This window comes from Thamnophis sirtalis, unplaced genomic scaffold (genome assembly GCF_051295495.1).
Source record: "Thamnophis sirtalis isolate CommonGarterSnake01/CBP01778 unplaced genomic scaffold, rThaSir2_p1.2 scaffold_4, whole genome shotgun sequence".
Lineage (NCBI taxonomy): Eukaryota > Metazoa > Chordata > Lepidosauria > Squamata > Natricidae > Thamnophis > Thamnophis sirtalis.
In genome coordinates this window covers 105,176,654-105,247,155 of record NW_028261384.1, presented here as the reverse complement: position 1 = coordinate 105,247,155, position 70,502 = coordinate 105,176,654, and the positions used below count along the sequence as shown (strand labels likewise).

The 70,502-nt window shown below is 41.7% G+C and overlaps 2 protein-coding genes across 3 annotated transcripts; both read left to right on the top strand.

Annotated features, from left to right (window-relative positions):
• Window positions 1-47,570: 47,570 nt before the first annotated feature.
• NTF4 (neurotrophin 4) lies at window positions 47,571-58,382 on the top strand. Its single transcript, XM_014065203.2, has 3 exons — window positions 47,571-47,870; window positions 54,236-54,465; window positions 55,500-58,382. The coding sequence occupies exon 3, from the start codon at window positions 55,519-55,521 to the stop codon at window positions 56,131-56,133; it is 615 nt and encodes a 204-aa protein (XP_013920678.1). The 5' UTR covers window positions 47,571-47,870; window positions 54,236-54,465; window positions 55,500-55,518; the 3' UTR covers window positions 56,134-58,382.
• Window positions 58,383-62,952: 4,570 nt separating this feature from the next.
• On the top strand, window positions 62,953-68,247 carry SAXO3 (stabilizer of axonemal microtubules 3). 2 transcript variants are annotated; one of them, XM_014065215.2, is made up of 5 exons: window positions 62,953-63,141; window positions 63,361-63,549; window positions 65,188-65,349; window positions 65,889-66,016; window positions 67,828-68,247. In XM_014065215.2, the coding sequence occupies exons 1-5, from the start codon at window positions 62,986-62,988 to the stop codon at window positions 68,168-68,170; spliced, it is 978 nt and encodes a 325-aa protein (XP_013920690.1). In that variant the 5' UTR covers window positions 62,953-62,985; the 3' UTR covers window positions 68,171-68,247. The 2 variants fall into 2 exon arrangements, with proteins under 2 accessions (XP_013920690.1, XP_013920699.1); XM_014065224.2 differs by lacking the exon at window positions 65,188-65,349.
• Window positions 68,248-70,502: the final 2,255 nt, after the last annotated feature.

Genomic DNA, 70,502 nt, shown 5'->3' with positions numbered 1-70,502 from the left:
ATTTCAGCAACATTTACAATATGTTGGTAAGTTTGGATTATTGAAGTTAAGGTAAAGGAGAGTTGCTGGTTGTTATGCTGTGTTTTCATGTAATTTAGCTACATATTTAAAATATTTACACTTTATTTGCATTTTCTATCTTTTAAAACTATCTACTGACCAGAAAAATGAGACATGTCCATAAATAAATAAATAAATAAATTCTATCTCCTTCCCTCATTGCCCCTTTAATTTTTCTGTTCTTTTAAGAGTAAGAAATTCAACAGATGAAGTTACTTCATTATCACCTAATTTTAGCCAGGAGTCACGTTATACAGAAAGAAAACAGGTGGGGACTGATGCTATTTCCACCTCTTAGTGTTCATCCTAGATCAGTCTTCTAAGATGAACGTGCTTTATTGCAGAATATCTCCTATTTTGGTCTTTCAAAGAATCTTGATGTAGCTTTGTGGAATTCATGCCCAGCTTTCAATTCTTCCATTTGAGTGCTTTGCGGAACTAGTTTGTCTCACCCCGTCCCACCCCCTTACTCTGCCTTCAACATGCACACTTGTTATTACACATGGTTCTATTAATTCTTTTCTCCTGGACATATTCATGATGGAATAGAAAATTTGCCAACTTTGCAAATCCCCTTGGGGCCCAGCAGGGGAGAGGATGAGGCCAACTGCAAGATCTTATCACTGCTTCTATTGTGTGGTTAATCCTGGCATTGTCAGTCAACCTCAGATGCACCCCTGCCAGGTGGAAGAGGGAAAGTGTATGTTGATATAGGGATTCTGCCATTATTATCCTCCCAGGTTGTTATTTCCATGCTTGTAGGAGTGAATGCTTGTCCCTCTGAAAGTTACAAAGAAGGGAAAGCTTCTGCCAGGTGTAGCTTCTCATGTTTTCATCAGTTTGTTGGAGAAAAGGCAACTAAGAGAGCATAAAGGAACACACACTTTTATGGTTCACTAAGACTCTTTAATAAAGGACTCATTGGAAAAGACCCTGATGTTGGGAAAGACTGAAGTCATCACTGAAGAGTGGGCATGAGTTTGGGCAGGCTCTAGGAGACACTGGATGACAGTAGTGCCTGGAGTGCTGTGGTCCATTGAGTTGGGGGTGGGGGGTGGACACAATTTTGCAACTGAACAACAAGAAGATTATTTAGTAGACTGGATAAAATATTCTGCCAGGTTTGAAAGTTATTTTCTTCTTTGTAATTCTTAAACCAGTCTTAATAAATACAATGCCTATTGTCACATTTTATTTTACACTTCTGAAGGTCTAATATTAGAACAAGCAATATCTATGGAATGGATTGATAACAGCATTTGTTGCATGTTTGCATGGATTACACACCTTACCTTGTTTCCTTTTCTTCTTTTATGGTTACTTTTAGACTTTGAATTATCAAAAATAGGGATCTGTTGTCTTGAAATATGTAAGCATGAAGCACACTCATGAGGGGAGGGGGCTATTCATGATTAAAGATAAGGAAAAGCAACATTCTCTACTACTACAGTATTAGGCCAGGGACATTTCCAGTGCACTTTCAGATTCCTTATTAAGGATCTTGATGGACTGGAGAGATCCAAGAAATTTTCTATGCAATCAACACAATTCTATATATTTTATTCAAAAGTTGCATCGATTATAATGTCATAATGGAAATAGTGGGTATATAATTGCACCTTAAACTGCTGATTTTGCCATATTAATTTGCTACACATGACAAAGAAACCTGTGATACCCTACATTTTCCTTCATCCTGGGAACAATAGGCAGCAATTTGATCTCACTGCCAAATTGCATGGGAAGGTATGTGTTGGTTTTGGTAGGATGGAGTAGGAAGAGGTGTGTAACACTCTTGTTTTTACTCTCATCATCAGGTACTAGTAGCAACAAGCAGCACTGAGAGAAGATGGAACAAGGCAGAAGGAAACTTCTAGGATAAGAGGGAACCAGGAGCATACCCTCTATCATAGGGTAGGATAGACTCCAGCCTCATGTTTCATTTAACACTGAATTTTACAACAACACACACCTTGGCAGCAACATCAGAGGGAGATTTGGGAGTAGGGAGCAAAAATGATAGAAAGGAAGCCCTGGGTTGTTATCCACCTTTGCCTAAAGATTAAATCCTTTATTGGCTGGATTCACATATTTCACAGAAAGACCACTTAATGGTCTGAAGATAATTTCTTATGGCTCAACATGCTAAAAACTGCCATTTACTTGTCATGAAACATAGTCTTATTATCATGGGACAAAGTAAACAAGTGTAAATACAGCCTCGTTGACAGGTACCTGAAGTGAGGTCGTAGGGAGTGACTGTCATAACTTTGAATCTGGGGTCATAAGTACTATCCAGGTAGATCTGTTAGACATTTGAATGGTCGCTAAGCAACATCCAGGCAGACAGGTAGATTATACTACGTGATCTGAACTCTGTCTATATAAGAGGGATCTTTTTCATTGATCTTGCACTATATTTTTGTTAGCAGCCCACCTTAGTTTTACAATACGAGGCTTACAGTAAGGGAAATATCTGTTTGCTGAAATGTTGGTGAACATTGACTTCAGCCATATTAACTGTAAACATGTTCTATTTCTTCTTTCTATATTTTGGAAATCTAGATTTCACTGCCCATGTCCCCCCCTCCCCAATCCTATCCTTTCAACAACTGCTTCAAACTCTTCTAGTTGGGGGAATGATTTTAACTGTGACATTAAAAGAGACCCTGTAAATAACTTAAAATGGGGGGAGGGGTGTTCTTTCTTGCCTGAAGGTAACTCTGCAGGATGGGAAAATTATGAAAGATCCTCAACTCAGGAAATTTCCCCACTGGTGGCATTAGAGCCCTCTAATGGCATTCATACAAAATATCTTCATTATTGTTTTATTGGCATCACAATAAAAGATGTTATTAGAAGATATTATTAATCAAAAGTTCTAGTGGAGAACTGAGAACCCTGCCTCTGGTTCAGTGGTGGGTTATGACTGGTATGCCCCGGAACAGGCATACCAGTGCCTACCGGGAGCACTAGGTACCGTGGGAGGGCCCACCTGCTCACCCGCGCTCCTTACCTGTATTTGAGCTGTTTGGGGCTTCCGCTCACGTGTATGGAGTGTACGGTGCCTGCACCATGCTCCGCCGAGCAGCTGGAGTGTCACAGGTGGTAAGTACCCGTGCTGTGTGCTACGTGCATTCATGTCGTGGACGCCCATCCCCATTGCACCGTACCGGTTGCAACGGGATCCTTAACCCACCACTGCTCTGGTTCCTAGGAAGAAACAAGGAGATCTGTACCCATTTGCTTACTGGAGACATTTAGCATTTTCTGGCCCTGTGAGATGCCTTGAATTACTTATCAAAATAATAAAGGTGCTAAATAAACAAACAAACCAAAAAAAATATATGGATGGATGGATGGATGGATGGATGGGGAGAGAAAGAGAGAGAGAGAAAGAGAGAGAGAGAGAGACTACCACAGCCTTTGAACAATGTGCATCATGAGTAGTATGCCCATACGGTATACCCATATTGGCAACTCTCCTTAGTAGCATGGTCGGGATGTGTTAGATTACAATTCCCACTATAGCATAGCTATCAGATCTATAGATTATGATCCAACAAAACTGGAAGCAATGATTTGCAAAGAAAAGCCAAGATTATCATATGAGGCAAACTTCTGATATAGCAGTAATAAGGGACGCTATAAGTCTAAACAAGTCATTCTTTGGCAGTGCAAAGTAGCTGTGTTAACCATTAACCATGGTTTACATAATTACTTTAATTTTGTAATTCACACAATACACTGGTCTCAACATATTGGATGAATTAGTAGTACATTCTAGTTTAGTATTTTTTGCTAGCTCAGTCATATTCCAGGATTCCTGTTTCTTTGTTATTAGGGACCTTCAACACATTTAGTTTTGCCTTTAAAATATGTTGCATACTCTCCGCATTAGATGCAGGAAGTAGGCAATGAAACAGTTAAAGAAATTAATATTCAGCGTCTCATATTGTATTTTGTAAAATACCCTGAACCATAAGCCAGACAATCACTTTCTTAATAAGTTGTGCAAACCAAGCTCATGTGGTACGTTTATCATCAGATGAACCCAGAAAATTGGAATGAGAAAACCACAGTTAAATTAACCGTGGATAAGCATGTAATGTAAACAACAATGACAACAATGACAACATAGTTCACTCAAGCATGTATGCACCAGATGCTTCAAAGAAACTTGAGATGCTTTATTTTTCTAAAGAAATCAATTTCCAAAACTAAACCAACATGGCATTAAAATAATAAAAAACAATATTTTTTAAATTGAAATCACTGTCATTTTTAATATATGGAACAAAGAATTGGAATAACCAGTAATCAAACATTAGTGATTGCAAATTCTACAAAATATTAAATTGGTTTAATTAACATAAGACTGAAATGGATTCATCAAAATATTCTATTTTGACTTTATTGGATACCCCACAGAATATACTTGAAAGGAAGGACATCAGATTTTCTCTGCAGAAATATAAACACAAACGCACAGACACAGACACACACAGACACACACCACTGTTTTCCAGAAAATAAGTCCTCTCTGGATAAGCCCAATCGGGGTTTTGAGTGTATGCGGTAAAATAAGTCCTTCCCCTAAAATAAACCCTCCCCGAAAATACTGCAATACAGCAGCAGCCATGAGGTGACCACGCTCGCTACTTCCTGCACCTCAAAAATAATAAGACTTCCCCGAAAATAATGTGCTATGTGCTTATTTGGGGGGGTCAAAAGAAAATAAGATCCTGTCTTATTTTTGATGAAACACACACACAGACACACAGACACAAACACAAACACATATTGGAACATATTGTGTGTGTTGGTGGGATTCAAATTTTTTTACTACTGGTTGTGTGGGCATGGCATGCATGGCTTAGTGGGTGTGGCAGAGGAAGGATACTGTAAAATCTCCATTCCATCCCCTCTCCAGTGAAAGGTTATTGCAAAATCCCCATTCCCTCTCGATCATCTGGGAGTTGGGAGGCAGAGAATAGATGGGGGTGGGGCCAATCAGAGGTGATATTTACTGGTTCTCCAAACTATTCAAAATTCTGGTCAGAACCTGCTGAATACCATCTCGTGTGTGTGTGTGTGGCGTGTATGTGTGCATATATGTCTTTGTATGCATACAATATATACACAAATATGTGCACACACGCATACACACACATATGTATATATAAAAAGTGATTCGGTGGCTCAGTGGCTAAGACGCTGAGCTTGTCGATCAGAAAGGTCAGCAGTTCGGGGTTCAAATCCCTAGTGCTGTGTAACGGAGTGAGGTCCCGTTACTTGTGATAACCTAGCAGTTCAAAAGCATGTAAAAATGCAAGTAGAAAAATGGGGACCATCTTTGGTGGGAAGGTAACAGCGTCCCGTGCACCTTTGGCGTTTAGTCCTGCCGGCCACATGACCACAGAGACATCTTCGGACAGTGCTGGCTCTTCGGCATTTAAACAGAGAGGAGCACTGCCCCCTAAAGTCAGGATCGATTAGCACACATGTGCAAAGGGAACCTTTACCTTTATGTATGTATGTACGTATGTACATACATACATACATTATATATGTATACATACAATATATATACATATATATATATATATACACACATATGTATGCATGCATACATGTATATGTACACACACAAACGCACTACGCGCACAATTATCTATCAAAAATATAGAAATTTGAAAATTTTGGTTATATTATGTAGGAAAAATAGCTAAGAGAATTATTCCGAGAAATTGGAAAAGTTCTATTATTTCAGATAGTAGAGACTGGATTCAAGATATGTGAATGTATATATTTTTTAAAATGTAATTTATCCATTTAAAACTTTTAAAAACTTATACTCATATTTTGCCTTTGCATTTTTGTAGTTTGTTGGAATTTCTTTTATATATTTGCAGATTTTTTAAAAAAACTTAAAAAACAAAAAAGTAATGACAACATGACCTTGATATGTTGGGTGATTAACAAACCTACTCTTTCATCTTCTATTAATTCTGTTTAGCCTTCCAGAGAGTAGTGGCAATAATGGTAGTCCCCGCAAAAAACAATAAGAGGTTCTGCCATTTATAGTTCCCATAGCATCCTGCAATGATGCTGCATTTGCCATTATGGAAAATTTTAATGGAATCAATTCCAGGATTATTTAAATTTTAATTCCAATTCTATAACCACAAGAGTAGGGTAAGGCCAGTAACTTAGTGTGTTAGATCAAGACAGAAATAATCATATTGCAGGTGGATAATTACTTTTAATTATCACTTCCATTACTACATTCTAAGCTAAGCCACAATAAGTCATTTGTTTGTGACATTAATCTTTCCAGTGATGTTTCCTAAATCATGATTCTGGCACAAATATATGAATTTTTTTTTTGTATTTTTGTTTTTGGAATAAAAAAAGAGCTTTGCTCCAAGAATTAATGGCTGGAACCACTAATTTTAAATTTAATTTCATTTTATATACATATATATTCAATTAAACTTAAACTTAATATAATTACTAACCAGTCATGTATTTAATTATTTTCTCCATATGAAAAGTTTCTCATATTAAAAAGTTAATTATTAACAATTTCTGATGGACTTTGGGGAGACTTCCCTGGGTTTTTAGTGTATTCAAGTGTCCTGGGGTCTTAAGCTATTTATTTATTTAATTTACAGTATATTCAGCCTTTATTACTGTATTTTTACTAATAATTTGAGGTAGCAAACATCCAACACACCTGCTTCCTCCATCCTGTGAGGTGGTTGGGGCTGGGGGAGTGAGTGAGTGGCCCCAAACCACCCAGCTGTCTTTTCATGTCTAAGGCAGAACTAGAACTCATGGTGTCCTGCTTTCTAGCATGGTGTCTAGCAACTAGAGCAAACTGGTTTATGATTTCATATACTGCATGAGCCCAATATGTGAAATATTCACAATATGTGAAACTATAAACCATGGACATTCCATGACTTTGCGCATGACATGAACACAGCTATGAGCTACTGCCTTGTCTGTACTTTTCAAGAATAGAAACCAGTTGCAGCCACTATACCTTCCATTCCATACCTCTGCTGGTTGTCACAAGGTAATACTCAAAGCAGTAAAAGACTAAACTACTTATTCATGTATATACCATATCTGCATAGCTCTTTCATTCATGACTCACAAGTAATTAAGCAATTAAAACAAGAACATCAATGAAAAGAACAATTAATTTAAAACTTCAACCAGTAATTACAAGGATATGGAAAAACAGATTAAGGCAAATTCCATTGCGTTGAAAAGGCATTGAAAAAATAAAGTAGGAAAAGCTGAGCAAAATAAATACTTCTGCCTGCATGATCACAAGAACAAAGAAAAACTCCCTGTAAGGAGCCACCTTTGAAAACTGCCTGGAGTTCCTGGATGAACTGTGAACATGGAGCAAGGACAGCTGAATAGAACTTGATGTCTAGAAAGAGCTCAGGATTTATGCTAATATAAACTTTAAAATTAATCTCAGCAACTTTAAAATGGGTGAACTCCAACTCTTGGCTGGGGAATTCTGGGAGTTAAAATCTACACCAGTGGTGGGTTTCAAAAATTGTTCAAACCTACTCTGTGGGTGTGGCCTCCTTTGTGGGAGTGGCTTGCCCCCCATGTGACTGGATGGGAGTGGCTTGCCGCCCATGTGACCAGATATGAAGATGCCGACGACACTTGTCAGAACCACCTTAAATTACCTCACACACAGCACTGGCATGCATAAGAATATGATGTAAACTTGTTTTTTAAAAGGCATCTTTGGTTTGCGTTAAAACAACTTCAACACACGCAATGTTCTGATTGCACCACAAATGCAGTAGTCATCCTTACCTTTCACAGAGGCACTGAGTTTTACAAATATGGGCATGATAGTGTAGAATAATCATATCCAAGGACCAGTGGTGGGTTTCAAAAAATTTGGAACTTCTCCTGTAGGTATGGCCTGCTTTCCGGGTCCACTGGTGGAACCTCTTCTAACTGGTTCGGTAGATTTGACGAATCAGTTCTACTGAATAGGTGCGAACTGGTAGGAACCCACCTCTGATCTACACATGTTAAAGTTTGTTTAAAGTTCTTGAGATTGAGAAATAGGAAAGGGGAGAAATATGTGGAAGAAGGAATATATGGTCATAATCTCATTTTACTGGAAGTCTCAAGAGATATCTTCAATTACAGAGCTGCAACCTAGTTGTCTTGGCCCCAGGAATCTGCAGGTCACAGAACTAGAGACAGAAGTGTTCAGAAATGAGCCATGAAGGGCCATATCAAGAAGCACATATCTAATTCTACTAGAGAAGGGCATGGTAATCGTACTTGCATGAGTGATTTGTTCTACCTCATGGCTTTCTTCAAGGGCCATGCATAATTTCCTCCAACTGTTTCCATTTAAGATCTGAAAACTGAGATGATCCACAGTCAGAATCCAAAATGCCCCTTATTATATGAGACTAAGACAAAAGAGACTAAGAGCTTTTGAATTCCACAGGAGACTTTTTCATGTTGGTAGCAAGACACTTCTGCACAGTTCAAAAGCTTGCAGGCATTATCTATTTAACTCAACTGTTTCAGCATAAAGAATTATCTGACTTTCTAGTATACTATTTCTTACTAAAACAATACACCTGGGATATATTTAATCTTCATATGCCACAAATTTGCAAGCCCCAGGCAAAGAAGCAACAGTAGAAACAGAAGCATGCTGAGGGTTAGAAGTAGTCCTCAAACATAGTATTTTAATTTTCTCTGACAAAAAAAAAGACTATGCTCCAAAACCTATAGCCATTGACCCCAAGCACTTGAATCCAAGCTTTCTGATCTGTTGTAATCAGGAAAATTGCAATGAAATATGCAATGAAATGGGATGGCCACCCCCCTCCCCCAAAGGACCATCTGCCCATCATCTGGGGAAAATAAAGAAGGTTGACTTGAACTATAATGCAGGACACATCTGGCCAAGATAGTTGGAGGGAGGGGGATTCTTCCCTTGAGTAGCAAGATTATTGTTCACTCATAATGGGTATCCACAGAGTGGGTGTCTTTATTATAGACTTTCTCAGTATGGTGCCATCCTGAGGAAATAATTCTAATGGCTTCTCCCAACAACAACACCCACACATACTTGTTTCCCATTCTCTCTTCTGTCCCACACACCTAATCTCCATATTTCATTTATTTTTAATATGTCTGAGTTAAATTGGTTGCCATATATTCTTAAATGCATTCTTCCATCATATAAAAGAATGATTGATAATTACTAGGATCATGCTTCCATTATGGGTTATGGCATACTGAAGACACCACACCAAGTGAGTAGAAATGATGACTGCTGTGAAGAACAAAAGACCAGAGACCAGACTGGGTAGGAGGCGAGATGGGGAGATTGTCCAAAGTACTCTGAATGGCAGCTCTTGTGAGGATACCATAAGATAATAGTCTCCCACAGGTTGAGCACACACGAGCCAAGGGATATACGGTATTCTTTAAGCTCAGCAGCAGCAGTGTTTCATAAGACAGTAAGCCAAATTCACTTTCTAATCGCATTCAGAAATTGTCAGTTTGACTACTTTATGGATATTAGACACCTTCAAAATGGCAAGCTTAATTTGATGCATATGATGAATATTACTTTCCTTAGATTTAAGAAATTTTAAACAAGTTTATTTTTTTAAATAATGTACAATTGACGAAAAACCCAAAAAAGGGTTTTGATGTAAGAAAGTTTTAAACAAATTGGAAGTTCAGAAAGATTTAGAATATTTTTTGTATTTGCTGTAAGATTTGAAATATAAATTATAATTAAGTAAAAAACGTGGGATTGTATGACTGAAATGAAACTAAAACAGTATTAGGAATTGAAGCTTGATGAAAATTGGAAATGGACACTAGGGGGAACTAAAGGCCAGGCAGTAAAGAGTTAAAGTGGCTAAATCAACTATCACTTTTTCTTATCTTAGATTTTGAAATATGGTCTGAAATATTAACATCTCAGATGTCTTAGAAAAAAATGCAGTGGATAAATTTTTGAAAGATGATGTGCAAAACTATAGGTTGACATAGACATTGTAGAGCTTAAAGGCATGGAAGAGAATAAAATTGAGATTATCAAAATGGGGACACAAAAGACAAATAAAAAAAAAGAATCGGGACATCCAACAGAAGCAACAAGAAATTCTGGATGATACCTCTTTACAAAATAGGCTGGTGAAAGCTTTGAAGATCTGTCCTAAATGCAAAGAATGATGAATGGGATGCCATGAAAATTTTTTAAAGGTCAAGATTGGGCAGAACAAAGAGAAGGAATATAAAGTGGGAGTATTTGTTTGATACCTCTTGAAAGTCCTCAGAGACTTTTTGATGAACTAAGTTTGAAAAGATAATTTCTGGATTGCATATAGATAGAAAAGGCTATGAAGATAATGTTTTATTTGTAACTTTAAAAAGAAGTGAAAAATGATGATATGTTTGGTGTAATGAAATTGGAAGCCAATTCACTATTGTCTTTGTTGCACTTTTCTTTTCTCTTCAACTTTTTTCTTTTCTTTTTTTCTGTACATTCAGAACTTTTCCTTTTCTTCCACTTTAACTTGTGTAAGTTTTACTGTTTATTAATCAAAAATAAATAAATACTAGTAACAAAGTAAAAATGAAGAGTAATGGAAATTATACCCTAATACCCCTAAAGAGTTAGTTTGATGCCATGCAGTGTTTCTCCACTTTGGTAGTTTTAAGATGTATGGACTTCAATTTCCAGAAGTAAGGGGGGAAAAGTGCAAAGCTCAAATTAACATTAAGACCACTCAGTATCTTAGAAAGGTATTGCAGTTAATCAGGATTTCTGTCCTGATTTGTTTATTCTTGCAGTCAATGCAAGAATAATCCTTGGGTATCCCAGAGAGTGCTATATAAGTGCTATTACAATTACTATCTTTCTCTCCACCAAATATCAGCTAGTTTCTAGACTTTTCACTTCCCCACTTTGCTTCTATCATATGATAGGTATTAAATAATTTGGCAGTAAGAGGTAAAGTCAAGTCAACCTGAAATCCATACCTGCTGCAGAGCAGACAACTTGAAATCAGAGATGCTTCTTCCATTCCCTTCTATCAAAACATCAACAAACAAATAGGATGAAGGTATCAATAAGCCACAGAGCTAGCCAAGCGAAGTATCGAGAAAACAGAATTGGAGTCTATGTAGTGTAATATATTTTGTGCAAAGCGGTAAATCATTCAACCTTACTTCTCCCTAATTTTTTCAAAGGCAGTCTTTTAATTTTTCTGCCAACATTGTTTATCTTGAGTATCAAAAATACAATATACAGAATAATAGAGCCAGATTTTCATGATACTCAGGCTACAGAAAGCTCAAGATATAGGATAAAAAATCTATCCATAGGGTAAGCATTGTATAGAACTGTGATGGCGAACTTATGGCACGCAGAGTTATGTCGCCTGGCACACCTCTGTTCCTCTTCTGGGTTTTTGGCGCTCATGAGTGCGCGACCATCAGCTGGCCTCCCTGCTTATGGCAATGCCGGAAACTGGAAGAGCTGGTCATTTTCCACTGTCAGCATTGGCGCTGGTCAGCTGATCATCACCGGTACATGCGCAACAGTTACCAGAAGACTAGCTGACTGGCGCAAAACCAAAAGTTCATTTTTGGTCCACTCATGTCCCCTGGGCTGCTCCTTTTCTGGGTTGGGGGGTCAGACGAGGCGGTGCCAAAAAGGTTCGCCATCACTGGTACAGAACCTGTGGTCCAACTTAGATGGAAAAACAAGAACTATTTGTACTACAATAAACATGTAATACTAAAAATAAATTCTCCCTCAAGTTGACCTAGACTGTTGATAATTATGAAGACACACCCTTGTTTTGGGGGCAAGGGTGCATTATTATACATTATTTTCTTCTTTGATCTTTTGTACTTCTTATTCTTGTTGACAGCCTTAGACCTATCTAGGGGCAGCTCAGCATTTCTTGGTTTCCACAATGTTTTAATCTTTACCTAACTCTGCAAGTTAATAAGCAGGCTTATTAATATTACACAACTCAACTGATTAAGTACTGAATTAAGTCTCACTTTCAGTGGGCTTTTTTTCAAATGTGATTGTGGATTCAACTTGTTTCCAACTAAAGCAATCAATTCCCACACCTAAACTATCTAGCCACTGAAGCCATAAAATGTATTAGAATAGTATAGAATCTTTATGGCCAAGTGTGATTGGACACACAAGGAATTTGTCTTTAGTGCATATGCTCTCAGTTCATTACATGTGTGTTTGTACTATATTGAATGTGGGTTTAGGGGATCGCCCACAGTCAGGATCCAGCAATTCTGGGATTGCTTCCTACTCCATCCTGCCATTCTCACTTCCTATCCTTTAGCCAACCACACCATACTTCTGGGTTTGGAAAAAGATGGTTTGCATTATTTAGTAAGAGTTGCCATTATCCCCTTATTTCACTAGGCAACCTTCTATAGTAACCTTAAAGAACAGAGGCCCTCACAAATCATTTAGCTTCCTACCTCAAGCCCCATAAGGCAGGGGCCTTGCTCTTTCACCTTTCCTTTAGGGCATCTGCCGACTAGGAACAAAAGAAAATACTGTTAAATCAGAACTGGTGTTATGATCAATTGCCCTGTAGAAACAAGGTGGATAAATTGTGAATTGCTAGTCTTTATTCAGATGAATAAATGTAAAGGAGTCTCTCTAGGCAAAGGTCACTCTGTAATAAACACAGCATATCCTATTTCCAAGCTCTTTGTATGCTTTTCATATTACTACTTTGTCCCCACAAGGATAATTTTTGTTTGGTGAAACAATGTAAGGATATCCTAAAATAAATACTGCCTGTTCTTGAACAGTAGAACTGTATGTGCCTCTTGAACATAGTTAAAATTATTTGCCCCCAAAATAAATCCAATTCTTTATAGTCTTTCTTAATTTCACACCCTAATTTAGGAAAAAAACTTTTTCTCTACTATTGCCAATAAACAATTGAGAATCAGGAATTTTGGCAATCTATTGTTTTTTATGCTGTTGAGATATTTGCTTTTTATATCATGCCTTTCTTCCAAAACACTTCCTAACAATTCCTTATTCAATTCCCCCCCCCCCCCAATAACCACCCTACTACCACCACTGTACTCATGTTGGGAGCACCAAAGTGCTTCCAGGTGAAAAATGATGGCATCTCTGTTGCCCAGGGGAGTCCAGTTGAAGGCTCCTTTCATGTTTTAAGTTGCCCACCAAAGTGGTACCCATTTATTTATTCATGGTTGCCCATTTTCAAACTGCTGGATTAGTAGGAGTTGGATCATATTGACGGAATTTCACCCTATCCTACAGCAGGAAGCGGGTCTCAAATGCAAACCTGCCAATTGTTAGCCCAGTATCTTAACTTTGTGAACCACTGTGCTTTGTACTATGCTAGTTTTAGGATTAGACAAGATGTCAATGTCCCTGGTTCTCTTTATTTTTAGTCTCAAAATTGCTAAAATTGCATTATTAAAATTAAGTAATATTCAGAGGAGAAATTTCTGAGTTTTAAAAAACAAATATCATGTAAAATATCTGCTATTTATCTCTCTTCCAATCTGATGTGTGGTTTACAATTCTCCAAATAAATAGTTGGCCTCAAAACTTCAGCCCTGCTTTCCCATCCAATGATAGCTCTGTGTAACAGCCATACAGAATGGGCCACTTGCTGGTCCATGGTTTCTGGATTTAGTAAGGTAGCCCTTGAGTTATGACCATTGATTCAATGATCTTTTGAAGTTATGATGGCACTGAACAAAGAGACTTATGACAAGTCCCCAATGTTCCAGTCGTACGTCAGATATCCCAAAGTTGAATGAACGATTGACAACTAGCTACTCTAACACTTAAGGTTGCAACAATGCAGTCATGTGATTGCTGTTGCTGACTCCCAAGCAACATCAATGTAGAAGCTGGGAGGAAAGGTCACAAGTCAATATTTTGCTCATTCCGCCTTTCTTTATTCATATATACTATACACACATGCATCATACCCTCTTTTCTTGGGCCTCCCTACACTCGCACACACACATGCATATACAGTGGGACCTCGGGTGCCGACCGTAATTGTTCCATGACTTTAGTCGGCACTTGATTTGGTCGTGACCAGAAGAAAAACTGACTATGCATGCACGTGCACAAAAAAAAATGGTGTGGAAGGGGAAATTGCCACGGCAGGGAAAATCGCTGTGGCTGTTTATTCTGCATCCGATGATGTGTTTGTGACATGAGTGAAACATTTCACGGATTTTTCGGTCAGCACCCAAATTGTTCGTGGTCTAACCATTCAGGATGTGAGGTTTCACTATATTAGCATCCTCTTTTCCTAGTCTCCCTGTGCATGTATGTCCCCGTCTTCTTTCTCTGGCCTCCCTGAGGTCACAACATACTGCAGCAGCACCCCCAACTTGTGTGTAGCCTGAGTTGGGCTTCCCAGGGCATCTCCCTGCCCTTTGCAGTACTCCTCAGCAGGGACTCCTTTTGCTTCCAACCTAATAACCTATACGTCTTCCAGTTATGACAACAACTAGAACTGCCTTGGCTAAGCAATGTAGTGAAATGTATTGCTAAGTGATGCAATGGGCTTTGTGACCAGATCACATAGCAGCAGCAATCCTGCTCCCAATTCCCAACTCAAAGACTAGATGTATATATGATCACTTTTGAATTGCTAAAATAGTCCAAATATTACACAATAAAAGATAAAAGTGAGTGCTGTTTTAAGGATTTATTTTAAATCCCTGCACTGTGACTGCCTTGAAATCCATCAAGGGGGTAATCTTGGAAATAATTATCCCACTCAACAAGAAAAGTTGCTCACACTGAATATGGCAGCCTGCTTGCTTATTTATACTGTATGTTTCATCCCTCTTCTCCCAGAGGTATTTATAGATGAGATTTTTATTGTGCAATAACTCTGCCTCACTTTCTACAAAGACCTTATTGCACAATAAATTTTACATGGAATCTAGGCATCATTGCTTCCCATTTGTAAAGATTTCTTGCTTTCTTACTTCTGTTTTCTTTTCAAGTATATGAAAAAAAATTGAGAAGAACAATCCAGAATAGCTTCAGTCTTTTTCTCTAAAAACATTCCAATAAATACAATTATAACATTCTCATAATCTTGCCCAATTATTTGATTTCATCCCAAGAACTTAGGCATAGAAGAAATAAGTGCCAAATGGATTTAATACTAATTTATTTCAGGTTGTTTAGGTACATGCTCATTTCATGCTTGTGATAGTAAAATAAAATAAAAACCAATGAATTATATTGTGGAATGTATTGTTCATTCAGTTTTTCATAAAACATTAGAACAATTAAGTATCCAAATAAACATTGAAATGCACTAAAAGTAAGATGGTTGATTATTTGCAACAGAGATGAAGGCCTGAAGGCTTTATCTGCCTGGCCCCATTAATTTTTCAGTTACTAGGGAATTTTCAACTTTAATAAAAGTCCAAATCATTATTTCCTGTTATATTGTGGCTGATTATATACTGATATAGCATAAATCATAAAACAGGCAGTCTCTTTGAAGTCAAGCTTACTGCCTTGTGATTTCATGGACATGTTTATATTCTTCAATAGGAAAGTGATTTACTTCTATCCTTGGATGAATCCATGGAAAGAGAGCTCTCTAGCCAGCATTAAACTTAGTGGGTGAAAGAGTTAATTGTTTAGAATGTGGCTAAATGGCAGAGGGAGTGCACTTAACAAAGAAGAGAGAGAGTAGAATATATTGTGCAGCACCAGAGGATTTTCATGAAGATGGGAGCTTCTCAGGCCAAATATGCAGTGAAGACTTTGCATTAGTTCCAATGCCTCAAATATTTGTTAGGATTTTATAGATTGGTCACATTAAGTGTACATGACCCAAACTCATGTTTATTGCCTATTTACTTACTATCACTTATTTCTAATTTACTTAATCCCTATATTTCTTTCCTTCTTTCCTTCCTTCCTTCTCCTTCTCCTTCTATCCTTTTAAAAGAGCAGAAAGAAACTTCAAAGTACTCAAAAACATATCCTTCAAGCACACCCATTCCCTGCAACAATTTTATTAATTTGGAAAATGCTTTTTAAAAGAGTAAAAATGAACAATAAAAGAAAAGTTCATATGGCCGTGCATTGGTGGATTAGGGCACTAATATTTACCAAATGTGGGCAACTACCCCCCCTCCATTTCCTATCCCTCCCACTTCTGCAATGCTCTTGATTGGCTCATTCATCTCCCTCCTGCCCCATCCTTCAAATGAGTCCTTTAAAAGCTTATAATTAGACACATTATTACACACTCGTTAACCAAATGATGTCTTTCTGTTTGTTCTTAGAACAAAGAAGGGGAAATCCAGCTCGATAGTGGAATTCTTAGTTATTTAGATTAATGACCAAGGATAGATTCAAAAATATCAAACACAGAACTGGACTTTCTAGGTGAGAATACAGGTCAATGGGGAAGGTATGTTTCTATGAGTGCATTCATTAATCCTTGCAGTTGCTTTACAGCAGAAGCAGTAAGACACTCGTATATGGAATAGGGGAGGCAAGAATGGATGTTTTAACCAAGTGTTGGAAAACTGGCAGCCTCCTTGGTGTTGCTGAACTACAAAGTCCCAGCAACCCTAGCCAGCATATCAAATGATGAGGAATGCTTGCGGTTGTATTTAAACATCATTGAAAATGTCAGTTTCCCCACGTATGTTAGAACAACTTGAAATTCTTTTGTTAATGCTTTTATCACTATTCCAAAAGTCGTGCAGGAGATACTACTATAAAAAATAAGTTCTCACTTAGCTGATATCAAGAAATCCTATTAAAATTGTGATTGATTACGTGGCATCAACCATACAGATAGATTTTCTCTATGACAATTTATCCCTAATCTATTCTTTCAAGTCTGCCAATAGTGCCTCATTAATACTGCAAATGAGTCCAACCACCTTGCCAAGTCATCATAATCTTCTCTTTTTCTCCACCTTTCTTAGAATTGTAGCCTTTTAAAGAGACTGGGTCTTTGCATAATGTTTCTGAAGGATGATAATTTGACCCTGGTTGCTTTTGCCTCAAATAAGAATGGCTATCTACAGTGGTCTCAGAAGACTACTTCAACACCAAAGTTACACTTTTTACACCTAGGCAGGAAAAACCAAAGATACAAGTACAGATTAGATGAAACCTGTAAATTTGAGAGGGATCTGGGAGTCCTAGTGGACAATCAGTTAAACATGAGACAGCACTGTGCAGCAGCAGGCAAAAAAACTAATGCAATCCTTGGTTGAATAAACAAAGACACAGATTCAAAATCATGTAAAATATTAGTACCAATTTATATTAGTAAGACCACACCTGAATGCTGCATCCAGTTTTGGTCACCACAATACAAAAAAGATGTTGAGATTTTGGGAAAAAGTGCAAAGAAGAGCAACTAAGTTGATTAAAGGCCTGGAGACAAAAACATGAAAAACAGTTGCAGGAATTGGGTATGACCAATCTAGAAAAACGAAGGATTAGGGATGACATGATAGCAGTATTCCAGTATTTGAGAGATTGCCACAAGGAGGAGGGGGATCAACTTGTTTTCCAAAGCACCAGAAGGCCAGATAAGAAACAATGGATGGAAGCTAATCAAGGAGGGAAGCCATATGGAATTAAGGAGAAACTTTCTATCAGTGAGGACAATTAACTGGTGGAATAGTTTGCCTTCAGAAGTTGTGTGTGCTTCATCAGTGGAAGTTTTTAAGAAAAGACTGGACAGCCACCTAACTGAAATGGTATGGGGTCTCCTGCCTGCACAGAGGGTTGGACTAGAAGACCTCCACGGTCCTTTCCAGCTGACTGATTGATTGAAATTCAAAGGCATCAATACTCTTCCTATCCTGCTTCCTTAAAGTCCAACTTTCTTTTCCATAGAGTATCACAGGAAATCCCTGGCTTGTACAATGCTGATCTTTGCAGGTATAGACACATCATGGTATTTGAATCTCTTTTCCAATGTTTTCCTAACTGCTCTACTGACTGAAAGACTGTGATTATTTCTTGAATTGTAGAACTTTGAGGTCCCTTCATCTTTACTAGATTCCTTCTTCTCACTATTATAAATTCAGTTTTCTGACCTTATCCTGTTATTAATCAATATCACCTCCACCATTGATTTCTCAGACAGCTAAAATTAGAAGGAATAGAAGTAAAAGGGTTTTTTAGTGGTCACCAACTGGCATTGGGTTTGAGGATAGACATTGGCTGGAATTCACTGTGCCAAATTTCCTGACATTGAAGGCCTTAATAGAAATCCAACTTCCAACAAAGTTAAATCTAAAGATCTAGGACAGACCTGTGTAAAATATAGCAATATTTTGTTTTAATAACTAAGCTGTCATCGAACAATCTATTGTTGGTTTTTCATATTAGTTTAGTAGCCATTGTCAGCTCTGTCCAGCCCAGAGGCCTGGAGCTGCCATTCAGGGGAGAAAACCGGGCCACCTGCCAAGACTCACCAGGCTTCACTCCTCCACAAGCAGCTGAGTAATCTACAAATCTATTGATAACTGATTTACAACAATCCATGATTAATTGCCAGGTGGTTTTCATTCTGGGTTATAAGGGGATGGGTGTGCGCATGCGCGGGGTGCAGGTTATCTTAATTACTAAGTAACTATAAAAGGTGGTGGGGAGCACCGGGTGGCAGCTCTGACAATTTATTCATTGCCTTAGTGCTTTGTTGGTCAGTTTGTGTCAGAGGAAGAATATAAACTGCATTTACAAACCGTTTCTGTGTTTGGCTGTTTTCATTAACCCTTCGGAACTTGACAGTTTGTCAGAGCTCACACCAGAGTTGAAGCTACAATGCTCGAGTTGGAGGCGGTGGGTTTGGTGGAGTCTGCTGTGGCAACTGATACAATTGTGTTAGAGGCTGTGTCAGAGCCAGCAGGAGAGGCACCATTGGCTGTAAGGTCTAAGGACCACTTGGTGGCATGGAAGCCTACAGCAGAACCTATGGAGGCTGATATGGGCCAAGCCCATGCAGGGGATTGGTGTCTGGGCTTGCCAGCAGCTCAGGACTACAGATGCTTACTACCCCATGCTCCCCAGCTCGCCTCTTTTGGAACCCATTTTGCCCAATGGCATGAAAGGTGCAGCTCAGATGGCGATTGGAGTTACACCACTGTGGTAGACAGCCCAACTCTACAGATGCTGCAGAAAAGGTTTGGGGCAGTGGGCTTCCGAGATAATGGACGTGGCAGTGGTTGGAGAGGGTCCCTGGAACAAGGATCCCAACAGGCAGGGGGAGTCGTTGGACAATCCAGCATAACCAATCCAGAATGGTATGATGCCCAAGGGGTTGCAAGAGTAGGAGATCAGCAGCCTGGGCGGAGTAATGGGATGCTGGGACCCACCGGCAATACAGACTACGGTTGACGGTAGCCCAGGACGAGGGGCCCTCTTCTTAGGCCAGGTATTAAATCACATGGATCGTTACAGCCATATGTATACATCGGAGTGGGACATGGTGATGGCAGGGATGGACGGAGAGGCTGCTGACTGGGTGCCTGATCTGTATTGGGATCATGCTGAGGAACTCACGGACATTGGTCTGCTCCTGATTGCACTGCGGGAGAGGTTTGAAGATACCAGCAGGATCCAGCAGGCGGGATATAAAAAGGGCATTGGTTCTTACCTGATACCCGATTCTCATAGTGAGGGATGAGTATCCAGACTGGGTTGACTTCATCCACTCAATGATTGGACTGAGCCTAATGAGACCTTTAAACCATGCCGCTATTGCCAGGCAGACTCCCAGCTTCGACGAAGGATTCTATCAGACTTGATGTGTCATTTTCTTCAGATGATTGTTGCGGTGAAATACCTTCTTTTATTACACACAAAAAACCTACAAATAGTAATATCAATAAGGCATTCAAGGAACCATGATAATTCCAGGGTGAGGCTGGATATTCCTTCCCCACTATGAGAATAGGTGTATCAGGTAAGAAACAATGCCCTTTCTCCCTAGTGGGGAGAGGAGTATCCAGACTGGGACGTACCAAAGCCATTTTGTCCCTTGGAAGGGTTTATACAGAATCTATATACATGTATGCAAAAATTATACACAGATTGTAACACCCTGCATCCAAAGGCTGCTTCTGATGAAGCAAAAGAGTCTAATTTATAGTTCTTTATGAACGGTGAAGGAGAAGCCCACGTAGCAGCCCTACAAATCTCAGTCAAAAAAGCTTGTGTAGCCCAGGACGCTGACGTAGTTGCACTTCTCGTGGAATGTGCTGTGATAGATCCCGGTACCTGAACCCCTGTGCTTGGTAGGCAGTAGCAATACGGGTACTTAACCATCTGCCTATGGTAGTAGATGTCACTTTATTCCCCAGGGATCCTGGCTGGAAAGAAACAAACAATGCTTCTGTCTTTCTGGTCGACAATGTTCTCTTGAGATAAACCCTCAGAGCCCTCCTCACATCCAATATGTGCCATTTTCTCTCTAAAGTATGAGAAGGATCTGGACAGAAATTGGGCAAGATCAATTCCTGAGATCAATGAAAGCAAGAGCACACCTTGGGTATGAAGGAGGGGTCCAGACTTAAAACCACTCTATCCTGGTGGAATACACATAAATCAGCCCTGGTAGACAATGCCTGTAGCCTTGGCGGGAAACCTCCTCCGCATGCGCAGTAAGACAGGCAGCAGAAACTCCAGAATCTTCCTCCAGCACAATTAGTAGTCCCCTCGCAAATACCATGCCCCCCCTCCCTGTTTCAATGGCAGCTGAAGCAGCAGCAAAGCAGAGGCTGACAGGTGGAGGCGGCGGCAGGGGCAACTCGGATCCCAGCTGAGGTGCTCTGAGTGGAGGGGGAGGCACCGCCGCCACTGCCACGGGCGAGGGTGCCAGCGGGAGCTTTGGCGGCTTTACTTCAGCTGCAGCGCCAGGCAGCAAATGTGGTGGTGCTGTTGGAGGAGGAGGCGGCAGCAGATATTCTGGTGGCAGCGGGGGCTTTGGGGGTTTACTTCAGCCGCAGCACCGGGCATAAGCGGCTAGGATTGGCCGCCCACAAAGGACCTCCCCGGGCTTGCTTTGCTGAACACGGGGTGACTGATGCTAGTTTGAGCGGCCACAGCCGGCACAAACTACTGTCAGTCGCTCCGTGCTCATCAAAACAAATCTGGGGAGGTCCTTTGTGGGCAGCCAGTTCTAGCCTCCTGCAAAGGACTTCCCCGTGTTTGCTTTGCTGAACACAGAGTGACTGACGATAATGAGTGGCGCAGCCGGTGCCTAGGAGGTCCTAGGAGACCGGCTGTGCCATGTAAGCTCCTGCTGCCATCCCCGCGCCCGTGCTGACCCTAGATTTTTTGAGGCCCCTCAGCTTCCAGAGCCTGTGACAGAAATCACTGCGCGGCAGTTAGAAACAGCTGCGCGGTGTTTTCTTGCCACGTGCGCGGCCGCGCACCTTAGAGGGAACAGTGGTCCCAGCTCTTAGTGTCGCACCATGTGCAGAAGGAGCACAATGTAGCACTATAGATGTGCTCCGTGAAAGGCCTGCAGGCAGCCTGAATAGTCCCTGGAGTAATATTTGTCCTCCCTCAGAATGCTCCACTCAAGCACCAGATGGTCAACTGGAGCCACTGAGGGTCCGGATGTTCCACGACCCCTCGCTGAGGGAAATCATCTCCTGAGGGATCCTTCTTGGTCTGTTCACCGAGAGTGATCGGAGGTCGGCGAACCATGGCCGCTGAGGCCAATGTGAGGCAATCATCACCACTTCCGCCTCCTCCTGCAAGAACTTTTGTATGACCCTGGGAATCAAAGGCAAAGGCGGGAAGGCATAAAGGAGTCCCTGGGGCCATGCACAGTGGAGAGCATCCACCCCCTCCGTGTTCTGCGATGGGAACCGGGAGTAAAACCTTGGAAGTTGAGCATTGAGAGAGGTGGCAAATAAGTTGACTTTCAGGCAGCCGAAAAGGTCCACAATTGCCTGGAAAATTGCTGGTTGCAGCTGCCACTCCAAATTATACACTTAGGTCCGGCTGAGCCCGTTGGCCCTGACATTGTCCACCCCCACTATAAGCTCTGCCATTATTGAAAGTAGGTTCTTCTCAATCCAAAGCCCCAGTCTCTTGGCCTCTAGCATGAGATACTTTGATCTGGTTCCTCCCTGCCTGTTTATATGAGCGTTGGTGGCTATGTTGTCCGTGAGGACCAGAATATGTTTGCCACTGACAGAATGGTGAAATTGTTTGAGAGCCTGGCGGACCTCCCTGAGTTCCAACCAGTTTATGTTGTGAGCCTGGTTCAATTGTCCCTGCGCCATCTGTGCCTGTAGATGGGCTCCCCATCCAAACAGACTGGCATTAATTGTGACTGTCACTCAGTCTGGAATCCTGAAATATTCCCCCTTGGTGATAGCAGGGGACCTCCACCATACCAGGGATTGGAATACTTCTGCCGGTAGAAGGACCTTGATCTGGTAGCAGCTCATGAGCCTTCGCTGAAATGTTAAAAGAAACCATTGAAGGTCTCTAGTATGAAGGCGCGCCCAGGAGACAATACCAACGGCAGACACCATGGTGCCTAACAGCCTGGACAATGTGGCTAGGGACACCCTACTCTTCCTGATGACCTGGAAGGCTAACTCCATGAGATTTTTCTGCCTCTCCGGCAACAGACTGTGCCTGACACAGTGTCTATCAAAGCCCCTAAATAAATCAGTTTTGTGGTGGGTGTAGATAACTTTTGGCCAAATTAACGGAGAATCCATGATATCCCAAGTTTGACATAGTAATGTCTAAGTCTTTTAGGGCACTCTTAACCGAAGATGATTGTAATAAGAGGTCATCCAAATAACATTGGAGCCTTACAGGTACTTGCCTCAGGTAGGCTGCTAATGCCGCCATCACTTTTGTGAAAACTCAAGGCGCAGATGACAAACCAAAGAGTAAGGCTGAAAATGGTGCCCTAAGTAACAGAACCTGAGATACTGCCTGTGTTCAGGGCCTATGGGTATAGGCAGGTAGGCCTCTGTAAGGTCTATGGAAGTGAGGATATCCCCCTGATTAATACCCTCTCAATTAGAATGCAGTGAGTGAATCTTAAATCGCCGATAGCACACAAAGCAGTTTAACCACTTCAGATCAAGAATAGCTCTCCAGTCGCCCAATGACTTCAGGATCACAAAAAGAATGGAATAAAACCCCTGACCCTGTTGGTCTGGAGGCACCAGTTAGATAGCCCTTATGTCCAATAGGTATTGAATGGCTTCCTTTATAAGCTGCCTCTGGGTTGGGCTATTGGAAACCGGACAGATTCGAAAGGAGCTTGGGGGGCTGGAAAGAAATTCAATGGAGAGACCTGATCTAATGATTGACTGAACCCACGCATTGGAGAAAGATGAATCTCAATGGTTGGCGAAATACGCCAAGCGTCCCCCCCGAAGGGGGAGAGCTGGGCCTAGAATTAGTTCTTGCAGAAGGAGCGCCCCCGGTCGTCCCCACTGCCCCCTCGAAAGGGACGCTTCTGCTGCCTACCCTTTTGTTGTCAATCTGGCTGGAACTTTTGCCCAGGGACCTAGTTCCCCTGATACTGCCTAAAGCTAGAATACCCAAAATCAGACACACCCCCCTAAAGTACAAGCCATAGTCCTGACCCTGAAATGATCACCCATAATCTTGACCATGGAAAGTAGAGCACCGGGATTAATGCACCACCCGGAAGCTACCCTTCCTTGGAGCGGTGGGAAGCACCTTCCGCTTGTCCTTGCCCTCCACTAGGAAGGGGTCAAGAGCAGTACCAAATAAAGACACACCCCCCAGAGAAGGGCACCAAGGCTGAATACCATTTGTGGCGTACGTACGCCTGCCACTGATGTAGCCAAAGTAATCTACAGGATGCCACAGATGAAACTATAGAACTGGAGGCAAAGTTGGCTGCTGACAAGGTGGCATCCGATGAGAACTGTATGGCAGCTACCAGTTTGTTAATGTCCTGGTGGACCCTGACATCAGCAATAGGCACTCTCTGCTGCAAGTCCTGTAACCAAAGCAGACAAGAGCGATTAAAAAAGAAGGCGGCCGTGGCCGCCCTCACTGCCCAGGCCGCCACCTGATGACCCCTTTGCAGTGTGAGGTCCGTCTTCCTTTGGTTTCAGAGCATTTTCAGGAGCTCCTGGCATGATAGCAGATGTATGCAAGGCTGACACTGGGGCATCAATGGAAGGAAGTGTGCCATTTCCTTATCTACATTGAAAAAAATCTTATCTGTAGAAGTTGGCATGGGCCCAGAAGTGGGTGTTGTCCACTGCCTTTTTACAAGGTCGAGAAATTTTTTTGGCGTGGGCACTGTCTCTGCCTCAACAGCCTGCTCAGCAAAGATAGTTTCTGCTGACATCCCTTGAGGTTGAGCAGACTCGTCTGGATTTTTGTCTCCAAACTTGGCTGAAGCTTTAACCTTAAATAGGATTGATTTGAATAGAGTAGGTTGAAAGAGACCGGAGAACTTAGGTTTGGAAGACATGCCTTCGTTGTCAGAGGTTTTCTTCTCTAATCTCCCCTTCCTCAGAATCCGAATTCAGGTCTTCCTCAGACTGGGCAGGTGAGTCAGGAGGCTCCTGTGCTTGAGCCTCAACCATAACTGAAGTTGCTGGAGGAACCGCCATAAGAGGCTGATTCCCAGTTGCTGAAAAGCAGCAGCGAGGCATGGCTGAAAGGCTCTAGTCATTATCTCTTGAAAATTTGGGATACCCATAGGAAATATTTGCACAGGTGGCACCCCTGCAGAGGTAGATGGAATATACTGTGCTAATTCCCTGACAGGTTGAGATGTGACAGGCAGATGCGGGAGGGAGACTCCCCCATCGGGTGGACTCCAGATCCCTGAAGAGTCAAATGGTATTCTTAGGTTAAGAGATGGATCTGTCTATGTTAGTCTCTCAGAGAGGACCCCTTTGCAGCAGCCGGGCAGAAGGACTTTTCCTGCTGCTGGCTTTTTTATATATGCGCTCGAGAGCCTTATGCTTTCTCTTTTCGAACTTTGAACTGGGCTTAGAGGCTTTTGTGCCCTCAGGTGAATTTGACAGGTGTTTGATCTTTTTGGTGACTTTGCGCCCCTCTGCCCTTGATGGCCCTTGGGTGGGAGTACTCAATGAGGACATTTGTTCTTTCTCACCTCCCTCAGAGCCATTGGTCGCATCTGTGAGGACCTGGCCCCTTGCAGCATCCGCGCTGTCAATAGGACCCTCCATTTTAGATCGCAGCTGCTGTCACTTTTAAATTGGCGTTTCGTGCCAAAAATCAACTGTCAACTGTCAATTAAGCTGCTTGAACCATTAATAGCTGCCACACAACTCTTTCTTGTTGAAAATAGAGCATCTTTGCGGCTTGAGCCTCCCGGAGCTGCCGCACTCCTCCTCTTGCCTCTGACAATCCAAATCACACTCTGCTCCTTTAAAGCACCTCCGTGGCTTGTGCCACTAAGTGGCTGCCACATACTTCCTTTTCTTATTTAAATTGTTAATTTGAGGTCCGGGTGCAGCGCTTCAAACAGCTGCAGTCTCCACTCGACCTTGAAAGGACTTTCTCCTGCGCTTCTTAGAAGTATCTCTTCCCTCCAATACACAATTAGGCTGGAAGTCAGTCTTTAGCTGGAAGCAACAAGAGCTGTTTTCAATAGCCAGAGAAGAAAATCTCAGAATACCATGTTGAGGCTGATAGCCCTCCAACGGCTTCCTATGCCACTCCCCCAAGGGGATAAAGGCAGGCAGACAGCACCCCAATGGGGAAAGGAAGAGATACTCACAACTAATCATATCAGAATTCACAATTAAATTACCAATAATTCAATACTAATGAAATTTCCTCTGGAGAAACTAGATGACCAACCATCCAGATTGATGGACTGAGTTGAAGCTGGGGGTCTACCTGACAATAGGGGCATGGTTTAAAGGTCTCATCAGTCTCAGTCCAATTATTGAGTGGATGAAGTCAACCCAATCTGGATACTTCTCCCCCCCACCACTATGGAGAACAACAAAGGAATCCAGTAGCTGAATACATCAGAGTTCTGGCATCTGGCCAGCAAAGTGAGGATGTGGCCAGAGAGAGGTGGTGGTGCATTACTTTAAGGCCGGTCTTGACTGAACACTAAGCCAGGCCTGCATCTACAGAGGGTTGCCACCTAGACTGACTGCATAGTTCCAGGCCGCCATGGAATTAGCTTTAGAGTTCCATGAGGATAAGCCAAGAAGGGAGAGGGATAGCCAATGACAAAGACCACAACAGATGCATTGTATTAGAGGAAACTCTACCCTGAAAACTCTGCAACCCACACCAGTGTGCCATGAGACCGGTCCTCCATTGTCCATATGCACATCGAGGGGAAAAAAGGAACGGCCAGGAAGAGCATGAGGGGTGGCCAGGAGAAGTCAAACAGGGCGAGCCAATCAGTTCCTATACCAGTTGACTCCAGCCCATCAGGTGATATGCTCAATACTGGTGGCAGCGACTGGGCGGAGGGTTTCGACCCGATGATAACTAAGCCTATCAAACCATTTGTGATACAGGTAGTGGTGGAAGCAGCCAGGTAACAACAATGTATAGCCCTGATCGATTCAGGGTGCACTCGTTGCTTAATGAATGCCACAGTTGCTGATAGTCTGGGGGTGGGCCCCAGGAAGTTGGCTAGGCCGATCCGTTTTAAACAGATGGGTCGTTATTGGGAGGCCAACCAACCACATATGTAACAGGTGGTGTTGCAGAAAGGACCCCATCGGGAGTTCTTGCATTTTGTAGTGGTTCCACACATTACAGAAGAGATTGTACTAGGTCTGTTGTGATTGAATAAATGAGGACCCACAATATGGTGGGGTGGTGGTAGTAGGCATCTCAGAATAGGCCTTGGTCCTGACCCCGCCCTCCTCATGAGGCACAAACCATGGCGCAGTGTCCGGTGGGATTCCGAGCTACAGTACCATTGGTACATACAGCTGAGGAGGAGCAATTCCCTCAGGTATAGGCAGATTTAAAAGATGTATGCAGCTAAAGGGAATGTGATACTTTGCCCCCTCACAAACTCCACTGCAGTGGAACTATTCCCTGGGGCTAAACTTCCAAAGCCCCGAATGCATTCTATGACTCCACAAGAGCTAGCAGAAATGAGGCCATACATAGAAAAGAATTTAAAAAGGGGCTTTATTCAGCCAGCTAGATCAAGGGTGCCGCCCCCACCATTCTTTTCCAGGAGAAAAATGATGGTGGCTTACACCTGTGTTGACTTTCGGGGCCTTAATGCCATCTGTGTCAAATATCTGTACCCTCTCCCTTTAATGAAGGACATGCTGGCTAGCTTAGCAAAGGGATGCATATTTGCAAAATTAAATCTCAGGGAGGCATACTATAGGGTATGCATTCGGGCTGGTGAAGAATGGAAGTCAGCCTTTAATTGTCCTCTAGGCAGTTACCAGTTCTGGGTTATGCCCTTTGGACTGCAAGGAGCTCCAGCGGTGTTCATGCAGCTAATTAACAAAGTGCTGTATGAGCATATGTATCAAGGGGTACTCGTCTATTTAGACGATATTCTTATATATACCAAAACCATGGAGGAACATGTAATTATTTTACGTCAAGTGCTCAAAAAGCTGCTGGACGCACATTTATACATCAAATTGTCTAAATGTGAATTCCACAGGATGCATCTGGATTGCCTTGGGTTCCTCAAGACTCTGCATTTAGTAAATTGCCAGTTCTGATGGCCCCACGTGAAGAGGGACATAGAGGAACATGTAAGGAATTGTATTGTTTGCACTACCATGAAGGTCTGGCCTGGCTGGCCTCCTGGACTTTTACAGCAGGTGGCAGATCCAATTTGGCCATGGTAACAGGTAGCCTGGACTTCATCATGGATTTACCGGACAGCCATGGGAACAAGGTCATTTAGATGATAATAGACCTGTTATTCAAGCAGGCTCATTTTGTAGTATGTACCAGCCTTCCATCTGATAGGAATCTGGCCGAACTGTTTATTACCCATGTCTATAGATTCCATGGCATCCCCAAAAGAATAATTTCAGACGGGAGTGCAATTCACTGCAGGTTCTGGTGCAGATTCGTAGCAATGGTGGGGTCTTCACAGGGATTTAGTACAGCCTTCCACCCCGTGATCAAGGCAAACGCGATGGTGGAACGCTACTTAAGATGTTATGTCCAGTACCAACAGACTGATTGGGCTGAACTCTTTCCCTTTGCAGAGGTTGCATATAACAATGCAGTGCACAAAAGTACGGGGTTTACCCCATTTCATATGGCTACAGGGCAACAGTTCGTCCCAATTCCGGAGTGTCCTCAGGTGCACCCAGATGACGCAAACTCACAGGAGTGGATAGCCCAGATGCAAAATGTTTGGAAAGTAGCATTGGCTTACTTGAACGGTCTTCTCTGTGCGCTGTGGGAGAGTCCAAGCATGGGTTAATACTGTCTTACTGCCCTGGACTGAATTGAAACATCTTTAGCCATGTCTTGGGTGCTGACCCTCAGATTTTTTTGATGAAGACGTGGACCTGTAGTTTGTTCAATAATGGTTCCTGTAAGTCTGTCACAAGTTTAAGTCAAGAGTAAGTCACAGAAGTCATAAATCTACATCAGAAGACATAAACTTTGGTCAGCTGAGAGCACATAAGACCAAGTTAGAAAGAAGCAACGTCAATGAAAATTATCACTGTGAGAGACCCTAGGGCGGGGTTGGACTCTGCCACAGCGCACAGAGAAGACTGTTCAGGTAAGCAAATGCTACTTCTACTGTGTGCTGCTTGGAGAGTCCAAGCATGGGACATACCCAAGCTAAATGTCACTAGGGCCAGGAGAACTCGAGTTAATTGTCTCTCCAGCCAAATGAATGCCCTGAAGAACTCGTTTCCCAAAAGCTGCGTCTGCTGCCACGAACTAATTTGTAGTTCTGAACAAATTGAGACGGAGATGCCCACGTTGCCGCCCTGGAGATTTCTTCTATGGGCGATTGAGTCACCCAGCTGCTGTGGACGCGGCGCTCCTTATAGAGTGGACCGTGATGTGGTGTGGCACATGCTTAGACTGGAGCTGGTAGCCAAGGGTGATACAGGCACGCAACCATCAGCCGATAGTAGCAGAAGTGACTTTGTGCCCCATAGTGGCAGGCTGAAACAATATGAAGACGGATTCAGACTGCCTGAATGACGATGTGCACTTGATGTACTTGCAGATCGCCCTGTGCACATCTAGCTTGTGCCACCTGCCCTCCCTAGGGTGCCTTGGATGGGGCCAAAAGTCTGCCAGAATGACTTCCTGGCTCTGGTGCAACCAGGTGTTGACTTTAGGGTTGAACAAAGGATCCAGGCGGAGAACGGCCCTGTCGGAATGTATGAGGCAAAGGTCCCCCCTGACAGACAGGGCCACCAGCTCCGAGATTCTTCATGCAGAAGTAATAATGGTCAAAAAGACCATTTTGAAAGTCAGATGTTTCAAGTTACAGGATCAAAAGGGCTTGAACGGGGGTCTGATCAGTGCCCTCAAGACAATTTTCAATGATGGATGACTGGGGGTCATAGGTTGGTGGCCCCCTTTAGGAAGCTGCGGACCCTAGGATGACAAGCAAGGGAAAAGTGGTTGCTGGAGGCCAGTGCTGCAACCTGTCACTGGAGCATGTTCGCCGCTAACCCTTGGTCCAATCCCTCCTGCAAAGAGTCCAATATTTGTGGAATGGTGGCAGAAGTGGGATTGATCGATTTTTGTTTGCACCACCTAGCGAACGCAGACGAGGTGGCATCATAAATTCTGGTAGTCAATGGACGCTGAGAAGCCTGAATGGTTTGGATGACCTTGGTGGAGAGTCTCTCGCTCTCTCAAGAGCCAGACAGCTGATTGCAGCCACTGGGGCTCTGGATGTGATAGGGCCCCCTGGCTGAGAGAGACCTCCTCTGGAGGGATTCTCCACGGTTTGGTGATGGAGAGACTCACCAGGTCAATGAACCATGATCGTCTGGGCCAGAATGGTGCCACGAGGATCACTTTTGCTTGTTCCACTAGGATCTTGCGTATCACACTGGGAAGGAGAGGTAGTGGTGGAAAAGCGTAGAGAAGTCTGGGTGGCCAGTGGCAAAGTAGAGTGTTGACTCCTTCTGCTCTTGGGGACTGGAAACTGGAGAAGCAAAGGAGATGGGTGTTCTCCGGGATGGCGAATAGGTTGACTAATGGGCGGCCAAACCTCTGCGTGATCTTGAGGAAGAGGTCTGGGTGCAGGCACCACTCTGAGTGATCAATCGTGGCCCTGCTCAGCCAATCCGCCTGGACATTGCTCACCCCGGAGATGTGCTCCACTCGAATGGACAACAGGTGTTTCTCCACCCACTTCCTCAGACGTTCCACCTCTGCCATCAACGACTTGGAGTGGGTGCCCCCCAGGTGGCTGACATATGGCTTTGTAGCCACATTGTCGATGAGTAACATTACATGGTGACCTTTGATGGTCGTCTGAAAATGTAGAAGAGCTAGTCTCACCGCTTTTAGCTCCAACCAGTTTATGCTGTGCTTGAGATCGTTGGCAAACCACGTGCCCTGTGCAACTTGTTTGTCGAGATGGGCTCCCCACCCAAAGAGGCTGGGCTCCGTCATGATGATGAGTCGATCTTGTTCGCGGAAGAGACTGCCCTTGGTCAATGCAGGAGAAAGCCACCACTGCAGGGACTGTTGGACATTGAGTGGAACTGGAATCGGAGTGGAAGAATTGCTGTTTTTGGCCCTTTGGTGGGGCAGAAGGCACCATTATAACTGTCTCGAGTGCAACCTTGCCCACGGCACTATTGACAGACAAGAGATAATTTTGCCAAGGAGCTTCGATAATTGAACAATGGGCGCTGACTGCAAGGTCTGCACCTGGTGCACCAGCTCCTTGATGCTGGAGATCCGCTCCTGGGACAGTGAGACTTGGCAGCTGACAGTGTCTCTTATGGCACCGAGGTGCAGCAACCTGGTGGTGGGAGTGAGGTGGCTCTTTTCCAGATTGACGGAGAAGCCGTGGTCTTGAAGAGCCCTCATTGTCAACTGGAGGTCACTGACTGCTTGTTGACAGGACGACAACTGAATGAGAATATCGTCTAGGTACGCTTGAAGTCGAATTGGGTGTGACCTCAGGGACACAACCACCGCTACCAGAACCTTCGTAAATGTCCTGGGGGCTGATGACAGACCAAACAGCAGAGCCCTGTACTGATAGTGCCTGCCTGCATAATGAACCTCAGGAATCTGCTATGGGCTTTGCGGACTGGGATGTGGAGGTACGCTTCTCAGAGGTCTATTGATGCTAGCAGATCTCCTGGCCTGATGCAACCCAGAATTCACTGGAGGGACTGCATCTTGAAGCGTTTTATGCTAGATGGTAATTTAGCCTTTTTAGATCTAATATCCCCCTCCACTCTCCTGAGTTCTTTGGGACCAGGAACAAAATGGAGTAGAAACCTGACCCTTCATGTCCCGCTGGCACTAGTTCTATGGTCCTTATCTCCCGAAGGTTCTCCTGCTCCATCAGGTACCTTTTGGTTGGGGAGGAGGGAGTGGGACAATGGACGAAATAGTGGGGGGGAGGGGAGATGAATTCCAGGCCAGACCCAGTCGGATGGTGTGGAGCACCCACTGGTCTGACATGGTCTGCTCCCATCTCGCCTGGAAAAACTGCAAGCGGCCTCTGATGGGAGCCATCCTGTGGGCGTCACTGATAGTGACGGAACAGCCAAGAGCCAGAACTTCCCTGATATGGATGCTTCAAGAAGGACTGGTTGCGGCCCCTGAAATGGCTGATGGTCCTGGAACTTAGAACCCTGCACATATGGCCAGTGGAATTGACCTGAAGTGGTGGAAACTTCGGTGGCACAAAAGGACTGTTTGTGGAAGTATCCGGAACCTTTGTGCTCTGCCATTTTGGAAACAGAAGGCATGACTTTCTTTTTATCTTTGTTCTCAACAAGAACTGGGTCAAAGGCTTCACCGAAGCACTCCCTTGAAGGGAGCCGAGGCCAATTTCCACTTGGACCGCATATCGGCGTTCCAGTGGCACAGCCATAAGAGCCAATGTGTGGTGACATTGGAGGCCAACGCTCTCATTGCAAATTTTGCAGAGTTAAGGGAGGCATCAGCCATGTATTCTGCTGCTGCCATAATCTTGTTCAATTCCTGCCTCAACTTGGTGTTACCTGCAGGGAGTTTAGCAGCTAATTGTTGGAGCCAGAGGAGGGACGCCCTAGACATAAAAGAAGCAGAAGTAGCCATCTTTATGGCCCAAGCAGGGTCTTATGACAAGCTTTTTCTGAACTCTTGTCCTCTGCCTTCAGACCCTCTAGAAGGTCTGGGGCAAGACTGAGGAGGAGATGAGAGCCTGCAACAGCAGATCCACCTGAGGTAGCTTTAATAATTTCTCCAAGGTAGTATCCACCGTGTAAAGTTTCTTGTCAGTATTTCTAAGCGTGGCGAGAGTGCCAGGTTGGGCCCATTGGCACTGTACAACATTTAGAAATAACTTGGGCACTGCCACTATCTCCTGAGCACCTACGGGCTCATCAAAAAGCCCTTCACTGTGCTCAACTGTTTCAGAAGTGGGCTGCTCAGGTGCAGAAGTCCCTAAACGGGTGGCTGTTTTGGCCTTCTTAAGGATAGTCTTGAAGGAAGTGTGATTAAATAAACCAGTAAAGGCTGGTTTATCTGGGATGGCTCCCTCGTCCCCAGAAAATTCCTGCTCAGGTAAGACATCCTCGTCTACCACAGAATCTTCGCCGTCCAGTGAAGAATGCGGAGAGGATGACCTGTGGGTCGTATCTCGGGATGGAGCCCCAACAATGCTGGACTTACGGGCACAATTGGCTTTTTGCTTGAGCCCCTCTGCAATGCCCTGGGAGATGGTCCTAGTAATCACCTATTACATTTCTGCAGATAAGGTTGGACTTTGATCCTCTACCAGGTGGGCCCTTTTAGTGGCCTGGGACAGTGGGTGCTGAGGAGCCAGGGGCCTGACAGGAGGAAGATCCTCTTCCGCCTCAAGTGAACATTGGAAAAGTTCAGCATTGTCAGCCATCGAGGGCCCTGGGGATCCTGCAGATGCTATGGAACCATCAGAGGAAAACTGTTGGCCCTCATCCTCACTGTCTACTACAGACTGGTCAATGACAACAGGGGTGGCTCCTGAGGGGATTCTTGCATAGGATCTCAGCAGCTGGTGCTGATTTTCGTTGAGCTTTTTCAAACTTTTTTCTAGCACCTTCTGTCGCCTGAGCGCCATCCTCTCCTGAGAACTGGCCTGTCTCTTTCCCCCAGTTTGATGGGACCTGCTGCGGGCCTCAGAGGCCGCCGTACTGGCCTGCCTAGCGACCCCACTACTAGTTGAGGGAACTTGGTTGTCAGCCTCATTGGGGGGGGGGTTCTCTCTGCCATGGTAGGAGATATTGTGTGTTCTTGTCCAGGAAGATGCGCCTCACTCACCACCTTAAAGATCGAAGAGTTGGATGGAGGCCCTGTGGAAGATCAATGAAGATGGCAACGATGGCAGGCCAAGTCCACGAGGTGCGAGCAAAGGCTGCTCCCAGTGCCGCACAGGTGGCAAGCAGAAGTATGGCCGGGGGTGGTCAAAACTGCTGCTGATCTGCTGAGGTCCAAGCCAGAGAAGGAAACCCGCCGGATTGCTGGACGGAGAGACTCCCGCTGTTCTGCTGCTGAATGCAGAGTCGGTCAGGTGGCAACAATCAGGAGAAGTGCAAATTTGATCCGACTATGCCTGACATGAGGCAGAGAAAGGCAATTAAAATCCCCATCACGTCAAAAGGGCGGGAAATTGGCAACTTAAAATGGCCACCATCTGTAATTCGCCAAGGAAATGGTCACCGTGCTGAGAAAGACCGGCCGGAAGGCTTCCTAAGCGCTTTAGTGAAGCGAGGGACAAGAACACAAGCGACCGGGTCCTTACACCATTGTTGCGGTGCCCACACTACAACAGATTGCGGGCGTGTCGGAACTCCGACCTGCCCACATCGCCCTCAGCTGCATGCGCCTGAGCAAAGCCCAGGACATGTCAGCTTGAATCTCGGTGACAGAGAAAAAAAAGAAAAAAAAGTTTAAAATGCTCACCGACCTGCTGGTTGCAAAAAAAACTGATGAAAATCCATAGAAGGCTGGTTTGGAGAGCCCAAGAAAGGTTATTAAGAGGAACCACATTGGAACATGTCCATTGGGCTTAGACTGAATTGAAAAAATCTGAGGGTCAGCACCAGAGCCGTGGCTAAAGATCTTTCAATTCAGTCCAGGGCAGTCAGACAGAATTAACCCATGCTTCGACTCTCCAAGCAGCGCACAGGAGAAGTGGGGAGGGATGTGCTATGTCACTCTTTTGCAACATATAAAAAGAGTGCCAAAAAAAGGCAGAGGGCACAAGGACCTTTCCACATAGGCCAAAGGGTATACCTCTCCACTAAATATCTCAGGCTGCCATTGCCATGTAAGAAACTCGGGCCCAAATTCATTGGGCCTTTCCCAATCATGTGACTTATTAATCCAGTCACAGTGCAGCTAAGACTCCCCCCTCTACTGGGGAAAACGCATCCAGTTTTCCACTGCAGCCTGCTCCAATCAATTCAGGCATCTGATATCAGAGGAGACCTGCTACAGCCGCCAGCCCCGGTTACTGTAGATGGGGAAGAGCACTATGTAGTGCAAGATATACTAGATACCAGATGGCACAGGGGATGGTTACAATATCTTGTTTTATGAAAAGCCTATTCCCTGTCGGCATCATGGGTTCATAGCAAGGACTGTGGCTTGCCCCACCTGATAGCGAGATTCCACCGCAGACATCCCCCAAACCGGGGAAAGGGGTACTTCGACTCCTGACTGTAATTTTTAGCTCCACAAATGCTGTCTCCGTGGTAGGGAGCCGCATGTCAGCTCTGTCCAGCCCAGAGGCCTGGAGCTGCCATTCAGGGGAGAAAACCGGGCCACCTGCCAAGACTCACCAGGCTTCACTCCTCCACAAGCAGCTGAGTAATCTACAAAGCTATTGATAACTGATTGACAACACTCCATGATTAATTGCCAGGTGGTTTTCGTTCTGGGTTATAAGGGGATGGGTGTGCGCACGCGCGGGGTGCAGGTTATCTTAATTACTAAATAACTATAAAAGGTGGTGGGGAGCACCGGGTGGCAGCTCTGACAATTTATTCATTGCGTTAGTGCTTTGTTGGTCAGTTCGTGCCGGAGGAAGAATACAAACTGCATTTACAAACCGTTTCTGTGTTTGGCTGTTTTCATTAACCCTTCGGAACCTAATAGCCATTGGAAGCATTTTGGTTTGCTTGTGTTTCCATTGGCAAAAAAAAAAAAAAAAAAAGAGCTAGAAAATCTATCACAGGTTTTCTTCTACATGCTTGATTTATTTTGGCATTAGAATGTTTTGTCAAACTCTGCATTCAAACTTAATCTTGTGGCGCAGGCCTTATCTTAATCCATTTTAAATGTGCCAATCTTTTGAATAGCTTAGAGCAACCATTTTTTCCTAACTTAAACTGCCAGAATATCATGTGTAAATTTTATTGCTATTTGATATGTACAGGTAGTCCTTGACTTAATGACTGGTCATTTCACAATCAAAGTTACAATGGACCTCCACAGAACTACTTATGTCCCAGTTTCAAAGTTCTGACAGCCGCCCTCTTGCAATCACGATAGGTGACAAGTGCTTGGCAAATAGACTGTATTTATGACTATCTGCAGAATCCCATGATGATTTACAATTTTGTTTTGCCAGAAACCAGCATTTATTTCCAATTTCCAGCAAAAAGATACCCATTGGGTTCAAAGGGTTTGCTTAATGACCTTATCATTCACTTAATGATCTCCACAAAATAAATTGTAAAAATTGGGCATGATCATATTGTGACGTACTTAACGACAGCCAATGCCAGGCTCAATTCCGCAACTTGGGAGTCCTCCTGGACCCACAGCTGACTTTTGAACACCATTTGTGAGCTGTGACAAGGGGGGCATTTGCCCAGGTTCGCCTGGTGCACCAGTTGTGGCCCTACCTGAACCGGGAGGCTCTCACAACAGTCACTCGTGCCCTTGTGACCTCCAGGCTGGATTACTGCAACGTGCTCTACATGGGGCAGCCCTTGAAGAGTATTCGGCGACTTCAGCTTGTCCAGAATGCGGCCGCGCGAGCGATCGTGGGTGCGCCTCGGTTCACCCACATAACACCTATCCTCCGCGAGCTGCACTGGCTGCCTGTTGATCTCCGGGTACGCTTCAAGGTGCTAGTTGTCACCTACAAAGCCCTTCATGGTATTGGACCTGGGTACTTGAGAGACCGCCTACTGCCAATTACCTCCACTAGACCAATTAGATCCCACAGACTAGGCCTCCTCCGAATTCCATCAGCCGGCCAGTGTCGACTGGAGACTACCCGGAGGAGAGCCTTCTCTGTGGCTGCTCCGACCCTCTGGAACGAACTCCCCGTGGAGATTCGTACCCTCACCACCCTCCAGGTCTTCCGCATAGCCCTCAAAACCTGGCTGTTCCGACAGGCCTGGGGCTAAAGACTCGCTGCCCCACTTCGAATGGTATGATTGTTGTGCTTTTAACTATGTATGGTTTCTATGTTTTGTAACTCTGTTTGTACTTCCCCTCCCTTTTGAGTTGTGAGCCGCCCTGAGTCCCTTCAGGGAAAAGGGCGGCATACAAATAAATTAAACCAAAACCAAACCTAACCAATTATAGATGTAAATCAAGGAATACCTAAAAAATTAGAAATACTTCTATTAGATATGCTAAAAACTAGACAGAAGCTTTAACTCTTTATTGCTCCAGGGAGCCTCTGGATCTTTTACAAGTTAGATCAGGTAAATGTAATGTATGGAAGCAGTCAATTATGGCAGTTCTCTAAGGGGAGATGTCTATATCGTAGGAGGGAGTAGGGGTGTTTTTCATCAGCATTCTCAAAATATTCTTCCTTGCCTTTCTTTCAATAATAAGGACAATAAATTTAGTCAGCCACATCATCATAATGGCATAATACATATAGCAAAAGTGAGTTATGCTTATAATCCTTAATGAGGAAGAACTCCAAGATCTTCCCACCCATAGAATCCAGTCACTGATACTTAGTGTATCTGATCCTAACAAGCTACTTAATGTTAGATCAGGTGAAATCAGATAAAGCATTCCATTTTACCTTTCTAATGTACAGAAAGTTTATATACTGAAGTATATTTCAGGACTATCGATGATATTTAATTTAAAGAGGGCAAACCTTTTTTTCCAAACACAGACCATATCCCAAGACATAGAACAATGTACAGTATTTTTAACTTGTAGTTTTCAAGCATGTCCATTTCAGTGATTGAGATAAGCATGTTTGTCCAACTTTACCTAATCATAGCTTAAGTAGGTCAATTTAATATGCCTAACTGAAAATCAGACCCTAGTTGTAAAATATGCTAGGACAGAAATTTTCACTTTTTAAAATAGAAATCTAGAATTCTTGATCAAGAGACAAAGCTCTAATGATAGCATTAACTGTTTCAAATGAATTTTTAGTTTTGCCCTTAATTTCACAGAATTCCATCAAGATCTTATAGAAACCTAAACTCCCACAAGAAAAACTGTGCACTGCAACATACAAAACTTTTAAATTTTGTCATCTGTAGTATTGGGCATTAGATGAATGCCATCTGTTGAAAATAGTATTCAAACATGTGGTATCTAAGTGCAAAAAGCTGTACCTCCTAAGAGAATGCAATATACTTTTAAAATATATATATTAGAGAGTTAGCAGCTGATGAATCCCCAGGAAATGGCTAGCTAAAAATGATGCCTTCTGGCTTCATCTTCATTATCAAAGGTATTTTCTTTGATACACTGTATTCTTTTTTGTGTCAGAGAGTTTACACAAGACATCTAAAATGCTACCAGCTGCAGCCTGTTTGTATCATCCCATAAAGACATCATCTTTTGTTTCAGACTTAAGGAAACTCTCTTTAAGATCTAATCTTACTTTAAGGAAGGATTCCTTCTTGATGACCTATTTCCAACAGTTTTTTTTATCATGATTATTCTGCCAAAAAGGAATTGGGGTGCCTCATAAGTCCAAAATAGATTGTGTTTTCTAAGAGCAGATTCTGCTACGTTCCATCAGTGCTCAAATTGGATGGGGGTTTATGCAATTTTGATATTGTTGGTTTTTAATATTGTATCCCATCCAGAGTCATTGTGTGTGAGCTGGGTAGCCATATAAATCTATTAACTGAAAAATAAATAAATGATATGACCATGATCATTAGGATATTAGGAGGAAATTTAATGGGGCACCTACCTGAAAAAAACTGATTTCCTTTCACCAATGTTTATTGTTACTACCTCATTATTTAGTAAAATGATGGAGAACCGAATCAATTGGACTAATTATTTCAGTTGACATTGGACACTTAATTACTCAAAGTTAAATTCTTTTTCCAAGAATGTGTTTTTAATAAAATTGTTTGATTTGTAAGACTGGTGCTTTGATTTCATCCCTTCAAAAAGAGTTGTGGTTCCTTGTCTCCATGGTTTAGAGCTATTATGTCAGAGCACGACACTACAAGAGTTATAATTATACTAAAAAACCTTTGACTCACTGGGCCATGGTTTTGGAAACATTTCCTTGCCTAAATAGATAAACAGATGGGCAAAATAGCCAAAGGAATGAGAGTGACTTCTGACTTCCTGCTTCCCCAATGACTATCTTTTTAGAAGAGGGCAGTAAGCGTTGGAAATCATCATCACAGGATTGTGATTGATCCTGGCAGTGTAGCAGCATTGAAGTGGCTGCAATAATCCCCATTGGATTATTGAGTCCTGGATTTTTAAACACATTTTAAAGATAGCCAATTTGAGGTAAATTGGTTCAAAATTACCACCATATGATGCACCATTTTGCCCAATTGAAGATTGCAAGCAGACAAACAGGACAGTTTTAATAGCAAATAGATCATAATTTCCAGTTTACTGTGTTCAAGCTATGAGAATCCCATCTGCCTTACCAGCTACAGTTAAAGAAGAGGATGCCTGCTCTTCTAGAAAAGGGGAGTAGCAATGGGAAGAACAGCATAACCCATAGTTGTGATGCCAAGGCAGGAAGATGAAGCAAGGGAAGTCATGATGAGGAGATCTGAGACTCCACTAACACAGCCCATCTCTAATTATAACACGTGGGCTAGATAATCAGTAAAATGCTTTTCAACACCATAATTCAATGAATATTTATCTGTGTGTCTGTGTGTCTGTCTGCCTGCCTACCTACCTATCTATCATCTATGTATCTATCTTAATTTTATCTCAGTCTTATTCTGCCATAATCTAACAAACTCTTGGTGGAATACTGATATTTTAAAACAATAAAATTGTAATATAGCAATACAAAGACTATATATAGTCTTATAGACAACTATAAAATGTACAATTTTAGAAAAATGTCATTATCCAAACATCGTCTGGAAGATCTTTGACTTCAATATCTTCTGAAAAGTAGCCAAAGAAGAGGCAGATGTAACCTCAAATGAGAAGTCATGGCAAAGGATCAGCCTCTTCTCGAGTGAAAAACAACATTTCCTGGGTTCAACTCCTAGGAAACTTCTTGAAAGTTGGGAACAAACTTCTCTTGGCCATAATTGTAATGTTTGAATTAACTTTTTAGGGTTAGGACCAGATTACTTAAAGTTCCATCTCTTCCTAATTTTTTCTACCCATCATACCCGATCAGAAATGGCATGATCCAGCTACCATTAGCTAAAGAGTCTCAGTTGACAGAGCCCAGGAGACGCTTTTCTGCCATGGCATCCACCCTTGGAGCATCATGAGATTAGATTGACCTCATCCCTGTTGTCCTTTTGTAAGACCTTGAAAACTTGGCTTTGTGCCTGAACCTGGGACCCTAGGTATGGGATAGACCTATCTAATGGCTCTATGGATGGTTGGTAAGATAATGCCCAGTGGTACTGTAGTGCCAATCATAAAATGCTTTATAGGCTAACAATAGCAGTTTGATCTTCACCTGGAAGCTAGTAGGAACCAATGTATGGCTGGTAATACAGATGTCTTATATGGTGACAACTCATGAGTATCCAGGTCACTGAATCTTATATCAATTGAAATTTCCTGAAAGCTTTTAAAGGAAGTCCTTTATATAATCACATTACAAAAAAAGGGTGGTTTTAGATCTGAAATTTTAGTTTTCAAGTTTTAATTTTAAAAAAGCCAACTAAGGTTATGCATCTCTCATCTCTATTTTTAAGGAATTAACAATATCTAAACTGTTAAATACTGTAATTGTTAATTGGTATTTTAATATATTTAAAGTGCAATTAGAAAATATTAATATCAAATTAATTTAATTTTAATTAATTTTAAAATTGATTAAATATAAAGTCAGTGTCTTCTTTTTCTTCCTAGCATTATTCCTGCGCTCTGGCAAGGTTCACTTGTCAGCATATCTGTCTCCATTTGACTCACTTCAGGGCATTTTCAGTAATGATGCCCACTCATTTCATCTTATCCTTGATGCAATCCATCCACCGTTTCTTGGGTCATCTGTGGGGCCACCAACCATCAGGGTCCAGATGAATAGCTGTCCTCGCCACCGAATCCTCTTTATCACATACGTGTCCATATAATCTAAATTTTCCTTCCCACAGTTTTTCTATGATTGTCGTGACTCCCATTTGACATCAGATGTCGTTGTTCATAGCATGGTCAAATGCGTTAATCCAAGGCACCATCAGAACATACGCATTTCCATCATGTGTACAGCCTGCTGATGCTTTGCTGTTGCTGGCCAGAATTCTGATCCGTAAAGGGCAACTGGCCACACTACCGTTCTATAAATCTTTGATTTGAAGCATAAGTGAGTCTGACGATCATACAGACTCCAATCACCTGGTACTCCTTCATCCAGGTGGTGTTAACACAGGTATAGGTATCCAGAGCGCTATTGCCATCGCTGAATATAAGGGAGCCAAGGTACTTGAATTGTTCTACTTTCTTCAGGTCTTCTCCTCCAATGCTGATTGTTCCATCAGTTTGGGGACTGCATTCCATAAAGCAAATAGCAAAAAACTGTCAAACATTTACCAAAAATATATCCTTTTGGAAAAAGAAATGAGTTGCCTTAAGAATGATCCATTTCTGCAAAAGCTGTTCTGTTGTTCCTTTTTAAAAGTAATTTTTAATGCTGTAAGGAAAAAAAATGAAAAAAAAGTGGCAAAATAGAAGAGAACAAGTATTTAATGGTCACCGTGTCGATTTTCAGGCAAATGGGGTTAAAAAAGCAATGCAATTCTACATTAAAATATTTGGAATAGAAGAATCCAAAGGCCTTCTACTTCTATTCTGCACCTGTTAGGGTTTATGTGTTCAAGGCAGTTCCATGGAAAAATGCTTTATGGTAGACCACAACCCACATCATCTTCATTAACACTAAAGAGCATCTTTGGTGCTAAGAGTTTGTGATAAGCTGTTGTCTGAATTATGTATGTTGAAGTGAAATGAAGAAACTGGTCAATAGATTCTCTCTGCTTTTAGTTGAAGGTTGGATGTGATGGATTCCAATTCTTCTTTGTCTCTATGAATCCATCTCATTATAATGAGAAGAAAAACTATGAAAAGCAATCTCTGTTTTGCTTTTGGTTGTTAGACTGTTCCTTTCTCACAAAATGCTTTGTGTCTTGTCTAGGGTTTTTTGTTCATGCATTGCTGCTTCAAAAGAAAGCATCAGGTATGTTCTCTCCAAAGACTTTTAACCCCCCTTTAATCAGCTTTTGTTTCCATCTGGAATTAAACCACTTCTTCTGAAAAATGAAGGGGAAACAAGGAATATGTCTCCCTTAGTATTTTCCTGGGTAACTAGAGACAGTCATTTTTGTTAATTGCTGTTGTCTCTGTCCCTCTTTGAGGCAGACAAGACTGTCTATTCATGGTAACAAAAGCCAGGGAGGGACAGGTCTCTGATCTGTATTGCACGGCCCACTGTTTGATGTGAGGTGCTGAAAAGAGGCAGCTGGTTTTGTTGTCATAAAAAAGGGGAGGGGAGAGACTAGTGCCACCAGTACTCAGACAGAGCTCAGAAAAAGAATTCTGAGAAAAATTTGCTTCCCCCAAAGTGAGAATAGATAGGACTGAAGTGTCTCATGGAGGTAGAATCGAAACTAAATCCAAATCCAGCCATTTCTAAAAATCTCCAATACAGAAATGTTTAGGGAAGTCATAACACTTGTTCTGAGACAGTCATTACACTGTACACAAGAAAATGTTGGTTATTAAAGAAAAATGCAAATAAAACTTATACCAAAGAAAAAAGAAAAAAAATGTTCTGAGACAGGAGAGAGAGCTCTATGTCCTTTGTGAAAAAAGGAAATAAATTATAAAGAGATGGACAGATACCCAATTTCTTGATTTATTTATATGTATAATGCATATTTACAAATAATTAAGGGAAAGTCTCCCTCAAGCCAGGTACAGCTTTTGCTGAGTACGTAGACATAGCCAGCTTGTTTTCTTGGCAACAATATGGAAGTGATATTTGTTATGATTGAAGTAGATATACAAGACATCACACCATAGACTGAAAAGCTGGGTTCATGTCTGACTTGTCCAGTTTGCTACTCAGATACTATTCTCCTGATGGGTTCTTAAAGAACCTTACTCTCCTGTCTTAGACTTTGTTATGTTTAAACTGAATTTAGGTAAAACAGCCTTCCAGAAGATGAAGAATGGATTGTCTCCTGAAAGCTGTTCAGGCCTACTTGTGTCTCTAAGTATCATTTATTATTCAATATTCTAGAGATTTGTTTCTTCATCATATTTTACTGCTGGCATTTAGAAATAAAAAGTAAAAATAAAGTCTCTTCCGAGTCAGGCTGAATCTCTATGCTATGTTCATGCTTTGTTCATGCAATTTTCTATGCAAAATATAGAAGGAATTTGTGAGGTCCTTGGTATTCTGAGCTTGGTTGTTTTCCTGCAGATATTTCATCACCAAACTAGAGAACATCATCAGTGCTAGGAAAATTGTTATTGCCTTAACCATTTGGGATGTTGTCTCAGAGATGCTTTTCTAAAAGGCAATTGGACTTTCTTAATTTTTTTCTTTAAAAATGTTTCACTTCTCATCTAAGAAGTTTTTTTTTTAGTTTAGTTAATTTGGGATGGTTTTTCAACTTCTTGGTCTAGTTGTGAGCCTTGATCCAAATATTAAACAAATTCAACAAAATACTGCTACCAACTGGCAGTCAGGAGAGCTCAATTTCAACTGCATTACTACTCTTAGAATCTTAGGAAGAACATAGCTAGATAGCCAACATCCTGATAACCATTAGATGTCAGCAAAGGGCTATTACTTCTGTTTGCTTGTTTGGTGCTGACTTTTTATATATCTTTTTAAATAGTTGTCTATTTTGCAGTCCATATATGGTAGCTTTAATCAATCTGTATCTCTTCTAATTATGTAGAATAATGAGCAGTAATGAAATTATGGAACTTCTCAGCAATGAATTAATATGCTTGGCTACCTGCAACGCCAAGAAAAACAATGTTTTCTTGCCAAATGCGAAGAATAAAGTTTCTTTTTCCTATTCCATCCAGATAAAATCTATACACACGCACACACACCACACACACATATACACATACATACATACATACATATATACACACACACACACACACAGAGTCAGTTATCTGGAAGTTTTAATTAATTTTAATTTTAATTAATAATTGTTATCTAATAAATTCAAACAGGTTGTTAGTTTTGAAAGCAGCCAAAACATGAAACCTTGGCATGAAATTGTAGCCTAGCTTGCTCTAAATATGGCAACTAGACAAAGTCAAGCAACTTTATCCTCTGAAATTAATTAAACACACTCGCTTGTTCTGAAACCAGTTTAAACAATTTTAAACAACTTATGAGAAAGAACAAAAGGGATAACTTATTTAAATTTATTAAGGCAGATGAAACTTGCACATTTGTGTGTTACTGGAAATTAAAATTAACTTAAAATTAATCAGTAAAATTCAATTTATATAGGTATATGTGTACTTCTAGACTATTACTTAAGTAATCACAAAAAACTGAATATAGTCAGTTCAGTTTTTCTCAAAAGCTACAAGTAACATCCGAAAGCTGAAAAACATATGATTTAAACATATGATATCATTTAAAAAGTACCTTTGCTAGGGCCACTAAATGTGTTGGTAAATGCATATAAATCAGTAGCTGGTTACTTGAAATCTTGTGCAATTTGGCAGTCTCATGATTGGGACATTTTATTAACTTTTATTCAATCTGGGGATCCTGAAAGTATATGAAATTATATGATATCTGCTGCTATTATATCTGCTGGTTACTGGTCTCTTAATTTTATGACAGTACTCAAAACTTTTCAAAAACTATAGTAGTCAAGTCAATATTGTGCTTGATGGGAGTTGTAGTCCAAAGATAACTGGGAAGTACCAGTACAGGAAAGGTTTGTTGAAGTTCCAGGATCGAACATAACTAAGATTTTGTTGCCTGTGAAAAAACACATCCCAAACCTTGCTCAGTTAGAATAATTTACATGCCTATCCATCTTTCTGAATTATATATATTCATGTATATTTTAAATGAATTGGTTTGTCACCCGATTAAGATAGACCAAACTCTACTTTTAATCGGTTTGTCACCCGATTAAGATTGACCAAACTCTCCTACTCTAAAGGTAGGAGAAACAACTATAAAGAGAGACTTTAATATCAGAATGTGATGTGATATAGTTTGATACTGTTGAAATAAGCTGGATTTTAGTGCCCTAAGTCTCCTATGCAGCATTAGAGGAGTTAAAAGTCTAACACTTCTGAAGAGCACCAGATGGATGAATATTACATCAGAACATCAGAGATGAACTAAGATATGAAGGTGAGCTTTCTCAGTCATCATTGCTATGATTACAAAATGGGAGCAGCTATAAAAATTTTGGAGGAAGATGAAGTATAAATAAATAAATAAATAAGTCAAAAATAATTTGGTGAGAGGTTGCAAACTAAAATTATTAACACAATAAATCTGTGTTCTAATTTATTCCATCTGGTTAGAATAAAGGTACAGTTCTATTTGAAGATGCCCCATTGCAGGTGGTTTCACATTGGGAATCATCCATAAATCATTATGTGACAAGGGCAGAATGCCACATAGGTTAGAATGAGGGCAAGCTGTGATGAGGAAGTTTAAAAGTGTGACATATTTTATAGATGGTTTGCAAGCCACTTGAAAAATCATTTTTCTGTCACCACTTCAGGCTGATTTCCATTACTTTGGTAAAGAAGCTTTTGTTCAGAATAGTAAAAGCACCCTGATTTTTTTTTTTTTTTTTTTTTTTTTGGCTGGAAGCAAAATTGCAGCAAGCACTCAAATGAAATGCACATGGTAGCAAATACCAGCTTTATTTTGTATTACAGAAGCTAAGAGGTATCAAATTCCGGGGTGGGAGTGGGTGGGATGGGACAGGCAGACAGGTAGTAAAGTTAGTCGGCTAGTACAAACTCATTTAGGCAGATTGCACTGGCTGTATTCACACAATATGCTGAACCATAAATTAATCCCAGAAATTGGGTACATATTATAAACTGGTTGAATCATCTATGATATATATCAAGCAATCACTTTCTGGCACTTAATGTCCAGATGAAGTAGTACTTAATACCTGAGTACTGAAGACAAATGAGTCAATGAATTGGGTAGAACAAACTTTGGAATAAACATGATTAAAATCATGAGAATTTGGTGTGTTTGCTTAAAACTGAGACATTCAGTGACCATTAATTACTGATAAAAGGAATTAGGATTGAGAGCCAAGTATATAAGTATTAAAAAGGCAGGCTCCAAATGCTCTTGCTAGGGCAGAAACCTCAGAGCACCTCTTCTTGAGGGGAAAATGCAATCCTCATAAATTAAAAAAAATGAGGGTTTTTTTTTTTTTGCACTATCATGAAAATCAAAAGCAGAAGCTTGGAGCCTCCTCTTAGCCAAAGAGAGGGCTAGCACTTAAAATGAAGGAGATAGAAAAGGTTATCAATGAGGTCAATGGCATGTCTCTGACAGTTCAGGGCAAGTCTAAATGTATACAACAATCTTCCTGAAGAGGTCTATTGGTTTTGTTTGCATTAATCCTATGGACTGCATTTCAGGGTGAAGGGTCCCAGTTCTATATCATGTAAGAGCAATAATCTTTAAACATTAGAGGAGAATTGTCATTTATTCTATTTATTACATTTCTTGTCCATTTGACCCCTGTGTTTATATTCCCTGAGTGCCACACAGAGATAACATTTCCTGTATATTCTGAAGTCAGAGGGCTACAAGAAAAGTTTGCGTCAGAATAAATTTCATTAGTTTTTCATTTAGATTCCAATGAATGAGATTTGGTGCATGTTTATTTTCAAACTAGAGGTTTCAGAAGGTTTATTTTCCATACCATTTGGCATTTACAACCCACTAGTGTCAGGACCACTCAATGCCTAGGAACAGGCAGAAGAGGCATCTCACTTGGACCTCAAAGTATTTTTAAAAAGTTAAATATAGACCCTTTTTAAATAAATGCTCCAAGTATTCTCATTCTGGATGTGCCTTATTTTGTTTTAATGCATCCTCCTCTTCCTTTTGATGTTGGTGGTGAAGAACAAAGAGGAGGGGGAGATGGCTAGGGCCTCTTTGGATTTCTATAGCAAAGATTGTTCCCTACGATTTTCCCGCCCTGAGTGCTACCTCTGCGTAGGGAAAAGAAGGGGGGGAGCCCCGGGGCATGGACTACAGAGGGACGAGCTTGAACCTGATCGCCTCGGGTCTCTTCTCGGAAACCCCCGTCTGAAGGGGGGAGTTCCGGGTTTAGGGCTGGAAACGGGCCTGATGAACTGCTTGCCCAAGGAGGAAGCCGGTCTCCATTGCAGAAGGCAGGGGACTAGTCCTCATCAATCCCTACCGCTCTCGGCTCTCTTCTCTTCCCCCCTCCACGCCCCGCTATTGAAGTGGGTCGAGCAACGACCCCAAACCTTGAAGACGCCGGTGGGGCGTGTGTCAGGTATGGGCTTCGGCGAAGGAAGGGGGGCGACGGCGGAGAAGCCTTTTCAGAGAGTGACAGCGGCAAGACAAACCCCGGGCCAGGAGGCGGTAAAGACTCAGCCAGGTAAGGAAGAAGCGGGCAGGCTAGGCAGAGGCTAGGAAGGAAGAAGAGAAAGTGGGGCTTTCTCGCCGTCCACCTCCACGCCCGCCTGTCCGTCGCTCTCTCGTCGTTTTCTGCACGTTTGCTCTCTCCACCTCAGCGCCATCAGCCAACCTTCCGCCCGCCCCCTTCGGCGTTTCTTCTCTATTCGATGCCTCCCGCTCGATCCTTCCTTCCCCATCTCCGGCACCTCCAAACCAGTTCCGCCGGTCCTTCTCCATCGGGGTCTTTCCCATTCCCCCACGCGCAGCGGCGTCGCTTCATTCTCTTCTCTCCCTCCCGCACTCCCCCACCTCCAACTGGGGAGTGGAGCCTCCGCCGACTCTCGCCTCCACACCCTCCTGCCTCAAACTCCAGCAGCTTTTAGTGTGCTCGCCTGAACTGCAAAGCAGGGAATGGGATCCCGACGGTGCCGAGCTCCTCTTGATGTTTGGAAGCCCGAAGAAGGCGTCCGGGGCACTTTAAAGGTAGGAGGCGAGTCGCGGCGGAGAGGAACTCTCGAAACCCGTCTCTCTCGACTAGGTGCCCTCCACCTGGGTGGGATTCCTAGCTAGAAAACTGATTGAAAGATTAAGGCAGTTGTCGCCCAACCTCCAGGGGGCATTAAGTTGAGGAAGACGGGTGCTCTCCGGCCAAAAATCCCATTTTCTATTTAGGGCATCAGGAGCTGTACCCCCATCTAATAGCGACTTCCCTGTAAAGCATACTAATAAGTGATTAGGTGCTACTTTTCTTCTCCCCAATATTCTCTGCTGGGAGGCTGTCCTGCTTTCCTCTCTCAGAAACCTATCTTAGTTCTCTTACTTCCAGGTAAATGGGTGGCAAGCGGAGAGGGAAAGGATATAGCCATAATCAATATGCCATCTTACACATTCCCACATTTGTCTATGAGCAGGACTAGATGGAAACCAGCTGGAGAGACGAACAGAAAAGCGGAAATATCCCTGCCTGCTTTGGATTACCTGCTGGTGATGGAAAGCAGGATCTCTGGGTGCCTTGCAATGAGAGCAATTTAATACTTAGGGAAAACAGGGATGCTTCCCTACTACAACATCTCCTCCCTTTGCTTTGACTCAAGCCATGCTAGCAATGCACATGCTTTCGATAATGTTAATGAGAAAGGTGGATGAGAATTTTGACCTCTATAGGATGAGAAACAAAGACAATCTTGTACTTAAATCACTACAATTGCTAGACTGGAAGTGGGGTTACAGATAGGTTGGATATGATAGGTTAGAAGCCCATTTTCTCCAGTGTGGAGAAATAATTTTAATTTTCCAATTCTAATTAACTAGCAGAACTAATTCCCATATTGTCTGGAAACTTCGGGTATTATATGGTGATGCATCTGAAAAACACCAGTGAGGAACAGAAAGCAAATAGGTGAAATTCTTATGAGTTTGATGAAGGGGGATAGGCCTGGGTGCTCATTTAATCATTCATTCAATTTCTATAGATACCCAACTCAATCAAGTGACTCTGGGCAGCTTACAATTCTAAAACTATAAAAGAATAAAAACAATAAAAAGATACAAAAAAATTCATTGGGGTGACCTTCTTCCAAATAAGCTTATTACTTGGGAAACAAGTATATGGGGAGATAAATCCATCTACATTCCCCATCTTCTAATTTGGATGGGCAAGAATGTTGTTTCATTGAAACACATTAAGTGAAGGTGAAACAATTTCTTAGCAATGCTGGTGGGACATAAGATTCAAGAGTATTTTATAGTTAAGACATTAGTCAGTAGCAGTGAAATACATTTATACTGTAATGAAATACATTCATACAAATTGTAGATAGCATATTAATTATTAAGAATATGTGATCAGGCCTGGAAGAGATATTACAATCTATCTATTACATATTCAGAACAGGTCAGCTGGTGACTTTTCCTTTAATGTACATATACATTTGTGCTTCTGAGATATGTATTCATCATTGGAATGTATAAATAGTGCTAGAAAGATAGATGGGAATAACTGGGTAAGGCTGAAACAAAAGTTTGAAGTGTTGATATGGTTCTTTCATGTTCTTCCTAATTTGTGCTCCCAGATTTAGATTACTGCTTAAATGGAATCCTAAGGAAAAAATAACTCCTAGATTCCCTATCCCTGCTGGTCTTCTCAATAAACTCAAATTTTCAATCTTCAATTAATCTTAATTATTCTTAGAAACCCAACTGTGTGACTAAGAATGCTTGCTGGATCTATTTATTATGTCTACCTGTTAGAATCAGAGAATGTTGCAAACAATGTAGAATTCAAGAATACTTTGTGCATATTTAGACTTTAGACTTTCAATATCCAAATTGAACTGAGGTCACCATTACTTTCGCCTAAGGCCCATTATTAGCCACCCATTTTTTCCTTCATTTCTGCCACTTAATTAAGGTAAAGAAAAAAAAATTCAATGTTCTTATCATGAAGCCCGTAGAACCCCAGAAGCCCTTTTTTGCTGATCTGATTTACCCTGAAACCAGATATCCACTAGCAGTTACTTGGGGTCAACTTTCAGTGCAGTTCTTGGATCCTGTGTATCCAGATTGCATCTTAGCCCTAACTGCTCAAAGATTTTTGAGATGTGTAATCCACAGGTTTGGACTCTTTCTTTAAGTGACTCCTTATGTCCCAAAGTCATTCTCAGCTTCAAAGCAGTCTAAATTCTGACCCTGAATCCTCTAGGAGTCCCCAGGATCTGCATGCAGAACTATTTGAATGGTGTATCTCAAGGGTTACTACAAAAGGGGAAGCCAGAGCATTCCTGTGTAGCAGGGGTGTCAAACACAAGGCCTGCAGGCCATATCCAACCTGTGGAGTGTTTAGATCTGACCTGTGGTGCCTCTGCCAGCTGAGCTGTTTTCAGTTGCAACGCCTCCTGCTAAGCTCCATTTTCACTGGCAAAGCCTACCACAGGCACACCCCACATGAGTGATGTTGAGCGGCCATGCCCCCCCTGGCCATGCACCCATGCCTCCCCAAGATCAAACACAACCCTGATGCGGTCCGCAATGAAATCGAATTTGACATTTCTGCTGTACAGAGTTAAATGGGAGTTGATATTACCTCATTTTGGTATCTCAGATTTTTTGGCTCATGCCTGAAAGTCAGGTAAGGCTATGTTGTCATATAAAGGGGAAAAGAGATTTGTAGATAAAACCAGGATGGAGATTTGAAAAGGACTATCAACAAGCTATGGTGAAAAAAATCGAAGGGTTGACAACAATAGTGTGATTGTAATTGTTTTTGTATACACCATGATGCAGATTAAAAGGTGGATTTCGATCCCATCATTATGGCCAATTCTTGACATTTTAAAGCATTTTAACCATATCTTGTAAAGCCTCACAAGATATGGTTAAAAATAGGATAGGATAAATAGATCCTATGAAGAGATTATCTGAGTTCTAAATCAATTTATGCAAATAATTATTTGCATAAAAACCTAAATGGTCCAAATGTCTCAAGTGATCATATCAGGCATATAGCGGTAATTTAAATATTTAAAATTTCAACTTCCTTTTAAGCAAAGGTTAGTTTGGTTTACCATGCCAAGTCAAGACTCAACTGTAATTTAATGAATAAAACATTATTGGCTGGGATGAAAGACTACATTAACTATTAACCATGATTGCAAATCATAAGGCAAGACACTAAGCCAAAACAAATCAAACCATATGGAGACTTAAGATCAGGATGCGAACTCCACTGATGTTAATGTGTACATGGGAAGCCAGTGATGAGTCTCCTACTATATTTTGGAGTTAAAAAGCACTGAATGCTCATCTCATTTAAACCAATAGCAGGATCTTGATTGTTATTATACAGAGTTCTATGCTTCCTTCAGGCAGAAACTCATATAGGCTAAAGAAGTGGTGTGCTGAACAGCAGGGTTTTTTTTCTCTCTCTCCCGCAAATGAATAGCTGATTTTGCCACCAAAGCTGGCTACCAAAGGACAACCTCCCTCCCCCCAAAAAGAAAGAAACTCACATCTAAGATGCGATTCTTGCCAAAGTATCTAAAAAAGCCAAGATCCCTCCCTGTCATATTACCAGACAGGAAAAAAGAGGAAAGAAAGAATGAATGGCATACCAAAACTTTCGCTATAGAACTTCAAGCCAGAACTGTGGACATCTTTGACATAGCTAAGGCTCTTTCCTTGTTGAGTGGTATTACACGTTGTGGTAGAACACGTTGGAGCTTGCCCAGCACTAAGCTACACATACCTCCTTGAAGCAGGGGCTGGTTCCCCTGCCTTAAGTGCCTGCAGCTTCACATCACAGCCCCCTCTCTTTCCCATGGGAGGGAGCAAGGTCATGAGCGTTGGGCATTGTGGGAAAAATGTTTATGCAGATAGCCTAAGGGTCAGGCTTAACATTGTTTGCTTAGCCACTAGGCACCACTCCTCTTTCACAAAACTGAAGAGTCCAAGTCTCACCCTTTTGTAAGTCAGAGAACAATATATTCTGGGGGCTTTCCCAGACTGTCTTTGTTAATAGGGAAAGCAAGGAAAGCAAAAATTGAAATTTTGTCCTTTTCTCTCTTTGCCTTACCTATTAGAGCTTTTTTGCTACTTTTCTACAGTGACCTCTTTTTATTTTTTCAGTATCCTGTCCTCCTTTAAGCACAGTAGGAATATGGACTGCTCATTACCAGCCTTTTGGTTCACTCTTCTTCCCATTAGTTCACACTCTTTCTGGGAGACCAGATTTAGCAAATTAGGTAGAGAGACAGACATGTACTTGCATATGTTCTAAAACAAACTTTTTTCTTATATGGTATTACATTCTCTTTATTCTGCTCTCCTTTTCTCTCCCTGCCATTCAGATGGAATAAGGGAACTTGATTCTCTGTATCCACACACTCATTCCCTCCCATCCTATTTCTCCCCCCTCCAGCATTAGCGAGGATGCACATTGCTTGGGCTTAGTTTAGCCTAGGCTAGTGGGGGGGGGGGGAGAAGAAAGGGAGGGGAGGTAGACCCAGTGTCAGTTTCAAAGGCAGGAGGGATTAGCTACCCTCCAAACCCATCCCCCCTGTGGTAGTTCTCTCCAGATGTTACTACATCTGGATCCCATTCCTGTGGCTCCCGTCAGCAGCTGTAGAATTTTCAGGCATCACCAGCTGCCCTTGGGATCAGTGGGTAAAAAAGATGCTTTATCAGTCCCCTTTTCCAGTGGCCAGGGGCAGGTGCCACAGGAGGGGATGCTTTTAGGCAGAGTCACTACCTTCATGGCTTGTTTAGCTTCTTGACCTGTGACTTTAAGAGAATATTCTTAACCTGTGGCACAAGAAAGATTTTTCAAAGAATCTATTCTCTCTGCCGCATCTTTCTTCTCACTAGTGCTCTCCCAGTTTTGCTCATCTTTAATGTCCTGTTGACTAGGTATATTGAGAGTTAAGTAGTACCAATTGGGGGATTAAGGGTAAATCCCCTGGATGCTTTTTCACACTGGAGGAGGGGGAGAACCTTTTAAAAGTTTGAGTGTAACACCCAGCATCCCTGCCAGAATACTAAAAGCCTCTTTTGGCTGGTGTGGGGGAGGGGCACACATGATGCTGGAATTGTAATCTAACGTATTTGGAGGCTGGCCATTTAGTGAGACTGTTATTAAAAATAATTGGGTAGTGCAGAGGAGTCTCCAAGAGCCAGTTTGATGTAATGGTTAAGACATCAGACTAGAAACTGGGAGAGCATGAGTTCTTGTTATGTTTTAGGCATAAAGGCAGCTGGATGCCTTTGGACTAGTCACTTTCTCTCACTCCTAAGAAGAAAGCAATGGCAAACTACTCCCCCCAAAAATTAACAAGAAAACTTGAGGGACTTTTCCAGGCAGTTAGCAGGAGTCAACGTTTACTCAAAAGCACATACACACAAGAGACTCAGTGAGGAATATTTTTATAGCAGTTGTACGAATGTCCAGTCAGTGCCAGAAATCCAACTTGTAAAAGGCAGTTTCTTTAAATATTTGCAGCATATTTCTCAGCACCTTTTGAGCATTTCCATTTGTCTTGGCCCATTGTCTCAGATGTGATTGTGGAATGTATTCTAACTGAAAAACCTATATTTCTGTCCCCTTTGGCTTTTCCAGATGCAGCAATTGCAACTTTCATGCTTTGGGCTGGAAGGCAGTGGTTTTATAAAAGATGATAGTTGAAAAAGATAACATTACTTCAGGATTTCAGTGGGAACAAATATAGCCAGGTTTAACCTGGATCTAAATTGTAGTCATTTAAGTCTGGGACATGGTTTTGTATGAGCAATTTTAAAATAGCATGTTCCAGTTAGGAGCTCGCATACCAGTAGCATTCAATGTAAAAGAATGTAATTTACATTAATTTTCATATGTATTCAAGCTATAGGACCAACCTCAATCTGTCCAACCTACTGAGATATATGTCAGTCAGATTTTATAAGTATATAGTTTTTCTAGCCTGCTACGTTTTGTAGAATATTAGAAACCTTTAGGATTTTTTCAGTCTTAGCAACTTTTACAAGTTGATGTACTCTAGCTGTTGGTATATATATATCTCTCTCTCCTGTACGCCCCTCCCTCCTTTCCTCATTTGGGAAATAGAAATTGCAATCCAACATATCTAGATGGCAAATGATTACAGGAGACTTTGTTGGAACACTAGAACTGGCCGGATGATAGTTTAATGTTCTCTTCATTAAGAGGGTGTTGTTTCCCTCTTTTGCCAGATCCTATGAGTGACATCAAATTCTCAGCCAAATCCATATTCTTCCACATCTTTCTATTACCATCCCTTATCAACAGTGAGACAATTTTTGTACCTCTGGGTGAGGGACCATTCTCTTTGCTATCTCAGCAGAAGCAAGGATGCAGCATGAGATTTGATGGGACCTGAGAAGTCCCGTCTTTCAGACACATGTACAGCAAAGAATCACAAGTGCCTGTGAGACACGACAACAAAAAGACTGCCATTGCAACACAGGCTGGCTTGCATCACCAAATATCCAAGCAAGACCCCACTCTGGAGGGTCATGAATAAAGCCCAGGATCTGCTTGACTGTGGCCGAAGGAAGGCTTGAACCACAGGTAATCCTCCCACCTACTTTTGTCTATGTGCTTTTATTGCAGCTTTCCTAAACCAAGCTGGATTCCTTTCCTTTTGGAGGGAAGCATATATAGTATTTATTAGAATTGCACACACATTGAAAATGATGTACATTTTCATCATGCAGAATGGCTTCAGATCCCACATGAGCACAGTACCTCTCATGAAAGCATGTAGGAGTTGTTTTTTTTTAACCTGAATTTAAAAAGTTTAACAAACAAAATTGTTCAAGGGTACATCTTTAACTTTTAAAGCTTCTTTAATGAATAACAAAGAGATGTACTTATATGAGGTCTGAAGATTTCTGAATCATTTCTAAAGTATACAGTGTTTATTATAATTATGCTAATGAAAAAGAATTTGTGAGATGAAAAACTACTGATGGACTTTTTTATGGGAACGTGAGAAACATAAGTTTACTGGTATCTGGCATAGACTGAGATTTATACAAGTGAGACTGGCTTTAATCTGTTTTATTTCAGCATTTAATACTTCTAGCACTTCATACCTGGTTACTGACAACTACGAACTGGAAATACTGAGCTGTGTTTAGCTCAATATTAGCTAATTGTCTGCTAATCTTGTGGTTCCTTTGCTGATAACATCAGATTCTTTTATAAACTGAGTCCAGTCTGTACATCCTTACTGAGTCTCCTGTCTGAACATCGGGGTCCTTGCTGGAAAACATGATATACTGAAAGTTCCACTGTTTTCAGGAATTTTACATAAGAAGAAAAGCAAATATGTCAGCTGGTATGCCTCTGAATGAACTACCCATGCTTATTTTTGCCTGCAGTGAGATACTTTGATGGTATATCTGAGAAACTGCATTCTGGGAAGAATTAAGATGGCTGCTGCAATTGTACCACATGAGATCCTTTTAGATAAGAATTTTCTCAATCTTAAAATGGAATTGGCTCAGCTAGAAAAGTGGAGGATGGTGAAAAAGGAGAAAAAAGGAGCTGAGAGCTGATGATCAATATCAATTTATTGTTGCTTTCTTTTTTCTGCATAGGTCCCCGCTGTGCAGAGTGATGCTTATTCTGTTCCATGCCATGGTCACCCCATTGCTCTGTGTCATCCAGGCTGCCCCCCTTCCCAACACCTATATCCTCCTTAACACCACTGATACTCTATGGGCTGAGACTCCCCTGAGGGATTGGGACCTCTTCTCTCCACGTGTCACTCTATCTAACCAAGCTCCTGAAGAGCCCCCCATGCTTTTCCTCATGGAGGACTCCAATACCCTACCTGGACACGCTGCTAATAGAACATTCAAGTCCAAACGGTCATTGGAAGGGTCCCTACGCCGGGGAGAAATGTCTGTATGTGACAGTGTTAACGTGTGGGTGACAGACAAACGGACAGCTGTGGACATCCGTGGCAAAACGGTGACAGTGCTGTCTGAGGTCCAGACACTTACAGGCCCCCTCAGGCAGTATTTCTTTGAGACCAAGTGTAATCCAGCTGGCGGAACTGTGGGTGGCTGCCGGGGTGTTGATCGACGCCATTGGATCTCTGAGTGCAAAGCTAAACAGTCTTACGTGAGGGCTTTGACTATGGATTCTGACAAGATTGTTGGTTGGCGCTGGATCCGGATTGATACTTCCTGTGTCTGCACCCTACTCACACGCACTGGTCGAACGTAGGAAAGAAAAGGGCATAGATCATGAACTCATTTTGACCAATCAAAGCACGGCCAGCTGTCTAATATGTTCAATCATCAATTGGAATAATTCTTAAATTTAACTCAGCTTTCATTGGCCAAAGTGTGTGTGTGTGTGTGTGTGTTTTGTGTGTGTGTGTGTATGTGTGTTTGCACGTACATATGCCTGTGTTGAAAAAAGAAGAAGGTGGTCTCTAGTGATTAACAGTTTCTGGGCTACACTGCTGATTCCATTTGTGCTGCAGCAAAATCAGAGGGAAGTACGCCATTATGGCTATAAGTTCTGGCATTTGCTGCCTTAGTGGAAGCATGGTTTCTCTTGTTCACAGGGCCGGAAGAGGAACTTAAAATCCTACTTGTGGAAAGTTAGGTACTGTTATGGCTGGAGGATTCCATTATCCATGCAAATTGGTGGGTAGTTCAAAAGAGATTAGTGGGTCTTTTGCATTCAAAGAGGATCTCAGTGATTACTACTTGTGATCCAGGCATGAATATCAAGGTCCTTTTTTTCTACAATCCTCAGGAACCTTGCAAACCACAAGGGCCTCCCCTCCCCCCATGCTTTTCCTTCTGTGCACTCTCAGGGTTTTTCAAAATGTCTACCCTCCGGGAACATTTCCCATTTCCACACATCTGCCAAGGATTCCCTGCACATGATTAAAAAGTTTTTAGGGCATGTTTGAAAGTGCATTGTCTGTACATGTGTGGCCAGCAGCCACACCTGCTGAGCCTCACCTCCATTCAGCTAAGAACTTTAGAGAATGCATTGGAAGGGAAATTAAGACGTGGGAGGTTTGTCCACTTTTACCAAGCTATGTCTTGAAAAAACATCTGATTCACGACTGAAAGTCATTGGAATAGTTTTGAAAAGCAATCTCTTAGGCAGAAAATATTTACTTCCGGAATTTCCCCTCTCCCCCCCCCCTTTACCCCGCTCTTCCTATTTATTGCCGCATCTCCATTTAAGAGTTTGTCTGTGACACAATCCTTCATATTATTAACTTATTTGTGCGCATTTATTCTGTGGGAAATCATTTCTAGGAGAGTGTGTGTGTGTGTGCGTGTGTGTGTGTGCGTGCTGGCTGGAGGGATTAAAAACAAAGTTCTCAACTCCCTTTCCATTGTCATGAATATTTACTTTTGGGAGCTGGAGGGGGGGGGGAGAGAGAGGAAGCCAGTAGTCAAGAAAGCAAAACTTGGTTATTAATACATTTGAAGTGTCCACAGGCTTTCCACCTGAGTCACTGTTTAGATTGCTCTGTGACTTTCAATGCCACCTGGAGGCTGAAAATAACATTGCAGAGTCCTAATGGGAGTTGAGTCTTCATGATCACCATTCAAGGAATTTTCTTAGAAACAGTACAGAATCAATTTGCCATTGCCACTTTCTGAAATAGCTTTCAACTTTTAAATCTAACCCATGTTTCTCAACTTCAGTGACTTTCAGATGTATGGACCAACTCCTAGGTTGGGGAATTCTGGGAGTTGAAGTCCACACATCTGAAAGTCACTGAGATTGAGAAACACTGCCCTTGGATTTCTTGAAGTTTCCCATCAAAGTACTAGTCAGACTCAACCCTATTTAGCTTCTGAAACTAGAGATCAACCAGATGCTTCCCTCAAAGGTAAACAACCTTCCTCTGTACAGGTGCTATATTTAACATTCTTGGGAGTGAGGGAGGCTGAGAGCTGCACACATTCTGTCAGAACTATCAATTTTCAGTAATCATTGTCAGATGAAGTACAAAAAACATATAATTTAGATGTTGCTGCCCACTCTGGTTTAGGTATGGATATTTTTAGTATACATGCATGCTGTGGGCTAAAACCAACATTACCAAACTTAAGAGAAATCATGTATGAATTTATGTCCAGTATTAATCTGACTAGATTCTACAGCAACAGATTATTGTTTAATCTCACCAAATTATTATAGGATCCTACTTTGAAGAATTGTTGAAGCTATCAAAGGAAACACTTCAACAAATACAAAGCGCTAAACATCATAGTACCCTACTGAGACACTGGAGATTCTGACCTTTTGTTTGTATCAAATGAACAGAAAAACTTAATGCAAGTGTCAACTATGGCCCCTTCAATGTCTTTTGGGTTTAAAAGCTGATAGAATAGGAAAGAACAGTGAGAAGAAGAGGATACAGCTTAATGGACAAAACTGGAGGAAAGTATAGCCTAATGACTGAAGGTAAACATGTATATTAATGTTAAAAAGGATCTCAGGGTACAGAATTGGTGGTACTGTAGACATGATTTAGAAAGGCTTAATAAAAATTCCTTTCTTAATACTACTGAGGATAAGTGTGGATCATTATATATGTTATATAGTCAGAATAGCATCTCCCATGAAGAAGCAGCAACTCAGTTTTGACAAGCTCAGCAAATATCCCAAATTTTGCAAACACTGTTGAGGAAAAGAAAACTTAAAAGGGAAAGAAAAACACCCAGTAAGATGAAGGCATCTCAGGAAAAAAAATGAAATGAACTCATTTAAGAAGGACAAGTCTGGTTCTAACAGGATAGATGTTTGCTCCACATCTTTGTAATCAGGTTTCCTTTTATTATAAATTTGAAGTACCCCAAAATGGAGCACTAGGCACTCACTTTGGAGTTATAAGAATGATTGCTTACGTGGTAACAAACTTGATATAGGTAGTCGCTGACCAACATGCAACTTGCTCATTACAATTGTAAATCATGATGGTTGTAAAGTGGATCACCACTTGACTGGACCCATTTTTATGAACAGTATTAAGTAACTCCATTATTTGCTATGATCTGCTTTTGCAGAAAAGTGGAAGTAACTTAGAGTTTTCAGTCTTGGTTTGTGATCATATGACTGCAAGATGCTGCAAATAGCTATAAATGTGGGTCAGCCCCCAACACTTGAAATGCAGTCACATGACCATGTGGAGGGGGTAACTGTCAGAACTTTGGAACCAGGTTATTAGTATGGTTTGGGTGGTCCCATGTAACTTTCAATGGCTGCTAAGTGACTGGTTGTAAGTTGAAGATTACTGTACTCTGCCAAATAACTACAAAACTACCATTTTTTTGACCCAAAATCTTTTCAAGCAGTTACATATATTTGCTCCTTAAATAACATTTTCATATAGAAAGGTGAATAATTGGATTTTAGTTGGCTTTTTCCCCAATACTATGCAGACTAGAATAAGAAATTTATTTTTGGGAAAATCTGGGCAGTCAAAATTGTTTTATGCTGAATTAGACCCAAAAAGCTTCATTTGGTGCAACTATCTAACTCCATTTTTGCCTACTCAGTTCCCCAGCATTGTTCAATTTATTTACCAGCTTGACCATGGCAATTTTATCCTTATAGGGTCCTAAACAGTTGCTGCTATCAATATGCGCAACCTCCCCACTTTTCAGTATTGCTGGATATCATGAAGTGATTTCTTACATCCTCATTTCAGTCAGACATTATTTGCCCCCATTATTGGTACTTTAAGCACCTCAAGGTTGCTGCTGCTATCTCCTTGACCAGGTTGCTCGTGATGTGTGCGGGAGGCAAAGTGTGTGGGTCAGAGGAAGGCCCACTCCCCCTCCTTGCGAGGAGACCTAACTTTGTAACCAAAGCATCCTCAGCTATAGGATGGAAGACCATCAGGAGAGGAGGTGGCAAAGGGATAGCGAAAGAGCAGCAGGGCTGCTGATGGCCAAGTACTAAGGTAGGACTTCCCTCGGACCAGTGGTGGGTTACAACCGGTACAGGTGTACCGGTGCCTGCCAAGAGCACCAGGTACCTTTCCAGTATGGTGCTCCAGAGGGCCCACCCACCCACCCATGCTCCTTACCAGTATTTGAGGTTTTCGGGGCTTCCGCGCACGGAGCATACGACACTTGCACAATGCCTCCACTGAGCAGCTGGAGCGTCGCGGGCAGTAAGTACGCATGTGCGTGCACGTTCATTTAGTGGATGCCCAGACCCATTGCACTGTACCAGTTGCAACGGGATCCGGAACCCACTACTGCCTCAAACCCTCCATCCCTCTCATAATCTTCCTTCTCATTCCCTCCCTCCTTCCTTTCTTCAGTCTCATTTTCCTTCATTCTCATTTCCATCTTTCTTCCTTTCTTCTCTCCTTCTCATTCCATCTCTCCTTCCTTCCCTTCTTCTCAGTCCCATTTTCATTCCTTCCTTCCTTTTCATTCCCATCTTTCTTCCCTTCCTTTCTTCCACCTCCTCCCTCCTTTTCCTTCTCCTCCCACACTTATTCCTCCTAACATTTCCCCTTCTTTCTTTCATTCTTCCTTCTTTCCTTCCTCCCTCTCCTCCCTCCCATCCTTCCCCCTTCTCATTGCCATCTCCTTCCCTCCTTCCTTTTTTCCTCCCCTCCTTCTCATTGCCATCTTCCTCCACACTCAGGAAGCAATGAGGGAGAGAGATTGGCAGCGCTGCCGGTATTGATGCCCACCAGCAGCTGTGGCTTTACTATGTGGAGGCGGGAACAGTACCAATGAAAGGGAAGCCTTGCGTGCTTCAAGGCCAGGGTGGCAAGTGTGCAATGGAGGTGGTGGTGGTTGGAGCAGCACTGAGCTACAATTTGTGATGACCATCTGGACCAGAATGCAGTCAGCCTTAGATCTGACCCACCCCCGGAGCTAGCGAGGGGTCACCCTGCTGCCTCCGTCCTGCCCCCTGGGGCCTGGGCATGTGCACAGGAGACAGCAAGCACTGGTAACCTGGGTGAAAGGGATGCACTCAGAATGCAATCAGCCTGCAGGGCAAGACAGTCCCCAGGGATGCCAGATCCTGTGTGCTCACCACCTGGCAAGGGCCCAGTGGGCCGGGTGGGGATGGTTCCTTGCCAACTCCAGGGCAGCCCTGCAGATCTAAAGCTGACCACGTTCTAGGCCGGATGGCCACCATCAGGTTGCAGATTAGCAGCTGCCCAGCCTGAGGCACTGCAGACCGGTTCTTTGCTGTTTCCAGAGCAGCCCTGTGGACCAGAAATAATCACATCATGGGCTGAATCTGACTCACAGGCCTTGAGTTTGACACCCCTGAATCACAACTCCCCCTTTAGACTACACAGCATAAAACATTTTCAGCCAAAGTTGTATCATTCCAAGCTGCAACTTGGGCTCTCATCAACAAAGGGCATAATCAGATAATAATTTCTATCTTGAAAAGAGCCAGTTGCAGTGCTATAATCTTAATTCATTCCTCCCAGTACCTATATTTTTCTGTGCATCCAGATCTCTAATTTATTCAGAATTTTTCTGAATTAATTTTTCTGCATTAATGCATTCATTCATTATGCACAAGGTGACTGGATACTTTGCATTATGAATTTGCAAATATCTTTTTGATATTGAAAAATGAGATACTACATTTAATTGCTTGCAAAATATCCATTAATATATTCTTATGGCCTTCCTTGATCCATTTTTGTTGCTAATACAGCTATTTTCCTTCTATTCAATTGTGTCCAATTTTCAGAGTCTGCCTGGACCAGTGGTAGTCAACCTGGTCCCTAACGCTCACTAGTGGGCGTTCCACCTTTCATGGTGGGCGGTTGGGGTTTGCTGTAGCTCTGCTTTATAAATTTTATAAAGTAAGGTTACTTCCCTACTTTATAAATCATCATTACAGTGGAACCGGTGGGTGGTTAGAAAATTTTACTATTAACAGAGATACAAAAGTGGGCAGTAGGTATAAAAAGGTTGACTACCCCTGGCCTGGACATAGTGGACAAGTCCCTGCCATTTCTTGGCAAGGTTTTTCAAAAATGATTTGTCATTGCCTCCTTCCTAAAGCTGAGAGGAAATGATGGCCAAAGATCAACCAGCTAGCTTTGTCTTCCGGTTTCTAGACTGATGCCTTAACCACTACATAAAACTGGCTCAGAACTGCTGCACTGTACTTAAAAGGCTGGGATGCTTAAGACAAAAACCAATCACTTGGACTTGGACACTATACAGAGTCTCAAGTCACTTTAAAGATTAGCAAATGTTTTAAATGTAGGATAACATAGCATTAAACTTCAACATAGTTGTCACTATCATAACAGTTTCATTACATTTTCCATTGAGTTCAGTGAGAATTTTAGGAATTGAAGTACAGAAATCTTCAAATTGTCAAATTTGAGAAACACTGGTCTAGACACTTGATATAATTGTAGTCTTGCCAAATTTGGATTATGAACATCAACTATTTTTTTTAAATTTTGCAATATAATCTTGCATTTGGTTATTCAGAATTGGCTCTAATGCAGCATCTTTGCACATAAGCGCAAGATCAAATATGCATTATTTGGTCCTAAGTGCCATCTAATGGTTATCATTGGAATTTCACGTTTTTATAATCGGTGAAGGGTTGCAGAACATGCGCCAAAAGCGAAAGAAGAATATTAAATGAGTAGGGTGCTGGGAAGGAGCTATTATTGTCATTAATCTTCGGAATGAATGAGAAATCGATTGCACTTCAACATATGTTTAATCGCCGATCCAATTTCTTGGGAAAATAATAAATTTAAATAGCAACCTGGTTGCAGAAAGGGAAGGGGACCGGAGGCAAAGAAAAGGGATAAAATATCCCGGAAGCGAACATTTACTTTTTTCAAATATGGCTAGTTGAAACTGTCACTGAACGTTTTTTTTTCTTCTAATCGCTGTACTTCCCTCAAGTGAATCAAAAGAAAGCGCCGCAAAATGTGAGGCTGAAGAGTTCTATCACCCGGGCAACATTTATCACAAACATTCTAGAAGTCCCGCCCCTTTCGTGATTCTGTTGTATTCGCCGCTGCCGCTAAGGCAACAATCCATTAGCAAACATGTCCAAAAAGCAGGGGCAAACATGGCAGGCACTTTCTCCGCCTTTCCCTTCGGATGGGAGGTGGACTCCGGCGCGCTGGTACCCCCCGAAGTCCGCCGACAAGACTGGAGACTGACAAGCAGTGGAGTGGGGCTCAATTACAGCCCATTATTGCCTTTCCCGCCGCCCTATGCGCTAGTAAGCAAGCTAATTTTTAGCGGGGTAGCTGATACAATCCGGATTATTTGTAAACATTAAGGCTTGGAAATGAGGAGGGTAAGATCCCTGGGTTCTCCGCGAGAGGGCCGGAATGACACCAAAATAGGACGCGGGATTCTTTTAAGGCAGATCCACGTGATCCCCCTTTTTTATTGTTCATTCTGTGTACTCACTGTTCCTCCTAAACTTTATTATTAGTCCACGATCCAGGAACCGTTGCCACCTGCCTCCCAGAAAATATGGCGGGACGAAGTCATTCCCCGGCTGGCTACCACTGCACAACTTGCCCACTGCATGAAAACTCAAAGGGAACTGCTAGCTCAACCCCGCTACTCTGTCGCTGCCTCATATCAGGACGTCCACTACAATAAAGATTTGAGAGAAAAGGTAAGTGGTTCTGAGAAAGTTTTGGCAACTAAGGTGCTCTTCAGAAAGTGTTTTGAGAAAACATTAAGAAGCAGATTTCTGATTTTGCTCGATAATTAGTTAAGATCCTATCTGGTTTCCAGGAAGACCTCTAATGCAGCAGGATGAACAGCCTGATAGTGATATCAATCAGCCCCAGAAGGAAGAGCTCTGGGAACACACTTATATTATTAGCTTTGCTTTTTCCTCTTCCTCCTGACCCCTTTTCCTTTGAGCAAAACTCTTTTATTGCAACCCTGAAGGCAGAGCCTACATCTTTATCAAAACAGTACTGTATTTTCCCTACATGCTTTTTTCAACTTTCCAAAACAAAAAAATGGAAGTCTGTTTTGTTTCAATTACCATAAACTCTGGAAGGAATAGGTGATAATAACAAAATGCAATAGGCCAAAGATATTTTGCCACCAAAAGTAAAATCAAATTGCAAATTACCCAAGGCTACTCTGGCATATGAAATTAGAGCATCTCACAACCTTCCTTTTTATAACTTTTTATGTTACATTCTATAATAAAGTAATATCTTCTCTCATAAATGATTACCAGCCAATGATGATTGTAGGGACAGAGGTAATTTGTGAATAACACAAATAACTTTTCTACTTTGAATAATAAAGATTTTTAAAAAACCAACACTTAACATGAATAGAATCAACACAGATAATCTTAGAAATAAGCAATTTCTCCACTCACTCCCCAGCCTTAGGACCAGTAATAATTGTCATTAGGTCAAATCATCTGTCTTTCTGCTTTTTTAATATAATTTCTAAAATTAGTTTCACAAAATATGAAAAACTAACACCAACTAATAAAATGCAGAAACAGGAAAGAATAAAAAAGTGAAAGTGTAGAAAGAAAGAATAAAAAAACAAATACAAAGAAGTTTTCAATTTCTTTTACAGAAATATTACATTTACAAAATTCTCTCTTACTCTGATTACAAAAATCCTGCCTTTTTCTATTCTTTTTGTGTAATCATCAAAACCACAAAATCACTTATACATTTTTTCTGTTTCAGGCAAAAAAATAAATGGTTTCTAGTCCACCATAAATGTAGTTATTTTTCTCTAATTTGTCAAAAATAAAAATAGCACTGTAAAAATTAAAGATCGTTCCTTAGTCATTGAAATCTTTCATAGGTCCTCTCTTAGTTTTTTGCAAATCTTTAAATCAAAGTCTCTCTTGTATTTCTGTAGTCTGGAATGTCTTCAGCTGTAATTGATTAGTTCTTAAAGTGATTAAGAGATGGGGAGAGTAAGACTGTAAAGTCTCTAGCGGCTCCACTGTAGTTAGAAGTGTAGATGAAATTCTAGGATTCCCAGCAGCTCAACTCCTGATCTGGCTACAAAACCTTTTTTGTTTCTGCAGTTTAATTAAAAGGAGCTGCCATCCAGAACTAATGTAGTTAATATCTCAATCTCCCCTTGATCCAGGGAGATAAAAGCCATCTAGAAATCATCTCCCAGCTGGCTTTCAAAGGCTACAGCAGTGCTCCTCACTTTGGAAAGTATCAAACTGTCACTCCTCAAAGGAAGCAACTCACCTGTCCTTTTACTATATGTTCTGTTTTCTGGACTCTCAACCTGCTCTTCTCACTGACAGATAAAGCTTAGAGAATGGAGGTTCCCCTTGACTATGGGCAACCAGAAGAGTGAGATCCAAGCAAATTTTCGTGGTTGGCCCAATCTGCCGCACGACCCTACCTTTCATGCTGGGCCTCAGCCATTCAAATTGGCAGCTCATCACACAGATGGAGCATCCAAGGTATCTTGAATTCCAGGGATAAAGGGATACCTTTTCCCCCCTGAACTCATTTTTTCTTGCCAGTCAGGATCTCCAAATAAAGGATGTCATGCACATTTGTGAAGTTTTCTTGCACATGTGTCTCTATCTTTTTGATACTGTTGAATGTTTAATGCCATTTAGGCTCTTGTCAGATCTATTTGCAGCTTGTGTACACTGGAGGCACAAAAACTAGGAGTGGCCTAGGAGAAGGGATGACTTCCGATTCACAGAGGAACAGCCTCCGGAGGAAGCTGGATAGCAGAACATTGATAGACTCTGTTAGTTTATCTGATAGGGACAATAGATAGCTATTTAAATTTCCCATAAGTCTACTAAGGGAATTGTGGAAATTTTAAAAAACAGTTGTCACGGGGGAGGGAATTAGATGCCCTTGCTAATTGTTGCTGGGCCTGACTGAAGTGTCGCTTTCTTAAAGATGTCTCCTGGAGCAGAGAAAATGTTGCATAGCAAATTCAGAACATCCTCTCCAATAGCGGTCTTTATTCTTTTCACTTTAGGCGGTGGTAGCCACTACGCAAAACAACAACCTCGCTGGAAGACCCTTCTACATCTGTGACAAGACAGTGTTTCAGCTTAATGAACCCTACTTATCTACCACTGCTCAGGACTTCCGAATCTTCACACAGTTAGTGGAACATCTGTAGTATCTTTTCCCCATTCCTTCAAAGCCATATATATAGTCAACTTAAGAACACAATGAAGGCCAGAATTTCAGTCATAAATCATTGTGGTTGTTTAAGGGTCTCAGTGATACTACTAGCTTTCATAACACCTTCAGAATCTGTATTTCACAGTAAAGGTAATTCTTAACTTACAACCGTAATTGGAACTGGATTTTGGTTGTAATTCATTAGTTATTAAGTTGATGTATCTATGCGACCAGACCCAATTTTATGACTTTTTTTACAGCACTATAGCAATAGCAGTTAGACTTATATACTGCTTCATAGGGCTTTCAGCCCTCTCTAAGCGGTTTAGAGTCAGCATATCGCCCCCACAGTCTGGGTCCTCATTTCACCCACCTCGGAAGGATGGAAGGCTGAGTCAACCTTGAGCCGGTGATATTAGAACCGCTGAACTGCAGATAACAGTCAGCTGAAGTGGCCTGCAGTACTGCACCCTAACCACTGCGCCACCTCGGCTCTCATTAAGCTGCACTTGTTAAGCAAACTTTATAGTCATAAGTGTAAATCCATTCTTTCCACTGGGAGTTTTTGCCAGACAACAAGCAAAAAAAGTTGTAAATCGTGGATCAAATGACTATAGGTTAGGATTATGCATGCCAACAGTCAAGACTACAAAACATCTGTCTGAACCTGTCATAATTTTAAATGGTTGTTAAATTATTGGTTGTAAGTCATGGACTACCTCTATTAATTGCTGGGGAGTAAAGTGGGAGGCACTTTAAGTTCTTCAAAACAGTTGGAAAAAGGAAACTGGGCTCCCTAGGATTTTGCTTTGACAAAGCTGTACTTTTGTATTTCTATTTTTGCTAATCTGAATTTTTGCAATCTCTTCATTAGCCCATGGAGAGAAGTGTCACTTTAATCACGGTTAGGTTCGATTTGCCAATTGCGCAAAATATGCTAATTTGATCAATATATAAGTATGACAACAATTGAGCCCAAAATTTCCATAGCTAAGTATTATTGCTTAGCTACGTATTGTTAAGTATTATCCTATTTTATGACCTTTCTTGCCACAGTTGTTAAGTAAATTGCTATGGTTCTTAAGTTAGTAACATGGTTATTAAGTAAATCTGGATTCTTCAATGATGTTGCTTGTCAGAAAGTTGAAAAGGGTGATCACATGACTCTAGGACATTGCAACAGTCAGAAAGTTATTCCAGTTGTCAAGGGTCCAAATTTTGGTCATATGAAAAATGGTCATAAGCCACTTTTTTCAGTGCCATTGTAATTTTGTACAGTCATTAAATGAATGATTATAAGTTGAGAACTACCTGTATCTTGTTTTGCTGAATTCATCCTACCTATGCTAGTCTATAACCATAATACATTTTGATTCATCCTATTTATTTAACGAGGAAAAGGTGAAGAGCTCTCAATCTCTCTACTACCATAAAAGCTCATAAAACCTATAATTTTAGTAGACATCATCCAGTTTCACTGAAGTCATAGAGACTAGAAATATTTCCTTTTTGAAATTAAAGATTAGTTTCTTAGGAAGTTGAATTCTAAGTTTAGAGCTGTATTTAATGCCCTCAAAGCAGCACATACAAACTTGAGCAGAATTGATTCTTGCATTGTCATATATAAAGAAAACAAGCATCTCCAGAGGTAACCTCTGGAGTGAAATAAATATCCCTTTCTTGTCCTCTTGTAATTTAATCTCACTTCTTACATAACATTGCACATATTTCCTGCTTTTGTCTATCTTCCTGAAAAAATGATTTTTTTTTTGGTTCTGTCTCCATAGGAAAGAACTTCAAGGGTGTACTCGGAAGCAAATTCTCAATTTGGATACTTACCCTCTGATTCGTGTACCTGGACCTATGCGGGATCTTCAGACGTTTCCAAAGGCTACCCGGGTGCCCCACCTGATCCTGAACCCAGCTGTACCTCACCGAGGTTTATTCAGCCTGGCCCAAGAAACCTACCAACTCCCCAATGACCACAAGCGTACCTGGGATCGATTCTGTCCTGTGCAGCAGCCACCTAAAGTTTCCTGCCGGGTGCCTGTGGTGGAAATCATGTGTGTGCCACACATGTATGAGACAGAGTATAAATGCTATGGAAGTGGAAAACCTATGCCAGTGTGAGATGGACAGAGATTTGCACTCCTTCACTATTCACTTTCTCCTACTTCATCCAAAAAGAAATATATATATATATATATCACCATGTTTAGTTTTTGATCATTTGTTGAAATAACAAAAACAAAAATTCTAGATACATTCAAAAAACGGAACATTTTGACTTTGCCATACTGTCTTAGAATTTTAGCCTCAGACAGCTATGATCAAACAAACAAAAAAGTTGCCATGCGTGTGCACTCACTTGAATATTAACTCCACAGAAGTAAGCAAACTAGTTCAGGATTAATGTGCAAGAATTGATTCTTGCATTACTGTATATAAAGGAAACCAGGTGGGACTTCTGAAGTGAGATAAATCTGTCTTTCTTGTCTTCTTATAAAGTAGATTAATCTCACTTCATACATAATAACACTAGAACAACAGGTAGTCCTCAACTTAAGACCAGTTGCTTAGCAATCATTTGATGTTACAATTGACTCAACCCAAATGTGAAAGATGAAACAAATATAATTTTCACATTCCATATTCCATATTTCCTGGTTTATATGAGGTTTTCCTATTTTCTCTTCAATATCACCTGGGAGGTTGGTTAGCTACAGAGACAGTGACTTGGATTGCTTAAGTAACAGTGGCACATTGCATGGATTGTACTGTTCTAAACAGATTTTCTAGCCAGTTCTATATTTGGATACAACACCCAGAATAGATGCTATATAGAGTTCTCAGGAGAAGTGAGGAATCATTGGCTCTTAAGATATTTATCTTCAGCCCCATTATCAATAAATAACAGCTGGAAGGCCACATAAAATTTTGGATTGACAATAAACATGAGATTCAGATCCATTGCCAAACAATGGTGACAAGGTGACTATCTTCTAAAAATATACTTTATAGTTTATATGATTGTGGTATGAATAATATGTGAGAGAAAGAAACAGTATTTATGATGTGAGCTTCTGGAAGGGAGATGGCATATCAATGTAGTGAGATTCTTGATTTACAACCACAATTAAGGCCATAATTTCTATTGCTAATGGATGCACCATAATTTCTATTGCTAATGGATGCAGTTCTTGAGTCATGCCTTTCATATAATCTTTTTTGATGCAGTTGTTAAGTGAATCATGGTGACCGTTAAGGGAATCACATCTTTGTTAAGGGAATCTGGCTTCCCCCGATTTTGCTTGTCAGAAGCCATCCAAGGGTCATAAATGGTAATCACATAACTCCAAAATGTTATCATCGTAAACACATGTTTTCCAAGTGCCCTAATTTTAATTATGTGATGGTATACTACCATAGTAAATGAGGCTATGGGTCCTAAGTTACTTTTTTCAGTGTTGTCGTAACTTTGTAAGTTGAGGGCTATCTCTTATTACATAAACTAGTTACTGCATTTGTCTCTTGATTGCAGAGAAACATAATGACATGGGCAGGCAAAAAAACCAATGAGAGTATCAGCGACTTCCAATTTCTTGCTGATTTGGCTAGATCTGACCACTCTTTGGCAGCCAGTGATGGACCAGTCTACCCTGACTCTGGAGGTCTAGGCCAGAATTGGTCTACCTGATCTCCAGAAGCTGAAGGAAAAGCCAATTTACCTGCCTCTGGAGGGCTAGATAACTTAAGTGGACCAATCAAAGCAGCAGCATTGAAGTGACCATAAATACCAAATTTTCAGTCTAACAGGACTCATGGATCCTAGATTCTAAAAGCATTCTGTATGTTGGCCCATCTGAATTACCTTGGTTTAAAAATTATTAGACTTGATGCGCCCTTTTACCCAGGTTACAGACACGAGACTTTTAGTAGAGATAAATTTGAATGGAGCCTGTCCATTGTAGGTTGGGGCAGTCATAAAGTGAAACAGTGGTTTATATGAGAGCAATTTTGAAAATCAACCCAATGCCAATTTTCAGTTAATAAAATATGGTTTCCTAAATTTGAAAAGGAGGCATGGATGCCATGCGAATCTTAATATCAACTTTATTAAAAGGCTAATAATAAAGCCTAAAATCCTAGTAATAATAGTAACTATTGGGGGATCCTTCCCTGAGCCGGATCACCCACTCCAGAAATCCGAGAGCTGCACCCTCTCCCCTCGATATACCTTCCCTGCACCAACTCTGATTGGGGCTTCTCACCTTTTTCATTCATAAATCTCGATCGATTAACAAGCATGCCCTGGCCTCCTGCGGCCAGGTAACCGAGAGATGCATAAACCCAGGACTGGCCCGGGGTGTGACGTCATGGGAAGCCGTTGACCAGCCCCACCGGTTGAAATGGAAAACCGTTAGCCACGAGCGCCGTTTGGAGGCGTGGCCTCGCGCACAGC

Bases quoted from the DNA above. Each gene is read 5' to 3' on its own strand.
- SAXO3 (XM_014065215.2), top strand. From the start codon at position 62,986: ATGGCAGGCACTTTCTCCGCCTTTCCCTTCGGATGGGAGGTGGACTCC. The intron at 63,142-63,360 runs GTAAGCAAGCTA...CTTTATTATTAG, and splicing joins TCCCGCCGCCCTATGCGCTA to TCCACGATCCAGGAACCGTT. The intron at 66,017-67,827 runs GTTAGTGGAACA...CTGTCTCCATAG, and splicing joins GACTTCCGAATCTTCACACA to GAAAGAACTTCAAGGGTGTA.
- NTF4 (XM_014065203.2), top strand. From the start codon at position 55,519: ATGCTTATTCTGTTCCATGCCATGGTCACCCCATTGCTCTGTGTCATC.